We start from the raw sequence: 68,153 nt of genomic DNA, 5'->3' as shown, positions 1-68,153 counted from the left end.
CCAGCCCCAGGCTTCAGCTACATTGGCAAAGAAAAAACACTTTATTTGCATTATAACACTGTGACACCAGATGGCGCTGTGGGGTTCCGTTTTTGCCAACCCGGTTTCTCATACAAAGTTTGCAACACGCTTCTTTGATGTGTCTAGATGCAGCCCTAGTTCAAGGTGCTCACATTGTTAGTGTTCAAAGCCCCAAACCACTCAGGTCCCTAACATTTGAAAGACCCCTTCCTTCCCTTACAGACCCTCTCAAGTGCTGAGTTCAGCATTTCTCTAATGAAAACAGGGACGTCCCACTGCATAATGATAATTTACTATTTATACCCCACCCCTCTGACTGGGTTGCCCCAGCCGCTCTGGGCAGCTTCCAACATACAGTGGTACCTCGGGTTACAAACGCTTCAGGTTACAAACTCCGCTAACCCGGAAGTAGTTGCTCTGGGTTGCAAACTTTGCCCCAGGATGAGAACGGAAATTGTGCGCCGGCCGTGTGGCAGCAGCGGGAGGCCCCATTAGCAAAAATGCGCCTCAGGTTAAGAACGGTTTTGGGTTAAGAATGGACCTCCAGAACGAATTAAGTTCGTAGCCCAAGGTACCACTGTACATTAAAACATAATAATACATTAAACATTTAAAAAACCCTGTCCCTATACAGGATTGCCTTCAGACGACTTGGGGGTTGGATAACTCCATACCCTCCAACATTTCTCCAATACAAATAGGGACATCCTAAGGAAAAGTGAGACATTTCTGGATCAGATCAGAAATTGGGGATGGCTTCTGTAAACCAGGGACGTCCCTGGAAAATAGGGACACTTGGAGGGTCTGTTAGGGTGAAGAGCAATGTGCGTTTATATGTGTGTGCTTAAAGCACCTTACAATGACAGAAATAAGATGGGACCAAAAATATACATTTCAAGTGTCAAAGTGTCAAAGTGTCTTCAGCAATAGCTAAAATGTCTGTTTTCCCTAATATTTGCGTTCATGTGCACACTTTGTTCTCAAAGGGTGTGATGCGCTACACTGGTGTGGCAGGAGAGGAGAGCAAGTGTAGCTGGAAGATTCAAGGACAGTGAAAGAAACATTTAAACATTTCAGTGTAGTATAATATAGTATACACCCCCCCACTCACCCCCCCCACACCGTACTTTCCCATGTATTAAACGAGGATTTTTTATTTTAAAATTTAAGTTAAAAATTGGGGGTCGTCTTATACATGGATAGGACATAGGGAGGACGTGGGATTGGTTGCTGCTGCAAGCCGGAGATTGTCAGTGGCTATTGGCCGTGTTATTGTTTGCGGCGGCAAGGGCTGGTGTTGACTGGCTGTCGCTGCGTCAGGTGGGCGGGTGATTGGTGGCTTCTGCTGGCGAGGGGACAGATGACAGGCTGGTTTTGAGACGTGTGCGAGTGGCAGCTTTGATCATGCGTGTGAGCGTTTTTCGGCAAACCCCCCCCCCAAAAGCACAACAACTCTGGGCAATCTCCCCCCATTTTCTTAAATCTGAGTCCCCCAAAATAGGAGGCGTCTATTACATGGGGGCGTGTTATACACGAAAAAATATGGTGTGTGTATTTGTACACACACACACACACACACACACACAACCAGAAAGAGTATCCACGCCTCTCTTCAAGAGCGTTGGCTATTCTCCTGCAGTTTTGTTGTTGTCAAAAGGGATTTTAAGCTCTGAAAGAGCAGAAAAGAGAAAGGCTTCTTGTGTTAATGAGGAGATGAGAGTGTATCTGTCTCCAGTTAGACCTAATATAAATGAGATTAACTGGGAAAAGCAAATTCACGCCTCCCATTGAGTTTTTATAGATACTTAAGGTACATGTGTAAGAGGCTCGCTTATAATTACATTTTGGGAACGATTCATGTTCTTCGTTGTTGTATACTTTCCGGAAGTCCCATGAGTACATTATAAAGTAGTTGTGTTCTGTGTTATAAAGCCAGCACTGCTAGTTGTTGTTTCGTTTGGTTTTCTGATATACCGTATTTTTTGCTCTATAAGACTCACTTTTTCCCTCCTAAAAAGTAAGGGGAAATGTGTGTGCGTCTTATGGAGCGAATGCAGGCTGCGCAGCTATCCCAGAAGCCAGAACAGCAAGAGGGATTGCTGCTTTCACTGCGCAGCGATCCCTCTTGCTGTTCTGGCTTCTGAGATTCAGAATATTTTTTTTCTTGTTTTCCTCCTCCAAAAACTAGGTGTGTCTTATGGTCTGGTGTATGTTATAGAGCAAAAAATATGGTATTTCTTATCAATAAAAAAAATCGGTGTGGCACAAGCAAACTTTTGTTCTGAAAGTGTGACCCAGAGAGATAGAAAAGAGAGAGAGAACCACTGCCCTAGTTACAGTGTATGCAATTTTGTACACATTACTTGAGAACTGAATTTCAAAATTCAGGGAAGTTTGAATTTTGTTGTTTCGTTTTGCCTACTGCTCCCCCAATCCAGTTCAAGCCCTAATCCACTGCACTCTGATCCAGGATGATCCAGGGTAACCCTGACCTAAATCAGAGCCCCAAACTGAACCAGGAGCCTTGCACAGTCGTTAATTAAGGTTTAAAATTCTAATAAAACCTGTGGGCGGGAGGTGGAGAGAAACAAGAGACTCACACAGGCTTCCTGCCTTCATCTCCTTCTCCCCACTGTTTTGCCAGCCCCATGTTGCCCCCAGGTAGCTCCGAGCCAACCCACGGCAATTCAGGTCTGCTTCAACCTGCTTTAAGTCAAACCAAATTGGCCCATTTCAGTTCAGGATCTGGGATTCAGCCAGAGTGCCGGTGCACAGCCCTAGGTGAATATTATGTAAACAGCGACACTGAATCTGCTACCAGATGCAGATAAGAAGGGTGGCTCTTGGTGATGTCAAAGATCAAGGGGCAAAAGGACCAAATTCTCTGCCAGGGAGAATTTGGATGGGTGAGTTTGAGGGATCTGAGTTGAAGAAAACTCAGGAGACAACAGTAGCGGAGGTGGTCCATGCAGTGCTTTCCAAATGAGCCCGCCTTCCTATTTACTTAATGAAATTTCTATTTACATTTATTTCTATTTATTTAAATTGATGCGCTGTCCCAGCGGTTCTGCCAGCCCCCTGGCTCATGCACTGGTGCGAATATTATTATTGTTTATCCCCATCAATATTTATCCACAGTCAGATTGTTTTGACTGCAACTCTGCGCTTTAATTAGCAAGCGCGCCTTCTCGGGCTTGTTTCTTTGCTACTGTCTTCATGCATTATTGTCATAATTACTTTTAATTACGGCCCGTCCTCCGCCGCCGCCGGCTGTTGCGTTCGGCGCTGGGTCGTAAGGGAAGCACTCCAAACCCACACGTCTGCTTAGAAGAGAGACGGAAAGCAAGAAATCTTCCTTTTGCCAGGCATCTACTCCCTGTTTAGAGCTGTGAGATGATGGGCTGGCAGCTAATATTAAACATTGGGTTTGAAACACAGTATTGTAGTCTGCCTTTCTTCTAGTGCTCAAGACTGTTCACAATACAAACAAACAAACCATAGGTAAAGGAACCTTCTTCAGCCCAAGAGTCACATTCCTTCTGGGACAACCTTCCATGGATCACATGCCAGCAGTGGGTGGGTCCAGAGGCCTGCAGATAGTGTGAGTATCAGTGGTGCTGTTATGGTTACCATGTTGAACTAGGACCAGGGAGACCAGGGTTCAAACCATCACTTGGCCATGGAGTTCCTTGTGTGTCATGGCCTGTCAGCCTGACCAACCCTGGAAGTAGTGTCTGGTCAGAAATGGGGGGGGAAATGTCCTGGAAAATCCAGATGTATGGCAAGCCATGTTGGCCGTGTTGCTTTTCCCTGATATTCCTAAAATATATCAAAAACTGGGGGGGGGGGGAATGGGAGTGGGTTGCAAAGAAATCTCAGCAACTTTGGGCAAAACTAGAAAAAGCTCAACAACTTTGTTGTTGTTGTTTAGTTGTTTAGTCGTGTCCGACTCTTCATGACCCCATGGACCAGAGCACGCCAGGCACTCCTGTCTTCCACTGCCTCCCGCAGTTTGGTCAAACTCATGCTGGTAGCTTTGAGAACACTATCCAACCATCTTGTCCTCTGACATCCCCTTCTCCTTGTCTTTCCAACATCAGGGTCTTTTCCAGGGAGTCTTCTCTTCTCATGAGGTGGCCAAAGTATTGGAGTCTCAGCTTCAGGATCTGTCCTTCCAGTGAGCACTCAGGGCTGATTTCCTTAAGAATGGATAGGTTTGATCTTCTTGCAGTCCATGGGACTCTCAAGAGTCTCCTCCAGCACCATAATTCAAAAGCATCAATTCTTCGGCAATCAGCTTTCTTTATGGTCCAGCTCTCACTTCCATACATCACTAATGGGAAAACCATGGCTTTAACTATATGGACCTTTGTTGGCAAGGGGATGTCTCTGCTTTTTAAGATGCTGTCTAGGTTTACCCCACCCAAAAAAACACATCTTAAAAAAACCAACACATCTCACCCCACCCCAAAAACCACATCTCAACTACTTTGCCCCCCCAAAAAAGAAAAAGAAAAGAAAAGAATGCTCAACAACTTTCGTGTCCTGATGCTCACTTTTTGAAATATGGCAACGCTAGCAGGTGAAGGCTGTGTCCTTGGAAATGAAATACACTCTCCCACACACTTTAAAGACTAAAACCACCTCCCTGAATTGGACCTGGAAGCAAATCGCCAACCAGTGCATCCACTGCTTTTGTGGTGAAATATAACCTTGCCCTGTATGTTCTTCCTTCATTCCATACTAGCGGCAGCTTCCAAGCAGTCTCCAAGGGCAGCCCTACTTGAAGTGCATTGCAGTGGTCAATCCGAGACGATGAAAGTGGCCGCTAGGAACGTGCAGGAGATATTGTCTCGGCCTCAGACTGAAAGGAGAAGGAGCTGCTCTGAGCTAGCATTGTTTTTCGAAGCATCCCAGGATCTAGGAGCACCCTTAAACGCTATGGGCCTGCTCCAGTTTGGAAGAAGTTACCACCCTGTATTGTGAACCAAGAAAGGATCGATGGGCCAGCCAATCCCCTCCCAAGAAAGCCAAAGGCACAGGTGGCAGTCTCCATGTGCTGACAATAGCCTTTCTATGGGTGATCTTGGGGGAACGGCAAAGTCCCATCCAGGGACATTTTCCGCCTGCCTCTTTGGGTTTTCCTTTCCTTTTCCTTTGGTTCTTGATGAATTGCAGTGGCCAAACCACCCCAGGAGATGTTTTCAGGAAGATGGAATCTCATAAATCAAAACTCTGTGCAATTCCACCCCCAGTTCCTAAAAAAGAAAAAAGGCACTCCCAAGAAGTGTTGGGGGCTGCTGAACCCTATTACTCGAACTCCATTAATTATAAGGCAGTCAGCCGAACATAGTCTGGACCATTTTTTATCTTAAGTCTCAAAACTGATTACTTTCCGCCTTCCGCCACCCCTTCACCTTCGAAAGAATAAAGCAACACCAGACTTAGAAAAGGGAAAGAGTTGCCAAGGGGGGAAAGCTCAGGCTGAGCACAGATCTTCATGATCGGGTGAAAGCATGTGACAAAGTCTTTTGGGACTGTACCATTTCAGAATGCAGGAGGGGGACGGGGACGAGATTCCAGGTTTGATTGCTTCCCTCCACCCCTGTGTCAAAAACTCATTATATATGGAAAACTAGGGTGTCAGGAGGACAGCTAGGCACAGGAACTTTAACCCCTGAATTGCTAGCTTTCAAACGGCAGGGTACTTTTTGATGTGGGGGGAGTGGTGTAGCAGCAATTTGAGAAGTGCAGCCTTCATGATAGTCACAGCAAACATCTGCTTCTAATATATTACAATATTCTAAGATGATACAATAATTATTTAATAATAATAATAATAATAATAATAATAATAGATGTGTTGCAATGTTCAGTGCAGATACTGAGGTGTTGCCTTTCAGCTAGATCTTCTATTTTCTACGTGTGGAATATTATTATTATTATTATTATTAATTAATTAATTTATACCCCTCCCATTGGTTTCCCCAGCCACTCTGGGCAGCTCCCAACAGAATAATAGTAATAATAATAATAATAGCGATAAAAGATTAAACATTAAAAACTTCCCTAAACAGGGCTGCCTTCAGGTGTCTTCTAAGTCAGATAGTTGTTTATCTCCTTGACATCTGATGGGAGAGCGTTCCACAGGGCTGGCGCCACTACCTAGAAGGCATACATGGGCAAATGATACAGAGTGCGCCAATATCTTATATTGGAGGGACTTAAATTGTATTTTCCATGACGTTCCATTGTACGAAACAGAACTTGCACACCATTCTCTTGAAACCGAAGTGCCTTGTGCTTTTCGGTGTTCCTAAATGCTTAGCTTTGGAGCATACAGAACGACTCAGTGTTCTTCCGGTGTACCTTCTCCAGAGTGACCCTCGGAGCCGATCCTCAATGGCTGACTCACCTCTTTTCAACCTGATTGGCACCAGTCAGCACAAAGGGTGGGAAGATTTCTTCTCAGTGGCTAAAAAACCCCTCTTCCTTGGTTATTGGGCAGCTCTAAGATGCTGGAGAAAGGGGCCCTGCTGCAGAAATAGTAGCAGGTATTTGACACCCCCCACTGACCCCATACCACTATACCATCGCATAGGGAAGAAGGAATTGCAGACTCTCAGTCCTCTGCCTGTAACCTGAAAGGAACTACTCAAGGGTAACTATATGTTCAGCCTACACGTCTTCAGAATCTGTAGCTTCACAATAAACAAGTCTTGGTTTCCTCAGTTTTCGACCAACACTGCAACCCAGGGCTTGCCAGAATTGTCATTATTATTAATAATTAAATTTGTATTCTTTTCCTTCATACATGTTCGATCCTTGTATGGGATGGCTGCATATTCCTGCACTGCAAGGAGTTGGGTTAAATGATCCTTAGGAACCCTTCCAACTTTACAATTCTATGATTCTACCTCAGGGCATTTCCCAGCACGGCACTTGTGACTCTCAAGGCACACTTGAGGTCTTCCCTTGGTGCCCACAAAGTCTTCAGTCCTCCTCCCTGCTCACTGCCCACTTGGTGGTGAGGTGGTCAGGGTAGTTAACCTTTGAAAGGTCCATTGAGCTGAAGAAGGAAGTTGAAAGAGTGCCGCTCTTTCCCACTTCCTCTTTCAGCTCTATGTGCTTTCCAAGACCCTGATTAATTCTACTGGATCTGACTTTTACACAGACACCACATAGAAAAGTGAAGCTTGTGTACTGGCCTTTTTCTCACTTTCTTGGGGTGGAGTAGCAGAATCAAGGTTGGCGAACCCTGCTGGAACCCAGCCTTTCATAGTCTAGTGTCCTCTAGATATTTTGGACTACAACTACAGCTGTTGCAGAAGGCTGCTCTAGCCACTACACCATGCTGTCTTCCATTTGAACTGGACAGCGCTGACTGAGCTAGACTGATGGCTTAGGCCCAGTAAAAAGCAGTTTTTCATAGGGACAGAGCTAATATTCAAAACAGCAGCCAGGTTTTCATAAACCCAGTGGTTTACAATGCCACAGAGTGGGTTGGGAAGTTAACATTCCAGTCAGGAGACTGGTTGTCCGATAATCCACTTAGGGAAAAGCAATTTGGTCTGTTTATTTCTTTTTACTTCAAGAAAGGAAACTGAGGAGTTAGCGCTCTGGAATGGTCATGCATTTTCAATATGAGTTAGGGGCTGCTGTCCACCCTAGGTCTCGTTTTTCTCTCTGGAAAAAAGGAGGAAGATCAGCACATCATTCCTAGAAGCTTCCCTGCCACAGGAATAAAGGAAACTGCATTACACCGGGCCAGATCCTTGATATCTCAGTACTGCCTACACTGACTGACAGCAGCTGTCCAGAATTTAACGGAAATCATCTTTCTCAGCCCTAGTGTCAGGAACGAGCCAGCAATAAATCACACAGAGAAAGTGAAGTTAACTCTTTATTAGAAGGAACAAGGTCTCTCAGTTGTGCCAGGCCTATTGAGCACAGAAACTCTCTCGGTAGGTCTTGCCCCATGAGGCAGTTGTGGAGGCTGAAGGTCCCCACCTTCCCATAGCTGCCTATGTCTGTTCCTCTCCCAGATCCTTCCCAAGCAATCTGAGACTATGCCGGCATGCCTGTCTTTGCTCCTCTCACTTCATACCTCCCCTAGTCCTAGGAGACCAGGGGAGAGGGGAGCTTGTTGCAACAGGAGGGGGAGACACCCTGACTTCTTTAACAGCCTGACTTAACTCTGCCTCTTGGCCTCTCTCCTCCCCTGCGTCAGTTTCTGATTCCGGATTTCTCCTTGCCACACCTAGCTGGGGATTTATGTAGTCATTTATTTGATATATATATATTTAAAATCCTGCCTTTCTCCCAAGTTGGGATTCAAGGCAGCTTCTAACATTTAAAAACAGGAGAGGCTGTGTGGTGTAGTGGTTAGAGCACTGATTTAAGGCCTGGGAGAGACCAGGGTTCACATCCCTCCACTCAGCCATGAAGCTCACTGGCTGTGGGCTTGGGCCAGTCAGGCAAAAAATAACACTCAATGAGGTTGTGAAGCAGGACTGGTGAGGGGGTGTGGCCTGGCGAGAGAAGGTGTGGCCAGGTGAGAGTTTCAAGGGCCCGATCCAGCTCCTGGGGCTGAGATCCCCCATTTCCATAATAGATATGTACCATAAAGGTAAAGGGACCCCTGACCGTTAGGTCCAGTTGTGGCCAACTGGGGTTGTGGCGCTCATCTCACTTTACTGGCCGAGGGAGCCAGCATATAGCTTCCGGGTCATGTGGCCAGCATGACTAAGCCGCTTCTGGCAAACCAGAGCAGTGCACAGAAACGCCGTTTACCTTCCCGCCAGAGCGGTACCTATTTATCTACTTGCACTTTGACGTGCTTTCGAACTGCTAGCTTGGCAGGAGCAGGGACTGAGCAACGGGAGCTCACCCTGTCGCTGGGATTTGAACTGCCGACCTTCTGATCGGCAAGTCCTAGGCTCTGTGGTTTAACCCACAGCGCCACCCGCGTCCCCTGATATGTACCATACCTTACAGCAAATATTAATCTCAGGCTCCACTTCAGGATGGTGGTGGTTGTTGTTTTGTGGAGGTCATATCTCCGGCCTTGTGCAAAGAGAAGTCAGGCAGCACAACGATATGGGTTCTGTTTCCTTTACCTACTGATCTGAAATAGCAATGTTCCTTTAAAGCCATTTTCTGTGAGCCAACTGTTGCTCTACCTCAGCCAGAAAAATGCATTGGCTCAACCCTAGTGGGGCCACAACCCCTGCTGAGACCTAAGACAGAGGTTTCCAAAATGTGTGCCTTTGTCGTATGCTTCCAACCTCCCCACAAGCCCTTTCCATTGGGACCTTCTGCATTCAAAGCAGATGTTCTGCCACTGAGCTATGGACCTTCCACTCCTCCTAGATGAGAACCAAACATCTCACCCAGCACCCTGCTCTCACAGTGGCCAACCGTTTGTTGACAGGAAGGCATATAGTTTAACTATAGATGCAGTGTCGCAAGAAGACATGGTGATGGACACCAGCTTATCTTACCTGTCTGAGGGAATCATAAGTGGTGAGAGTTTGTGGCATCTGAATATAGACTGCATTTTTAATCAAGGTCTATATTGACTTATATTTTGATCAGGTTCATAAAGTCTAAAATGGGCTTAAATTCACAAATGTTTCATGCCAGGCAGAGAAAACCTTGGCCATTCTCCTAAGACAAGGGGCCCCCCTTGATTTATAGCAGAAAACAATTCTCAAAGTCGTAAAAGCTGGAATTACAGGCTGAAGACCAAGGTTACACAGACCCTACATAATTAAGAGTGGGTAAACAGTAAAATGATACCCTGGGCCTCTCTTAAACTTGAGCCACAGGACAAAAGGCCAAGAGCACACGGAAAACAAAACAACTGGCTGGAGAAGGAGGGGAGTGTAAACAGGGGAATAGACTTTTTTCTTCACTTTTATTTTGAGGCTGTAAACTGTTCCTTCCTTTTACTTTGAGGAGATTTATCCTTCTAAAAAGCTATATATGTTATGTATGAAATATGCTGGCTTAAATGTAATTATGCAAAGGATTTAAGAAATGCTAGATTCTTATTTCATATAGTTGTAAGAGTTGTATTTAAGTCAGCTCCCCTGCCAGACAAGAAGACGCTATCTGGGCGCTCCTGATATATAGTTGTCAGACATTTGTTTAGAAACCTTCAAAATGAAGGAGATCTTTCAATGTTGATGTGAAACTCAAGATCCTTGACATATGTTTAAGATAAAAATTTAAGATTAACCATTTGTTTTAGAAGGCAATAGGGCGAAGAGGGCAAGAGGTGAGCTGGTAATTAATATTCCTTGTTGAGACACATGTAAGATATATTATTACTTATTTGTCATTTATATATAGCTCTTTGTCTCCCTTATAAGGATAGAAGGAAATGGGTGTATCTTTTTGTGATTAGTTATAGCAATCAGCCAATAGGAAATCCAACCAGGCTGGTTGGACAGATGCAGCCACAGGAGGAGCGAAGGGGGCTGGATTAAGGAAATATAAGTGCTGGCCATAATGGCAGGAGGCCAGGCCAGAGCTTGGTAACCATATACCACTGTGCCTCTCATTTATTTGTCTGACAAATAAATTATTATTTTAATTTCTCTATTGCTGCGTTGAATATTTCATTCCAGCTAAGCGTTAACCACAAGCAGGGTGCTACATTTTATGGTGCCTGCGACTCGGATCAGTGGTCTGCTGGAACGCAGCCCCTTCGCCTTACTGGACGGGGTACAAGACAGAGGACCACACTGCCTACCCAGCGCGCAATGGAAAAATTTTTTCCAGGGGAACGCAGCAGTCTCGTCTGTCTGATACCCTGCCCACCGACGGCGACGGACCGGGGGGAAACGGAACCAGCTAAGGGTAAGTGCACTAAAGGGTTTTGGCCCTCCAATTAATTGGGAGGAAGAGAAGTCCTGATCAAACTTCTGCATCTCAGTAAAGGGGAACTGAGTACGCTAGGTGGCTGGGTACATCAGATGGTGATCTGGTGTAGGGAAAAGGGAAGATTGGGAGGTAGAGTGTGGTTGAAGTATCTAGCACATTGCATGTGTGAGAAAGTACAATGTGTAACTGACCTAAGTGTGGAGTGAGTACTACTTCGTTTCCCAGTAAGGTGTGTGTGTGAGTGACTGAGTGGATACTTCACAGGGCCATACAATGGGAGTTGGGGGTTCAAAGGGGGGAAATACACCTCTTGAATGTATGTTAAATAATTTTAAGAAAGCCTTCTCAGGGGCATATGGAGTCAAAATGACGCCAGGGCGCTTGAGAACGTTATGTGAACTAGAATGGCCAAAACAAAATACTGGATGGCCATCTCAGGGAACCTTTGATATAAATTTAGTAAGCAAACTTTGGTCTAACATCACCAAAGAAACTGGAGGGTGCCCAGAACAATTTTCATATATAGATTCCTGGCTGAGCACATTAAATAAAAATCCTCCATGGATAAGGGAATGCAAAGTCCAACGATGCAAATTATTGGCTGTAAAAGCCGAAGCTAGGAAAGGAATCTTGCCAAATAAACTCAAACCCATTTTTGAGGGACCAGAGGAAGAGGTGTTTCCACCTCCACTCTATGCTCCACATCGAAGGGAGCCTAATTCAAACCCTCCACCAGTTGTAACCCCAAGGCAAGAAAGTGGAACGAATAATGGGGGTAGAGACACAGAACTTGACTCCTTGATAGATTATGATAAATATCTTCAGGAGGCATTGGAGTCCTATAATGAAGCCCAAGCAGAAGTGGTTATTCCATCTGTGAGTCCCAGTAGAACTCCATCTACAGTCTCTTTTAGTGGAACAACTGATTGCCTACCCCAAACCCCTGTACATCCAAGTCCTAGAGAATTATTACAGAAGTTACAGGGAGACCTTAATCGGTCAGCAAGCAATACAGCCAGGCGTATTAAGCTGCTAAAAGAACGCCTTGGGACAAATACCATCCCCTATGATTTGAGGCCCCTAGAGCAAAGTGAAGAAAAAGGTCACGTAGTAGCCCCTCTCAGAAGAGTATTTGATGCACTTGAGGAGCCTGTGCTGGTTAATGGGCAACCTGGACCACGGCCACCTCGAACTTCGACCCTGCAATGTATTCCATTCACAACTACAGTCTGATGAATTGGAAAACGCCCCATCTTTCGCAGAAAAACCTCAGACTATGATGGACTTCGTGACCTCAATAGTAAATACTCATAGTCCTACTTGGACAGATTGTCGCCAGCTCCTGAATACTCTCTTCACCACTGAGGAAAGGAGAGACATAATTGAAAAGGCACAGATATATTTGCGTGAGCAGGCCAGAGTGGGAAATATTTATAATATTGACCGTCATCTCCAGGACAACTTTCCCTTGGAAGATCCTAATTGGGATCCAAACAATGCGATTCACCTGGCCAGGCTTACCACCTACCGCCAGACGCTTGTGCAAGGTATCTGCAGGGCATGCCAGAAGCCCACTAATATGTCTAAAGTCTCAGGAGGGTAGATGTGTTACCCACAAAAAGACTTAAGTTGTCACCTTTTGAGCTCCTGTATGGGAGGCCGCCCTCCTTTGTTCAGGATATTCCAACTGACCTCAAACAAATAGGAGACCATGTGACACAGGGACAAGTGCAATCTCTCTCCCGTGTTTTTGTCTCTCTCCCGTGTTTGTTTGTTTTTTTATCTTAACAGGTGGGCCCTCAAGCACACGCCGTGCAGCATTGCTGAGCAGATTCATCAGCTCCAGGCTGGCATAGCATATGGGTGAAAGAGTGGAAACGTGATCCACTTGCACCTAAGTGGCGTGGACCTTACACCGTCTTGCTCTCTACTCCAACAGCGGTGAAGGTAGCTGAGGTGACCCCCTGGATTCATCACTCCCGTTTGAAGAAGTCCGAAGGCAGTTGGACGTGCAAAGGTGACCCCTCTAATCCTTTAAAACTGACTCTCTCCAAAAACCCCTATATCTAGCCCTACGGGGAACGGGCTAGGTCACGGGCAACATTAGACGACCGGCCTGCTGCAGCCACAATCTGGAAGCTGGCTGACCTGCGCACGCCTGAAGCTTGAGGAGCATCTGAACCAGCGATTGTGAAAGGGAAGATTCTCTTATACAATTGATTGACTGCCCCCTTGTGGAACAATTATCAGAGATATTACACATTGGGGATCCTTGGGATATATGTTTTGGTCTTGGTGGTTCCCCATTTCTGTCACTGGGGGAATTATATTGGGACTAATAGTTTTATGCTATCACAATAAGGTAATCTTTTGTGGAAGGAATGCATATGCTAGACATCAACATGATTTTATTATTAATCCTGATCCCTTGGGAAGGGGAAGGGTCCTTGAATCTGACCAAATTTGCTAAATATGGATTCAGCCATGACCACAATATGTGGGTAGGTTTAGCTGAAATGGTAGCCAATGTTGCAAATAGGACCAATTGCCTTGTTTGCTCTCTTGGGCCAGATGATTCAGAGGGAGGTATGCCCTTATTACCGATACCATTAGATGCCATTGGTATGGTAAGCGAAATGCCACACCAAACAGAAATACAGAATTTCCCCGGATGGAACTCAACTAAACCATTACGAGTTATACCTGTACAAGGGGAATTCTGTGTACATAAATCATCAGATGCAGCTGATTCTACTATGATAGGCTCTTCTCATTGTCACTATACTTGGGATTATATTAAGAATAGTCATACCTGGGCACACGGTACTACCTATCGAACTCGGAATACCTTGCCCTGTGCACCTCCTTTTATTCATGCATGGAAAGTGGTATGGAACACAACTGTGACAGAAAAGGGCAATCTAACATACTGCACTGTGAACTCTCTGCCTCTTTTGATATTTTCGCCTTCTGTACTCCACGTACCAAAAACCTCAGACCCGATGGTTGTGGTGGATATGTGGAGAATGGGCATACAAGAAACTCCCTTCCAAATGGAGTGGGACTTGTTTCCTGGGATGGGTATTACCACCAATGTGGATTATGCCCACTAGTTCGGCCAAGCGAACACGAAGGAATGCTGATATTTCTCGTATAGCAGGAGGAAGTACCCAAAGTTGGAGCGGTACTGATGATTGGCCGCCAGAGCGCATTATAGCCTATTATGATCCTGCCTCCTGGAATCCTGGTGAGCTCATACAAGGGGCACGGGATCCTATTTATAATCTAAACAGAATAATTCAATTACAAGCAGTAGAGGAACTTGTAACCAATGCAACGGCCCAGAGTTTGAGACTTATTGCACAACAGTTGGATGAAAGTAGAGCCCCATTTTGCAGCTGAAAATGGGAATGGATTATGTACTTGCCAAGCAGGGAGGTCTATGTGGAGTCTTGAACTTGACAGGGAATGCCTGTTGCTTTAACATTTCTGATTATGGTGAGGCAATCCGTGTGTTGGCCACAAGGAAGGATGGGATATGGGATGGCTCACCAATTGGTTACCTAATGTCACAGGACTCAAAGGGATACTATTGTCTTGCTTGTTTTTCTTGACAGTAGTGGTAATGGTTTTATGTATGATGCCATGTATCATTTCATGTTTTAGAAGTACAATTAGCAAGATGGTTTCAAATGAAACTTTACCTCATATCATGGCCCTATACAGAGCCTTACCTCAGGAATGTGGCATAAGATCAAGCTATCAAGGACCTTGGTGTGAAGCAAGGTCCTTGAGCTTGAAAGGGGGGAATGTGGCATCTGAATATAGACTGCATTTTTAATCAAGGTCTATATTGACTTATATTTTGATCAGGTTCATAAAGTCTAAAATGGGCTTAAATTCACAAATGTTTCATGCCAGGCAGAGAAAACCTTGGCCATTCTCCTAAGACAAGGGGCCCCCCTTGATTTATAGCAGAAAACAATTCTCAAAGTCGTAAAAGCTGGAATTACAGGCTGAAGACCAAGGTTACACAGACCCTACATAATTAAGAGTGGGTAAACAGTAAAATGATACCCTGGGCCTCTCTTAAACTTGAGCCACAGGACAAAAGGCCAAGAGCACACGGAAAACAAAACAACTGGCTGGAGAAGGAGGGGAGTGTAAACAGGGGAATAGACTTTTTTCTTCACTTTTATTTTGAGGCTGTAAACTGTTCCTTCCTTTTACTTTGAGGAGATTTATCCTTCTAAAAAGCTATATATGTTATGTATGAAATATGCTGGCTTAAATGTAATTATGCAAAGGATTTAAGAAATGCTAGATTCTTATTTCATATAGTTGTAAGAGTTGTATTTAAGTCAGCTCCCCTGCCAGACAAGAAGACGCTATCTGGGCGCTCCTGATATATAGTTGTCAGACATTTGTTTAGAAACCTTCAAAATGAAGGAGATCTTTCAATGTTGATGTGAAACTCAAGATCCTTGACATATGTTTAAGATAAAAATTTAAGATTAACCATTTGTTTTAGAAGGCAATAGGGCGAAGAGGGCAAGAGGTGAGCTGGTAATTAATATTCCTTGTTGAGACACATGTAAGATATATTATTACTTATTTGTCATTTATATATAGCTCTTTGTCTCCCTTATAAGGATAGAAGGAAATGGGTGTATCTTTTTGTGATTAGTTATAGCAATCAGCCAATAGGAAATCCAACCAGGCTGGTTGGACAGATGCAGCCACAGGAGGAGCGAAGGGGGCTGGATTAAGGAAATATAAGTGCTGGCCATAATGGCAGGAGGCCAGGCCAGAGCTTGGTAACCATATACCACTGTGCCTCTCATTTATTTGTCTGACAAATAAATTATTATTTTAATTTCTCTATTGCTGCGTTGAATATTTCATTCCAGCTAAGCGTTAACCACAAGCAGGGTGCTACAAGTTCTATTACACACAAGTGATGCTTGTGGGTTTCCTAGAAGAGGCGTCTGCTTGGCCGCTGTGAGAACAGGATGCTTGACTAGGTGCCTTTGGTCTTCTGATGGAGATCAGGCAACATCATGGAAGATAATGCTTTTGGTTGCCGCTAGTCATGACGGCTCTATATTAACTCCAGGAAGAACCAGAGGCAACAGAGGCAGCCAGTTTGCTACTATGACTGTACAAAGCTCCTAACAGCTTGGGACCAGTTTACCTGCAAGATCACCTTACCCCATACATGTCTTCTCAATTGCTTCGATCTGCAGAACAGGCATGGCTGCAGGTGCCATGCAATACCCCTTTTCAGGTTTGTAAGAAATTGATCTCCCCCCCCCCCCCCCGTGTGGCAGCACTGACCCTTTGGAACTCCCTGCCTATTGATGCCATGCAAGTACCTTCACTTGCCAAAAACATTTGTGTTTAGGGAAGCTATCCAGACACACAGAACGTTGGCATGTGTTTTTATCCAGTTTTAAGCTTATTGTTGATTTTAATTACTTTTGAAAATTTTAAATAACTGTTTTTAACTGGGGTTTTGTTTTCATTAAAAATTATAATTTCATTGTTTTAGTCTTAAGGGTTTTTTTCTTCCTTTTTCTTCCTTTTTTTAACAATAGAACATTATATAAATTTTTATGAAATAAATAAAATAAAAGCTTGTCTCTGAATACCAGTTGCTAGGGATCACAAAGTGGAAATGCTATAATTCCTGTGTTTCAGGGGCTGGACTAGATGACTCTTGGGGTCCCTACAATTCAATGATTCTACTGTAAAGTCCTGCTTGCGGGTTTCCCAGAGGTATCTGGTGGGCCTCTCTGAGAAGAGGATGTGGAATTAGCTTTGTTCTGGCCTCTGCCAAGCCCCACCTGCTTGCCTTCCTATGTACATCCAGCCTAGTGGATTGGCATTGTGTGCCAGCTTCCTCCTTCTTAGCCTCGGTCTTGCCAAGACAGAGAACTCGTCAGGAAACAGGATGGGAGCAAAACTGGAGCTATTTGCTTCAGTGGACTGGACTCCACACTTACATAAGGAGGTCTGAGCTAACCAGGCCTCTTGTTTCAAAGGCCCTGTGTCAGCCCTGGAAAGTATAATTAAAAACAACCATCTTGCATTTCTCTTTCATTTCCCCCCCAAGCTGTTATACAAGTCTCGACTTGTCCTCCTAGGTTTTGCCATTGCTGGTCTCTCTTTCTCCCGCCCTCCTTTTCCTCCATCCTCTTTCTGGGGAAGAGAAGTGACAGTCACAACATCTATTATCACCACTGAGCTGGTAACTTGCTGATCGCTGTGTAAGATTAAAAACTGAAGGTTGGCCAAAGAACAGAATACACGGCATCTGAAACGAACAAAGAGGAGACATATTTGCACCCCAGCGCACACATCTTTGCAACTCACTGCTGTAAGACACAGTAATGGCTCATGGTATAAGCGCTGCGGCATATATGCATAGTTCCTTCTTAAATAATAATAATAATAATAATAATAATAATAATAATAATAATAATAATAATGTTATTTTTTTATTAAGTATGGTATACATGGTCCCTTTTTAAAGGCCTCTTAACATTCTGCATCCTGGAAGTTCAAATTCTGCTCCAAGAAAAACTGAATTCTGCAAGATGTATAAACGACACAAACAGAGAAAATGTACAGGATGTTTCTCATTTTGCCCATTAAAAAAATTTTTTTGCTGGTATTTGTGGGGGAAAGTAATGAGTTGCACTGGGTGGTGAACCCTTCAAGCTGCCCTGAGAGCTACAGGTATAGGGCAGTATACAAATTTAATAAATTATTATTATTATTATTATTATTAGTGCTTTTTTAGCGAGAAAAAGATGCCATGAAGTTATTGCAATCATGAAGCTGTTGCAGTAAGTGCCATACTCTGAACATTTAGGGTTGGGCAGGGGCCAATACTGTGTACCCAGAAAAAGCACCGACTATTATAATTTATTTAATTTGTATACAGGGTGCTCTCAGGGTGCTCCACACCATAAAACCACAGTATAAAAGCACAAGATACTTTTGATCCTGCGGATTTATGCAAAAGCCAGAAGACTGCACAATCAAATTAACAATTGCCCGCCTTGTGCTTTTGCACACTTTGTTCTGGAAGGTGGCGAGTGTTTCATTTTTAACCATGTAATTATTTGCATACATGCATACATGCCCTGATGGTACTTAATGGGCATAACAGACCCAACAAATATGGGACAAACAACAATAGGGTAATGCCTATTGGACCAAAGTTGCTCTCAGATACAAAATCAAATGTGGATGAGTGTGGGTGACTCTGGCCTAATTTGAAGGGTGAGGGGGTGGATTAACAGCTAAATAACCCGGGTGGTGCTATAGGGACATGGGTGGCGCTGTGGTCAAAACCACAAGGCCTAGGGCTTGCTGATCAGGCCGGAAGTTTGAATTCCTGAGACGGGGTGAGCTCCCGTTGCTTGGTCCCAGCTCCTGCCAACCTATCAGTTCAAAAGCACATCAAAGTGCAAGTAGATAAATAGGTACCACTCCAGCGGGAAGGTAAACGGCGTTTCCATGCACTGCTCTGGTTCGCCAGAAGCAGCTTAGTCATGCTGGCCACATGACCCAGAAGCTGTACACCGGCTCCCTCGGCCAATAAAGCGAGATGAACGCCGCAACCCCAGAGTCGTCCACGACTGGACCTAATGATCAGGGGTCCCTTTACCTTTACCTTTAACTCTCACATATGGATGAGCTGTTGAGACTTACATTTGAGTACATGCCTGAGATTGAGACACTTCCTAGAAAGTGGGACTACCATAAGAACATAAGAAGAGCCTGCTAGATGCCCATGGGAAACCAGCAAGCAGGACCCAGGCAGAAAGGAACCCCCTCTGCTCCTGCAGTTTCTGGCAACTGGTATTCGGAAGCATAGCCATGATGGCCAGTAGCCACTGATCAGCTGTTATCCTCTTGCTAAGACAAGTAAGGTAAAGGTAAAGGTACCCCTGCCCGTACGGGCCAGTCTTGACAGACTCTGGGGTTGTGCGCCCATCTCACTTAAGAGGCCGGGGGCCAGCGCTGTCCGGAGACACTTCCGGGTCACGTGGCCAGCGTGACGAAGGTGCATCTGGCGAACCAGCACAGCACACAGAAACGCTGTTTACCTTCCCGCCAGTAAGCGGTCCCTATTTATCTACTTGCACTTTGACGTGCTTTCGAACTGCTAGGTTGGCAGGCACTGGGACCAAACAACGGGAGCGCACCCCGCCGCGGGGATTCGAACCTCCGACCTTTCGATCGGCAAGCCCTAGGTGCTGAGGCTTTTACCCACAGCGCCACCCACGTCCCTGCTAAGACAAGTACCTTACAGCAAAAGCCTCACAAATGTGGAGCTTGTCTGTTAAGGGGGACTCCGGCATGAAACGGCTGAATTAGAATTTGTTGGCAAGGTTGAAGCTGTCCGTTTAGGACTCATTCAGGAGCAGGGCTTTGACTCACACACTCCAAAGGTTAAATTAACACACCCAAAGTAGGAAGGTCATTTATTTTCATTGCACTTAACTGGGATATCTGTGTGTTTTTGCATAGAAACATTGCAGACTGTATACCTCTTGGGTCTGAGGCCTTAATGGCCTGCCAATTTACACACACACACACACACACACACACACACACACACCCCGCCCCCTTTCTCATGTGTATCTGAGCCGACCGAGGACACACCAAGGATCTGACGAGATGGACTCTGGTCCATGAAAGCATCTGCCACAGTAAATCGGCCCGGGATCTTCAAGACACCACAACACATTTCCTGGCATCTTCTCTATCACCATTCCTTTCATCACTGTTCTTCAGGGCTGTGCGCACCACTGCTTGTGTAGCTAAAACAGACATCCCTATTTTCATGGGAGAAATGTTGGGCGGTATGTAAATGCACATTATGTAGCTAAAACCCACACACAGGTTGAAGGTTATCAACAGGGTATAGGGGGGATTTCAAATTTTGCAGAAGTATATCTCCCCCCACCCCAACTGGGGAAAAGAAACTCTCAAATCAGCTCAATAGGAGCAGAACATGCTTGCTACTTAGCGAATACTGGTGTTTTTTTTTTTTGGGGGGGGGGGGAGAAAACCAGAGAGGAAAATAATGGATTATCCTGCAGGAAGTCATGGCTGACTTAACTGGGACCTTAGACAGGAGTATTCCATGCTGCAATATTTTATTGTCGCTCCCACATGTCAGGCAGCCACCATCAACCTTTGCAAACGCAAGGCCTGCCTTTAGCTACAACCTATGCAATGAAGCCACTTCTAATTTTTGGACCAGCAATCTATGCCCCTGTTCCTGTTTCGTTTTGCTTTTTTAAAACCTAGGATGACTGGATGCAAGAGAGGTCGAGGAAGAAATCTCAGCAAGGTCATCTTGTCATTCAGGAAAGAGAAAATCTACACCTTTTGGGATTTCTTCTAGCAGAGGTGAGGAAGCCGTGCTCCTCCGAATGTAGCCGAGCTACAGCTCCCATCACCCCCAAGCATAACCCACACTGGCTGGGCCTGATGGGAGTCCAGTCGCAGATTCTCCATTCCTGAATGAGATACACCTTTGGCCTATGTTGTCTGGGATGTTTTTAAATATTTGAAAGCTGCCGCCATGTGCTAAATTGGTTCAAATAAACCCAAAACTTGTTTTGGATTCAAAAGCACGTCAAATTTCAAGTAGATAAATAGGTACCGCTCCAGTGGGAAGGTAAACGGCGTTTCCGTGCGCTGCTCTGGTTCGCCAGAAGCGGCTTAGTCATGCTGGCCACATGACCCGGCGCCAATAAAGCGAGATGAGCGCTGCAACCCCAGAGTCGGCCACGACTGGACCTAATGGTCAGGGGTCCCTTTACTTACCATATTTTTCCGTGCATAAGACTAGGTTTTTTCCCTTTAAAATAATGTCAAAAATTAGTGGGCGTCTTCAGTGGCGTAGCGTGGGGGGTGCAGGGGGGGGCCGGCCGCACCGGGCGCAACATCTGGGGTTAGGGCAAATCCACAGGTTAGGGGGCGCAAATCCACGGGTTAGGGGGTGCAAATCCACGGGTTAGGGGACGCAAATTACTTGCCTTGCCCCGGGTGCTGACAACCCACGCTACGCCACTGGGCGTCTTATACACAGATACATCTCTTCTCTCCCCCCCCCATTTTCTTAAATCTGAGTCCCCCAAAAGAGGGGGCGTCTTAAACATGAGGGTGTCTTATAGATGGGAAAATACAGTACTTTGTAATCAGGCACTGTCCTCCTGTGAACATTTCTTCAGAAGTAAGTCCCTTTAATTTTTAGATCTCTGGGGTTTACTCCCAAGCTGTGGTGTATGTGTTAAAAACAAGGCATTTCTCTCCCACTCTTTGAGGCAGATCCCCATCTTTTCATGATTACTCTGAGAAATGCAGCACCAATTAATTGCAATTAACAGTAATCGTTTTTGCACTGAATGAGAATAATGAAAATTATTCCAATTAATAATAATTGTAATTATTATTGTTGTTCTTAACTGCATTAAATGATAAAATAATCAGCAGTAGAATGAGAATCTTTCCAGTACTCCTACTTATGCTGTTACCTCATTTGCAAATGGACACTTCAGATGACTACGGTACAATAAATAACCAATAAACACAAAAACATACTTTATTTGTTTCTTCTTTATACAAAATAAAGAAACTAGGAGCAAAAAACTATAATACATTCTTAAACAGGTGTGTTGCCTCCGAGGAAGGTTTAGACTGGATTGGCGTTTGCTAGCGACATTCCAAAATTGGGTTTTTAAAAAACTTTTATTGGTAGTTGTGGTTATATTTCCGCCAAAATAATTATAATTATAATATAATAATATTAATAATAATAATAATAATTAAGAAAACAAAAAAAAAAAAGGAACACCCTCCCCAAATCCCTCTCAACATATTTAAATAAGTCCTGCAAGTCGTTCCAGCACTTACCACGAGGGGGCGACGTGTCACCAATGAAACATTCCTCCTTTCCGGAGATCTTTTCCCAAAGTCCCTTCTCCTGCCACCATCGAACACGCACAAAGTAAACCTTTTAATTAAAATAAACTGGTTCTCTCTCTTTTTTTCGGATTTAGGAAAAACAGAAACCCAAAACAACCCAAAAAAACAACAACAACCCAAGACGCAATCCTGGACGGGGCGGGGGCAGGTGTGGGTCGTTTTGCTCCCCAACCTCTTTCTCACATCCTCCAGTCTGTGAAACAGGCGAGTCCAGCTTTGGTCCAACGAATGGGCGAGTTCCAGAGATTCGCTGCCAGAGGTTCCTCGAACAAAGACGGCGAACCACCTCTGGGCGCTGCAACCGGGGTGGGTGGGTTCGTTTGTTGGTTGGGGGGCCCGCCAGCCGTGTCCAACGTCCCCACTGTGAGCCCACCCGGGGCCAGACAGCGGGCCGCGCGCGGTCCTTGAGCGGCCCCCGAGGGGCGTGGGGGGGTAGAGGAGGTCTGGCGAGGCGCGATTTGGCATCACGGTGGTGGCGCTTTTGGTAAACGGAGTTTTCACCCCGACGGAGCGGACGGGGCTGGACAAAAAAAAGGGGCTACTCTTCTTTCGGTCCGGTGAGGTCAGGCGCGCGCCCTCCGCCAGGGGGTGGCTCTACCACACGGCCGTCTCGTTCAGCTCCTGGTTGGGGTGCGAGAGGGGCCCGCTGTAGCTGGACATGGAGAAAGGGGGGCTGGGACCCCCGCTGAAGACCTCGCCCGGGATGGGGTGCAACGAGCCTGGCAGCCCGGGCTCCGGGCTGGGCGTGTCGGGGTGAGAGATCATATCCGTATACCTTTGGTTCTCGGAAGCGTGGTGCCCGGGAAGAGGGGGTTCCAGGGGTCCGAGCGGCGTGGATCCGGCCCCCGAGGTCGGGATGTAACTGGAATCGGCGGGGGACTGCGCCTGCGAGGGGGGACCGTGCGGGAAGAAGTCGTAGTTGCCCCCAGGGCCGTAGTAGTCGCCTTGGTAATCTGAGCGGGGGAGGGAGGGGAGAGAGGAGAGAGGGAGAGAAGGTGAGACGGGATCTAAAACCGGGCTGGCGAGATCCTACAAGGAGAAAAACCCTCCTCCCCTCAAAACCAAAAAATTCCTCCCAGTAGCACCTTAGAGACCAACTATGTTTGTTATTACAGTGGTACCTCAGGTTACATACGCTTCAGGTTACATACGCTTCAGGTTACAGACTCCGCTAACCCAGAAATAGTGCTTCAGGTTAAGAACTTCAGCTGCAGGATGAGAACAGAAATTATGCTCTGGCGGCGCGGCGGCAGCAGGAGGCCGCATTAGCTAAAGTGGTGCTTCAGGTTAAGAACAGTTTCAGGTTAAGTACGGATCTCAGGAACGAATTAAGTACTTAACCTGAGGTACCACTGTAGTGATGTATGGAAGTGAGAGCTGGACCATAAAGAAGGCTGATCGCCGAAGAATGGATGCTTTTGAATTATGGTGTTGGAGGAGACTCTTGAGAGTCCCATGGACTGCAAGAAGATCAAACGCATCCATTCTGAAGGAAATCAGCCCTGAGTGCTCACTGGAAGGACAGATCCTGAAGCTGAGGCCCCAATACTTTGGCCACCTCATGAGAAGAGAAGACTCCCTGGAAAAGACCCTGATGTTGGGAAAGATGGAGGGCACAAGGAGAAGGGGACGACAGAGGATGAGATGGTTGGACAGTGTTCTCGAAGCTACCAGCATGAGTTTGACCAAACTGCGGGAGGCAGTGGAAGACAGAAGTGCCTGGCGTGCTCTGGTCCATGGGGTCACGAAGAGTCAGACACGACTAAACAACAACAACAAAAGTTTGTTATTGGTATGAGCTTTCGTCCCCTCAGTTAACCATTAAAACATCCCATGGATGGAGAGGTGGTGTGGTGCATTGGTTAGAGCTCTGGACCGAGGTTGGGGAGACCCGGGTTCAACTCCCCACTCAGCCATGAATCCCTGTGGCAAATCACTATTTCTCAACCTACCCTACCTCGCAGGGTTGTTGTGAGGATAAACTTGAGGAGTGGGGAGACAGAGCAATCTCCGTGGATAAGCAAGCAAACAAAAAAGCAATACATCAACATATCGATGCCAACGGGATTTGGCAGCCCTGGGCTAGGAAGAAGAAGACGACACCGCTGGCTTCCTGCCATTTCTCTCCTGGACGACCAGGGCAGGTGGGCAGCCGCGCCCACAGAACTGCCTTGCCTTGCCAGTTTGGGGAGTTGAGACCATTGCGCGTCATGCAGTTCGGTGCTGCGCGCAATGGCTGGCAGAGGCTCCTCTGCGGGGTTCCAGGCAGGGAATATTCCCCAGCACTAACCCGGAGAGGTCATCGGGGATGGGACCTGGGACAAAAGCCGAGCTGCGGCCCTTCCGCAAGCATAGCTGGCCATTGACACCTCCCGGAAGGAAGAGCCGTTTACGCGCAAGCGAGTTCAAGCATCAGCTCCGCCACTGAATCCAGCTCGACTCCTTTCCGGAGAAACACCTCGGAGAGGTAAAGCTGCAGGCCCCGCGCATTGTTGGGTGGCTGTTCCGCTCAGAAGCAAACCCTCTCTGCTCCACATCCCCTGACCTCCCCCAAATAAGCAGAGGGATGCTCACAAAGATGTCTGCAGAGGCCAGGACAGTCGGAAAGGAATGAAGGACGCTCGGGAAGGCCCAAGAAGGGTCAAACGCATAGCTGTCAACTTTTCCCTTTTTTAAAAAAGGGAAATTCCCTTATTCCGAATAGGATTCCTTGCAAGAAAAGGGAAAAGTTGACAGCTATGGTCAAACGCCAGTGAGGATTCAAACTTAAAATTATCCACAGTGGGCCAGATGAAACAGGCCAGGACATAACCCCAGGAGAAGTGCAAAGATTATTAACAACCACGATTATTGCAAATAATAGAAATGTGGCATAGAAATATATTATTATTATTATTATTATTGGTAGTAGTACAATAACAGCTGATATTTTATTTGCATGCATTATCAACAACAGCATGCTGTAATAATAATAATAATAATAATAATAATAATGGTATACGACTAATAATTTTATTATTAGTATAACATGGTAATAACAACAACGAATAATAATAATAATAATAATAATAATAATAATAATAATAATAATATATACTGCTACTAAATTTATTGCTAGTGTGCCGCATTTTCACATTGATCTGCCCCCAAAACAGCTCACAGCACAAATTATAAATCAGTGAGCACACACACACACACACACAAACAGAGAGAGAGAGAGAGAGAGAGAGAGAGAAACATACACAGAGACATTTATACAAAGGATAAACTTCTACCACAGAAATCTAGGCATGGACACGGCCTTCAGGCCAGAAACCCAGTTATAGCTCCATGCTGTACAGGTAAACTCAAAAGTTCCACTCAAATCAATAGCGCCCCCCACCCCAGTGAGTGGGTGTAGGATCGCAGCCATGGCGCGCAAGACGGTTGTGCCATTTCCCGCATGAGGATGAGGGTCTGTGATCAGCTACTGTGGGGTGGGATCGGTGTGCGCGCGCACGGAGGCGGGGGGTGGACGGTTTGGGGTCACCGAAAACAACACAGTGTGAATCTACGGCGATTATTCTTATATAAGATTGGGGTTTAAAAAGAAGAAATAAGCAAATGCATTCAATAATAAAATAAACAATAATTTTGGTAAGTTTTGTCTTAATCATTGGGACAATTTAATGGAGGATGCCACGACTATGAGCTGCCGGAGCTCAAAAACAAAACCTCCATCCCCAGAGGCAGTATACCGCGAAATAAATACGGCAGAAAGCGGACGGTGAAAAGCCAGCTCCTTTTGTTTTGGGTTTTTTGCCTAAGCGCTTTGCTGGCGCGTTCCGCGGACGTGGGAAGCCAAAAACTGGAATTTTTTTGGCCTGACGCATCAGACAAGCGCCTCCACCCTCCAACTATCTACTACCGCCTGCCTAAACTGTCATGGAACCTCTCCCGATTTTACGCTTCAAAAACAAACACCCCCGACGACACACTCAAGCGGTATAACAGCATCCTCAAAGGACATCCGCCCCCCCCCCCCGCATCGAATTCTATTCGATACGTCACGGCGTTCCAAACAGAACGTTCGTGGAGAAAGTAGCAGACACATCAAAGCCCGGAGCCGCCTTAACGTTCGTTTGTTTCTGGACTGCTATCAGATGCGCGCCTGATTCTATACGCCCCTTCCATACGCTCCGAGCCTGAAAAAAATAGGCGCAGGAGGGAAAGAGGGGCTTGTAGCAATTTTTTTTTTTAATACAAAAATCTTAAATCTCCAGAAATTGGAGCTTCGCATTCAAATTAGTTAATCTTTACTAGCAGGAACCCGGGTGGGAGAAAAAAAAACTTCTTAAAATGCGGTGGGACTTGAACGCAGAGTAAACGCGCTGCAAGATTGGGCTGCAAATTTAGTTTCGGAAAACTAGGAGGAAGGAAGGGCAGAAGCAGTCGCTTTAAACCGGCTGGAGTTAATCAATTCTTTCCCCGCCTGCACCTTCCTCCCCCCTCCATCATCCTCCGCCAGTGGCGGATAGGATGTTAATTCGATTAAAGATACACCCATTCCTTTAAAAAAAAAAAAAGGGGGGGGGGAGGCCCACACAAGCCTAGAACAAAGGTGTTCAGCCGGAGCCAAGTCCGCACGCTTATCCTCTAGAGGGGAAGAGGTTACTTACATTATCTTGCCGCTCTAATTATTATTATTGCTTTTCATAATAATAATTTTAAAAAATAATTCATCACTCGCCCTTCACCAGCAGGTCTCGGGGCCAGTTGCAACTATTTAAAATTCAGAATAAAAGACACAGTTGAAAACATTGATTGACAAGAACAGGGCGGGTCCTGGAAACACACACTAAAGTGTCAAAGGCCACGGTCTTCAGCATCCCCGCAAAAAGCTGCGTAGTGAAGGCGCCAGACGCACCTCTCTGAGGAGGGCATTCCACAGTTTAGGAGCTGCCACAGAAAAAAAGGCCCTCTTCTCGGAAGTATACTTTTGTATTACGCACACTCACACAGACACTTTTTTTCTCCATGAGAAGAGGGCATTTTCTGCACATAATTTGACACACACACTCTCAGAAATAAAGGGAGAAACTTCTGGGAACAGCTAGAATTCGCCAGCGAACAGGAGTTTCTCTTCAGGCAGCCCGAAACCCCCGCAGGGCACCACGCTGTAGCAGTGTATTTTAATATATCTTATTTGACTTCACTTCTCATGCTAAATATCCAACGTACAGGCTGTTCCCGTTCCTCTCGGATGCTTAAATTGTGGCTTTCTTTAATAGTTTGCATGCTTTATTTATTTCTGACACCAGAAGATAGTTCCATAGAATGCACATTTAATTAATTATTTACTTAATTGTTTAATAACACTCGTGTATACCTCTTCCTAACAACACCCGCGCGCGCGCGCGCGCACGGAACAACTAGAGCTAAAGAGACGCGTAAAACACACGAGTAAATCCTCTGCAGTGCTTATTGGAAAATAAGTCCCGCCGTGTTCAAGTAAGTTTACTTCCCAAACCAGCCTAGCATCATTCCCGTCATTACCCGAAAACTACCCCTGGCGATTTAAGGGGAGAAGGAGCACACAGACATAAAAACGGACTGATGCCGAGTCCGACCAGCTAAACTCAAGCATTGCCTGCACTGACTGGCAGCGACTCTCCGCGGTTTTAGACAAGGGATTTGGAGGTACCATTTGGGATTGAACCTGGAGCCTTCTGCATGCCAGAAAGATGCTCTGCCACGGAGCTACAGCCCTTCCACGGATACCAAATTGAATAAAATATTGGGGGGCCCAGGCAAGCCCCGCCCTGCCTAATCGATCACGAAACACGGCGCGCGCACCATCTGAACGGCAATGCCTGTCAACTTTGGAGGGACCAGCCCCCTCAAATGTTTTATGGGGGGCAAGTGATCTCGACCCCTAGGAGCTGGATGAGCCCCTTTCCTGTCTTTGGAAGTGTTTTTTTGGGGGGGGAGGAAGAGTGCCAAATAACACCCCCTACCTCCAAAGACGGGGTATAAGGAGCAGGAAACCAGATAGACTTCGGAATCCTCGGGAAAATGGGGTTTCCAGGTTCCCTCCTTGCTCAAAGAAGTAAATAAATATTTTCCCTCCCAGCCTTTGGTTCCTTTTGGGGGTGGGTCGTTTTTTTAACGGGGTTCGCCTTCAGGGAGCTGGAAGGTGACGGGGTGCGGGGAAACGGGGACGCGGTGCCTGGAAGACAAATGTCCGGGGCCCTGGCCAGAGGCGGCGGCCGCCTTCCATACGCGCCTGGAGTTCGGCCGTAATTGGAACAAATGCCGTCTGAAAAGAGTACAAAGGCGAGGCAGCTGGAGCTTTGTTCGTCGCAGCGCAGGGCGAGGGAGCGCGGGGCGTCAAAGGGGTCGGGCACAGCCGGACCCTCCCGCACAAAGCCCCCTTTCTCGAGCGGGGCGGCGGGAAGGAGGAGGAGATCCAGGCAGGGACCACGCCTCCTCCCCGTCGAGGAAAACCGACGGGGCGGAGGGAGAGGCTGGCCTGAAAAACCTCGGGGAAGCCGTTGGAAAGGGTTAGACTGAGGAACCAGCTGGGGGGCGGGGGTAGGGGAAACCAGGGGGAGGGTAAGAAGAGGAACCAACGGGAGGAGGAACCAACAAGGAGGGTAACTATGGCGAAAGAGGAACGAAGAGGAGAGGAAAAGCAAAAAAAGCAGGGGAAAGGGTGTATTTTTGGGGGGAGGGGGCGGGCAAATTCAAGCAACCGGCGGCCCTGGTTTCCGAGCTCCCTCGGATTTTCAGTGATTTTAGCGAAGGCAGGAAAAGAGCGGGATTAAGGAAGGGAGGGCAGGGGAAGAAAAGCAGAAGACAGAGAGAGGTGGAAAAGGAAGAATCTGTGTGTGGAAGGGAGAGGAAGTAGAAAGAAAGAAAGAAAGAAAGAAAGAAAGAAAGAAAGAAAGAAAGAAAGAAAGAAAGAAAATTTTACTCTTTCTCCCTCAGGAAGCAGGAGGTTCAGATTCTAAAGAGGCTGGCTCCAAGATTGGTACAAGTTTTACTCAAAGTAGCCCCTAAGTTATTTGCTCTAGTGACTGACAGATAAAACTGTATTCGCATTAGCCAATGGCCATAGCAATAATGAAACATTACAGTATACGCAGAAAGGGAAAATTGGGCTCTAGTGATTATTGATATGTGTATTTATATACAGCTTCCTTGTCAGAAAATGGCATCTAAGCGGTTTACAAATGTAAACCCAATGATAAAAATTATATCCGCCCAGTTAAAACGCACAATGAATGAAACCAGTTAATCAAACCATCCGTAACCGCAATATGCAAGAGGACAAATTCATTAAAACAGCATAGTTGAAGAAACAATTAATACGGTTAAACAAGGAGGTTGCGGCCAGGAGATCAAGGATGACTTATCTAGAGAGGCGCGTCTTCAGGAGCTGGTGGGATGTCCAAAAGGGGCTGAATTTCAGCAGCGAGAGTATTGACTTCAAGTTAGTCCCTAAATGCACATTTACTCCGAAGTAAAATCTGGCTGTGCTCCCAACATTAAACCCCCATTTAAAGCACAGCACTTCTACTCAAGGAATCATGGGAATTGTAGTTCCTCACTCACAGAACTACTGTCTCCTGTACCGGGGGGGGGGGGAGCTCCCAGGGTCCTTAGGGGAAAGTCATGTGCTTTAAATGTAACTAGTGTGGATCTGCATCAGGTAAGGATGCCCAGGTAAATGACTCTAGGATGGTGATCCTTGTTTGATTGGGATTCAAATATGTTTTGGGGACAAAACTCAGAAAAAAGTCAACGGATGAAAGGAAGGGAAAGCGCCCACCACGATTTCGCCCACCCCCAATCGGGGATGGGGGGGCCTTCTTACCTCCGTAATAAGTATAAGGGGTGGAGCCTAGCATTTCGGATTCATCCAAGCGGCCTCCCAGAGGGCGCATGCGTCGAGGACTTCTGAAGAAAGCGTGTCTCCGGGCACCCAGCGCGCTCAGTTGTTTCATCCTTCGCTCCTTGGACCGTCGGTTCTGGAACCAAACCTGCGGGGGCACAGAAGGAGAGAGACCACGGTAATGCCCTCCTGCCGGACTGAACCCCAACAGACACCCAAAAGAAAGGCCGACGGATGGAGAGGCAGGAAATTAGGATTAAAAAAACGCACACCACACAATCAAACTCAAAATATACGTACATAAAGGGAAGAGAAGATGAAGAAGCGGGGAGGGGAAGAGAAAGTGGGGGAGGGCATGCAATGACAAAAAGATACTGTATCCCCTCCCCCTGCTTGCGGAAAAACGTAAGGATTTTCTTTGTAGGTCCATCAAGAGGAAACCTGGTTTGGAGGAGAGGGGTTCAGGATCTGCCCATGAAGACTAAATAGTTGAGATTCCTGCATTGCAGGGGGTTGGTCTAGATGACCCTTGGGGTCACTTCCAACTCTACAGTTCTATGACTCTTGGACACTGAAAAGTCCCTATGTATTACTGCGCTAATAAATGATGTTATATTGCCATGGACTGGTAGTAGGGTGGGTAGGCCCGCTAATTTGTGGGGTGAAAGGTTGCACGATGGCTCTGCTGCTATGACTGCTGCTGCTGCTGCTTTCTGCCCTGATTAAGCACCAGTCTACTACTGCAACATAGATAACTACTAGGAGTAACTACTAGGTGTAGTGTGTGCTCTAAATGGTACAATTAGCAGTGTGGGGAAACAATCCAAACATATCTCCTGTTTAAACTCATCACTTTCCCCCGCCTTAAAAAAAACATGTTGACCTAGAGTATCCTAGAGATTTCCCACTGCATTTTTTAAATACTTCTTGGTGGTACTTGTATTGGTTTTGCTCCAGTACAGTGGTACCTCTGGTAACATACTTAATTCATTCTGGAGGTCCGTTCTTAACCTGAAACTGTTCTTAACCTGAAGCATCCCTTTAGCTAATGGGGCCTCCTGCTGCCACTGCGCCACCACCACTTGATTTCTGTTCTCATCCTGAAGCAAAGTTCTTAACCCAAGGTAATATTTCTGGGTTAGTGGAGTCTGTAACCTGAAGCATATGTAACGTGAAGCGTATGTAACCTAAGGTACCACTGTATTCTCAAAAAACCTGGTGCTTTAAAATACCAGAATGGGGCTTCCTTCCTTCCTATGTTACCCATAAGACTATCCCTGTTAGATGGGATCAAAGGTCCATTCTAACTGGAGATGCGGAATCTGTGGGCTGCCAGGTCAGGTTGGACCGCAATTCCCATAATGCTTAGTCCTGGGTCATACTGGCTGAGGATGATGGGTGTTGGAGTCCCACCTAAAAGGCCACCATTTCCCCATCTTTGATCTAGACCAGCGTTCATTTAGACCTTGCAGGTGCTTTTGAGAATCAGATAAGCGGAACATGAAGGCAACACCCTTCTCTTTTCCCTGGCCTCAGCAGCTGAACTTAAGAGGTATAGTGCCTCTGAACTCGGAAGCTCCACTGTCATTCTCTATTAAACTGCTCCAGAGGGAGAAGCCACACTTGCAAGATGCTCAGTCCTAGGCAGGCTGTTTCATTCATCATGGACAGGAGGAAAAGGCAGGGGGAACTAGAGGGATCTGATCTGTAAGCTGCCCAGAGTGGCTGGGGAAACCCAGCCAGATGGGCAACATATAAATAAAATATACTACTACTACTACTAATAGTAGTAGGGTTTGATTCGGTAGACTCCAGATGGCATGATGCTACTGGACCACCCAGATGGAAGGGCACCTGGGGAAGAGGACTGGGGTTGCGCTACATGGCACCATTGTAGCTTTGCAAAAGAACACTGATCCCATGTTTCAAATCCACAATCCTTCGTTGGATTATTCATTTTCAGCCTTGGCCTCTGAACTGAGGTAAACATCAAAGGATTGGATCCAGTGCAAGCCTTACACAGAATAGATACATTTCCATAGGTCTACTTTGAGTAGGACTATCAACAGTTACAACCCATCCTTTCCATTTTGGAGGTCTCTTTCTCTACAATAATAAAATTTATTATTATTATTATTATTATTACATTTCTATGGCTAAATTCTGATGACTATATTTTTTATTAATGCCTTTATGATTTTATGACTTTTCCCTAGTCCTCTGTCCACTTATCTGGGAGTAAGCCCCACTGAACTCAATAGGATTTACCTATTAGTAGGCAGGGATTGTATTGCACTTTTTTTTAGTCAGTAATTTTTTTAACCCACCTTTCATAAGCTACCTTATGTGACGATATTCTAAAATTCATGACATTAATCCATATTGCCATCATAATGTATTGATAACTGGAGCCAAGTTGATGGATTTGAGGGCTGTATTCAGCTAAGTTAGACTAGATCCATTGAAAATGATAGACTTAAATTAGCCATGTCCATTAATTTTCAATGGGTCTACTCTTGATACAACTGACGACCCTGTGGCTCCATTAATGTTTAATTTACAACTTGGGGTCGAAACAGTCATTGTAAGAGAGGCTGCTTTGTAAGTCAAACAAGAGTCCCTGAATCTCACCAGAGCTACTCATTGTTCTTTTGGCCTGCACCCCATCCCAATTTAAAACATAAGGCAATCATACAGGAGTGTGATAAAAATTGCTGAAATGCCCTGCATAGGAATGCTACAAGCTACCACAGTTCCATTTTGAGTTCCTTCAAATTCTGTGCACAATACAAATCAAAACAAAAAAAACCATGTAATATTAATTTGCTATCCTTTCACTTTCCTCTATATTATTGCAATATTGCATTTATGTAATGTTTCCCATTGTTTAAAATGGCTTATCAAATCCTACCTTAGATGGCTTGCAATGCTGGAAATATTTCAAGCAGAAAAGGGTTGTGTTAAACTGAGACATACTCAGCATAGACCCATTGAAATAAAGAGGCATAACTAATCCAAGTCCAATCAATCAATCAATCAATCAATCAATCAATCAATAGTTTCAGTGGGTCTCCTCTGAGTATGACTTACTTGGACAGAACAGATAAATAGTAACCTTACAACAACATCATGGCTGTCTTAACACCAGCTCAAAACCATGCATGTTTACTCAAGAGGAAGTCCTGCTGATTTCAGCAAGACTTACCGGTAACTTCATAATTATTGTGCCCAGGATTGCTGTCTAACCTCCAACCTCATGGGGGCAGTGTAAATTGCTGGGGGAAGGGCCATAGCTCTATGGTGGAGCATCTGCTTCTCAGGCAGAAGGTCCTGGTAGGTCTGGGCTGGAAATGTCTCTTTCCTGAAACCCTGGAGAGCTGCTGCCCAGTCAGTGAGGATACTGAGCTAGCTAGATGCACCAAAGGCCCAACTAGGTATATAAAGCACCTGTCTATGTGTTGATTTCAATGGGAGAGCACTAAACCGAGGGATTCATTTTCTTGTTGAAATCAAGGGGACTAGTGATTTAACTGAGCTGAGGCTCCAATACTTTGGCCACCTCATGAGAAGAGAAGACTCCCTGGAAAAGACCCTGATGCTGGGAAAGATGGAGGGCACAAGGAGAAGGGGATGACAGAGGACGAGATGGTTGGACAGTGTTCTCGAAGCTACAAACATGAGTTTGACCAAACTGCGGGAGGCAGTGGAAGACAGGAGTGCTTGGCGTGCTCTGGTCCATGGGGTCACGAAGAGTCGGACGCGACTGAACAGCAACAAGTGATTTAACTTTGCCGGGCATAAATACTGTCTGTGCACTTTAAGGACCAAGGCTGCAGTTTTCTGCACATTTACCCAAAAGTAAATCTCATCGAAATTACTAGGAAACGCTTCTGTGCAAACATGGATAGGGCTGGGCTTTACAATTCTAGGCATGCATCCTTATGAGGAAGCTTGACTGAGCATTCCTAGCACTTATTACTTCAAAGTAAACATGAATAGGCTGGTACCCACATTCATTTTAAAGGGACTTGAGCATACATTTTCCCTTAACTGATTTTCAGCCAGGTCTGCTGGGAAGTACCGTAAATCCCATGAATTTGGTAGGGTTTACTTCCTCATAAAGTGTTCCTCAGGTTGGGCTTTCCTAGGCAGCTAGCATGGTGGGACAATAGGAACAATGGGGTGTACGATGTCCTTTTGATGAGGCATGAAAGTTTTGCCCTTTCTACAAAAGGAGAGAGGGAGGTGTCACATAGCCTGCAAAAAACCAACCAACCAACCAACCAACCAACCAACCAACCTATACTTTAGTACTACCCATCCGGATTTCCACTATCCATAAAAACAAGTATTCTAATATTCCACACTTAAGTAAACGAAGGTTTCCCAAAACATTTCAGGATGAAGAACGAAGGTAAAATGATGGCCACCTTCTGGTAAGGAGAACAAAAAGCCTGAAGATTTCTGTAGCTCGACAGCTTCACTTTCCAACTTTCCTGGTTGTTGCTGAGTGATGTGAGTGAGTGTGTGACATCATCTACAGCCCAGATGACATCACAGCACAGGAGACCCTTTGCCGATGTCATTGGTGACAAGCTATGATGCAATCTGCAACATGTAGAAGATCACCCCCTTTCGGTAGACGAGTGCGTGGCTGGATATAGAGAACGCTGCGTTCCAAAGAGCAGTGGCTCTATCATCCCCTAAGGGCCACCAAAATGCACTGAGATGAGCAAACCCCTTTATGGTCTAGTGCAGAACAGGTAAGGCGATAGTCCCATCGGAGCTCGGACTCAACAACCGGGCGCGGGTCCTCTTACCTGGATGACTCTCATGTTGAGTCCCGTTTCTTGGGCCAGCTGCTCCCGGATATGCCTGGTGGGCTTCGGGGTGGCAGCAAAAGCTGCTTTGAGGGTCTCCAGCTGCTTAGCCTTGATGGTGGTCCGGGGTCCCCTCCGCTTGGTCCCCGAGTTCTGCTCCTCATTCTCGTTGTTGGTGGTCTCTTTGTCGGAGGAGGTGGAGTTGTCGGTCTCCTTTGTGTCGTCCTGCATCGGGTCCTGGATGTCTGGAGACAGACTTCGGTCGGTACAAGAGGATACTGACAAGGAAAGGGGAGAGTGGGCGTCACTCTTTGGGAAGAGAGGGCGATTTGCAGAAGGAAAGGGGTATCAGTCTTTCTCTTTCCCAAAGGATTACTTGGAAGGACAGCGTTCATCAGTCAGCAGGTTAGGTATGCAAAGACCCCTCCCCTCCTGCAAGGACTTTAAAAAACACCAACATCAGATTTCATCCTGTTTGGACCTAGGGTAGGAGAGAAGACAGGCCTGGAAAGGAAGGTGGAAGCGTGGTGTAGTGGTCAGACATGGACCTGGGAGACCAGGGTTCAAATCCCCACTCAAACCATGAAGCTCACAGGGCGACCACTGCCTCTCAGCCTATCCTACCTTGCAGGGTTGTTGTGAGAGCAGAGAGGAGAACTTTGCGCGCCATTTTGGGAAAGGAGGGCGACACAATTAAATCTTACTCCCTCGAAAGAAATACGCAGAAGGTGAAAAGAAAAGACAGGAGGAAGAGGACACAGGCTGCCCTGAGGAGCACCGAGGATCCCAAAGGCGGAGGGAAATGCAATCAATTAATTGATTCATTAATGAATCAAACAAACAAACAAATAAAGCCGTCTGAAAAGCAGAGGCCAGCGGCGCTCCACCCCCAGTCCTCTTGGTCCCTTTCCCCCATTTTCTCCCCTAGATCTAACCGAACCCAAAGCACCTGGGTCCCGATCCTGAAGAAGAAGAAGAAAAATGGAAGGAGGGAGGGATATGGGCAGGTCTGGTTTTGGAAGGAGTGTTGCAGGACCATTGGGACGGGGAAGAATCCCAGACTATGTGCTCTCTACACACCTTAATCGGAGACGCACGTTTATGGGAAGGCGGCTCTGTTGGAGGTAAGGGGAGTTGACTTCTGAGCAAAGGGAAGCGTGTCCCAGTTGCAGGAGTTGTGAAATAAAATGAGGTTTGTTTTTCAAAAAAGTAACCTCGCCAGCAACCTCTTCAGTACGTTGCCTTCTAATTTGCTGCTGTTGCTATTTGCATTTATATCCCACTTTTCCGGCAAGGAGCTCGAGGTGGCACACATCGTTCTCCCTCCACAACAGCCCTACGAGGTAGGTTAGTCTGAGAGGCAGTGACGGACGCAAGGTCAGTCAGTGAGCTTCATGGCCGAGCGAAGATTCGAACAGGCCCGACACTTTAACCGCTACACTACACTCGCTTTCAACCTACTTTCAATAGGAATTTTCTTCTCTCCCCGCTCTAAAAGTTCTAATTTTATTCCTGCTGAAGGGCCGTGGCTCATTGGTAGAACATTTGCTCTGCATGGAGAAGGGAGCTAGCTGCTTGAATTTCCGGGGCCCCCGATACAGCTGAGACTATTCCCCTGCCTGAATCGCTAGAAAGCCGCTGCCAGTCAGGGTAGACAATATAAGGCTGCTTCCTACGTTCCTGTGAGGTTTGGCTTGCCAAGCCAGGCCCCTCTTGGAGGCCCCGCTCTCACCAGTAACTTCCCCTGCTGGCCCTATTAATCGACGTCCGCCCCGTCTAAAGAGAGGGAGGCCGTTCTGAAATTTGCTTTGCGCTTATTGATACCGCTGGAAGGAAGCAAAAAGGCTCTGGGAGGCGTTGGAGACACCTCTACTGGTCTGTAGGTCTCCTAGAGGCGCCTGCTTGGACGCTCTGGAGAAAAACATGCGAGACTGGAGGGTCTTTGGTCCTATCCTATCCAGCAAAAGCAGTTATTGTATTCAAACGAATGCAACGTGTCTCCAAGGGGGGGGGGGGAGGGAGTGGACCGCCAGATGCCTTCCCCTCGACGGCTACTGCAGGGAATCAGGGTCATATCCCCCACAGATGGAAGAAGGAAGGCACTCCTAAACAGGGTGACTTCCAAATCCCCTCTTTTACAAAAACAAAACAAAATGAAAACAAAACGAAGACGGAGAAGGAAAGGGACAAATTCGACAGACCCCAAGCGATATTTTTCTGGGTAAAGCTTTAAGAGTAGACAAATACAAGGTCTTCCTTCTCTCCTTCACTCTACCTAGTTGCTAGCGCGCTCGCCCCCCCAATGTTGTGCAATCCATTTCGGCACCGACGGGTTAATTCCCCAAACAGAAAGAGCTGGAACCACGGTCTTCACCGCCGCGGCTCATCCTTCTGTTTCCCCCCACGCGAAATCCTTCCTTCACTCTCCTCGTCGCTCTTTTGTCTCCCTCCTTTCCCCGCTTCCTTTTGTCTAAAGTTAAACTGTAAGCTCCTCCAGGCAGAGACCCGCCTCGCGCAGAAATCCTTCTGCGCGGCGCCTGGTGGGATATAGAAAAGGACCTTCCAATAGGCGGAAGAAAGGCGCGATAGAAATGCAACGTTGAAGGTCCTCAGAATCACTCTGAAGGTCTGGGCTGGGGGCTGCGCTTGTCCTCATCTGTCCCTTCTGACCCATCCATCTCCGCTCCCTTTGCTCGTTCTCCGTCCAACGTAGGTTTGCAAGCAACTCGGGGCAGGGACCTGCGTTGCAGCGCAAGCCTCTGCGCCTTTACTGGGAAATCAGTCCCACCCAGTTCAATGAGTCCTACTTCCCAAAGGAGTGTGGCTAGGTGTCCACACATCAGCAATCAATCAGCAAAAAATAAACAAATAAAATAATAACAACAGGAACAGCAAAATCACAGGAGACCACCCCTATCTAGCAGCAAATGCACGCTATCCAACTGCAGGCAGTTCGAGTTACTTTGGCCGCTGAGGCAAAAAGCAAAGGAACCTATGAACCTGCCCGAAACTGAATCAGACACAAATTGGTCCATGTATTGCCTCTGCACCGACCCACAGCTCTCCAGGCTTTAAGACAAGGCCTCTCCCCCAGCCCTATACGGAGATGCAGGGGACTGATCCCGGGGACTTCTGCACACAAAGCGGATCCTCTACCACTGAGCTAAGGCGTTTCTCTTCCTCCCTGGCGCGCGCCCGCGCGCGCACACACCGAGAGAAATCGCGAATCAAATAGCTAACAAAAGGCTGCTCTTTCCTGACACTCCATATCGGTTGCCAAAGGCGACTCCTTCCCCCTGCCCTAGGGTAGGGCCGGCTCCGTCGGCTCACCTGAGTTGAGATTGCCTTCTTTCAAGCTTGCCGAGCTCAAGTAATCGTCCTTGCAGACGAATTTGTTTTCGTCGATGATGTAAAGCTCCTCGCCCGTCGAGAGCTGCTTGTTACACACCATGCAAGTGAAACAGTTCAGGTGAAAGACTTTGCTCCGGGCTTTGCGCACCAGGTCCGACGGGGAGATGCCTTGCGCGCACCCGGCGCACTTGGTCCCAAACCTCCTGGATACAAAAGAGAGAGCGTAAGAGTGGGGTGAGGAAAAGGGGGGAGGTCAGAGAAAGAGAGGATGAGGACCCACTAAGGAAGGAAAGGAGTCTTAGCGGGGAGCCGCTCTCCATGGTATTTTGCGCGCTGGGAACTTCTAGACCTTCCCGGTAGACGCTGCCAAATAATTTAGGGACGGAGCGGGGGGACGGGGACAGAAGGGTCATTTTATTGCCTAGCCCTGGAGAAGTTTTGGCGACGGGGAAGGAACAGGATCCGACCAACGCAATCTTTCCCGCTTCCAATCCAGAGGAATTGGGCCATCGCGGCCGACTTTGCGCAGGAGAACCCCCGTCGGATCCAGTCCCGGGTGCTTGATCTACTTGAGGCCTGTAGCAACACTCTCACGAGGTCCCTTTTTTGATTGATTGTTGGCAGCCTGGGGTGCGTCCCCCCCCCCTCGTGTGTGTGGTGCGTCGGACTGAATCGGGGCCACAGTAGAAAGACCCAAACTGGGGTCCTTTAGATCTAGGCATTAGGAACCACCCCCTCGCAAAAAGCAAAGCGCGCTGCGTTACGGGAAACGAGAGCTGTGGAGACGCTTTTAATTTTCCTCATTGCAGCGAGTTGTGTGGGTAGCTAGGCGTGCGTGTGTGTAACGTGTAAGAATCGCCTGTTGAAATGTGGTCCAAAAAACCAAAATCGAGGTCTCTGTATCGATGTGTCAGTGTGTCTGCCCCCGCATACACTCGAATTTGGGGTATAGAGCGCACAAGGCTCCAAGTCATCACCACCTCCTCCACTGGGCACCATTTTCTCCCCAGGATGGCCCACGGTGACGTTGATTTAGTGAAAACATTACAACCCATAAATCATTTGGTGCGGTTAGTTTGTATGGCGGTCGCTTCATCTGCACCTTATTAAAAAAAAATTTTTTTTTAAACAAACCGTTCAAGGGGTTTAAAGTTTTTAAAAAGTGGGGGTGGGGGAGGGAAGGGGCTGGAAAGTCTAAGAATTCAGAATGGCCATTACAGGCCCGTTTACATGTGCAAAGCCAGCTTAGCCTCCATTCATTCATATGCGTTTGCCTTGGGGGGCCCTATGCCCGCAGAGCTGAAGTCACTTCGGCTCCCCCTCTTTCGCCCTACAGCACCGCACCTTGCCGCGCCTGCCATTTCCATCCCTAAACAGATAGGCGCTTTACCTCCAATTAATGCCCGAAAACAAAAGGCTGGGGTGGATTTGCATTTGCAAAATGAGGGTTTATTTGTTGATTTTCATTTCCCCCAAGACAATAAGGAAGGGAGGTGGGGGGGGAGTGAGAAATGCGGGTGGGCCACAGTCAAAGGAGGCGAAGATTTCCACCTCCTTCTCCGAAGGTTTTTGGCGGGGTGGGGGACAACACCTGAAAACAACTGGCTTTTAAGATCTAGGGGGCTTTGAAAAATATTATTGTTCAATGATAATAATAATAATAATAATAATAATAATAATAATAATAATAATACTTGGGGGGGACTTGGACCCCTTTCCTCTGGACGAAAAAATAATGTGCCTCTACCCCCCGAAACTGTCATCCTTTGCTTATATAGGCTGTAATTGCAGCCCCACTTACCTGGGAGTAAGCCCGGTTGAAATCAATAGGACTTTAACTTCTGCGCAGACAGCTGTAAATTGTGAAGGAGACCGTTGAAATCAATCGGACTTACTCTCGAGTAGGGTCGGACTGCATATATTTAAACCTCGGTTGCCCAGACTAACAGGGGGGTGGAGGGGGGCCCCTGCTGGTTATATTTTCAAGGAAAATATAAAATCAAGGGGAAGGGGATTGCATCGATTTGGCATTGTTGGGGTGGGGAGGGGGGCGTTTGGACTTCCAGACGCAAGAACTTCAGGACCAGCTTATGGGCCTCTGTTATGCTGACAAATATTTGCATCGTGCCGCCGGGAAAGCCCACCTTGGAGCGCAGCCTCGACGTCAAAACAGGAGACCTGAGTTTACTCGGAAGGAAACCCTAGTGAATTCGATGGGTGGGTGTTCTTCCTACGGAAAGCGTGCACATAATGGTAGGCTAAATCTTCTTTCGACCCTTTCTCTAAAGGAAGGAGGCTCTCCTTGCCTGTGTCAAAATGGATATGGAGTATTCCTTTTTATTTCAGTCTTTCCTGGGTAATTCAGGTAGCCCGATTTCGCGCCCTCTCGGATAAATCCATCGCTGGTGGAGAGAACAGGTTTTGACCTTGCTACTCCCCCCCCCCCCATTTGTCAGTATTTTCCAATACCAAGCTATATAAAAACCTTTAAAATAACAAAATAAAAAATCGCAGGACCCCCCGCTTTCTGTCTTTGGGCTGAGTTTCTAAATCAAAGGATGCAAGCCTCTTCCTCTTACTCGGTAGTAAATCCCATTGCCCCCCCCCATGGGGCTATCTTCCCTAGGACAAATTTAGGATGGCCCGATCCTATGCCCCTTTGTTCAGCAGCAAGCCTCCATTTCGATGGAACTTACTCCTGGGTAAAGGGCGCATGCTTAAGGAGCACGCTTGGCGATACCTGGCTTAACCCCAACGAAACAGCCATAGAGGGATCAGGCCTTTGTGTGGGGTGTGAGTGGGGGGCGTTGTTCAGAGTTAGGGCCCTTAGCGTCTATTTACACATTGGCTATACAGAACTAGCAACACTTTTTGGAGAGTCGAGAGAAGAGTAGAACCGCAGTCCTGAAGGGGATGGACTATGGTGTGCAATTTTCCGGGGTGGGGGTGGGGAAAGACTTCAGGGGCTGCAATTCTAAACTCTGAGGTGTCGCACTCCATTTAGTGGGGGCTCAGACCCTAAGGAAGTGGGGTTACGACTACAACCCACATCATCCAAGAGGGGCTATTGGGGTGTTGGTGGGGGGTGGGTTAGAAAAGAGAGGGGGGAGGCTTAAGGGTGGGGGAAGGAGATGGAGAGACGTAGCCCCTCACCTGAAAAAGTCGTTCTTACAGTAGAGCTTGCCTTCCCGGGAGAAACATTTCTCGGTCAGGTTGCATTTGCAATCGCAACACTGGACGCACTTGATGTGCCAGGCCCGGTCCAGGACGTTGAGCAAGAACCTGTCCAAAATCGGCCGCTCGCAGCCGGCACAGTGAACCATCATAGCCGCGGCCGGATGGGGGTGGTGGGGATCTCGCCGCGCCGCGCCCCGCTGCCAGCCCACCTCGCCTCTCCGCGCGCTCCCTCTCCGGCGCGCTTCTCGGTGCGCTCTCGCTCTCTCTACTTGCCGTCGGGGCAGCGCGCTAGCTCCTCTCTCCGCCTCGGTCCGCCTGCAGGGCGCCGTCCGAGCAGGTCAGCAGCGACGCATCCTCGGCCCGGCAGGGTGCCTCGACGACAGAGGTGGCGGAGAGAGACGAGGCCCAGCAGGCCCGGCGCTTCCTCCCCTTCCGCGGTCCTCTCCGCCGGCGTGTGGGTGGCTGCCCGGGACTTTGCTCCACTTTCATGCTGTTCCCATCGCCCAGCTTTGTCTCCCGGCTTTAGTAATTCGCGCATCCTTATTCAGATTTGGTGACGTCGGGCGCCACGTCGGGTGGGCGGCGGCCAATGGCGAGCCGGTGGCTATGGCAACCTCTTAATTTATAGCATATCTAAATTGGCTCCAGCCTTGCGCTTGGCACAGAGGGGGAAAAAGAAGGCAGCCCTATTGTTGAGGGGCGAGATTTTCACCTGGCTTGCCGGGGTACTCTGTGAGTATTTTGCCTCCTCAGGAGCCTTGGGGAGGAGGGGGTGCTCGCGGATCGGGGCCCACGGGGGGCTGGAGGACGCGTGTGTGTGTGTATCGGTAGATCGGTCCTGGGGAGACCCCCACCCCAAAGAAACAAGCCAGCTTTAGCAATAAAAGGCGCCCTTTTATGCCCCCCTCTCGAGAAATCTCTAAAAAGGTGTCAGGTGGGGGGCAACGAAGGCATGCAAGGATAGTTTTCCTCGCGGTTTCCTTTCGGGAGGGGGCTTGGGCTGCGAGCGGGCAGGCGGCGTTACCTGTCTGAAACAGTTGCGCGCGATGATCTGGGCTGTAAAGTTTGTGTGAAATCGAGCCACATTCGGGACTCTGTATGTAAAACTATTATATTTATTATATTACTGATGACGAATCGACCCCGGCAGTAAAGTGAAAAGGGACCGGTAATTCTCGGAATGCCCATCCTACCACGTTCTACTCAAAGTAGACCCGTTGAAATGAATGGACTTGCGTTCGTTGTGCCCATTCTTCCGAGTGGGTCTACTCTAAGGAGGACTGGCATGCAACCCCGGAATTTCCCCCCCTCTCTTTCTCCCTCCCCCTCATTAATAATAGTAATATTAATAAATAGGGAAAATAAAACCTTTTGGGACCCCCTCCTTCCTTATCTTCTCGGGAAAGGGACTGGGAATCCTAGAATCTCCCCCTCCCAGCGAATAATACTAATGCGAATAATTATAGCAATAAAACTTTGCCAATTAGTCCGCCCTTCCCCCGCACGCCGCCGCCCTCCAATTCCAGGGTCTTGAAAACTGTCCAAGGAAGCAATTGCAGAGGCAGAAAATGAAAGGGATAAAATAATCTTCGCGCGAAACGAGCGTTCGAATAGAATTTTCACCAAGACTCGACTGCTTAAAGTTGCTACTCGGAGGCTGGGGGAGTGCGAAAAAGCGAGAGTGAATCGACCGCGATATCTTTCGTGTTCCCCTTTAACTTCTCCTGTGTGGATTGGATTTCTCCGAGCCCCGTTTCTCTCAAGGCCTATCGATGGGGCGGGGGGGAGGGTTGCTTACTTGGGAGTAAGGTCCATTGAGACGCCACATGGCCCAGTTAGGAAGGTTTTGGGAGTGTGTTGGCAGGTTCCCTTCCCTTAAAAAATAAAATAAAATAAAATTCCTGATCTAGGAAGACTTTGGAAGTGTTATGATCCAGGAGTGGGGAGGAGGAGGGGGTCGTTGGCCTCGTGCGCCTGTTGCCTAGGAATTTGGAGAGAGGGCTTGGCACCCCCCCTTCTTTTTGTCATGCAAGGTGCACGGACAATAGGGGGGACAGGAGAGATTAACTTACAAGGTTCTCTCTCCTCCCCCACACCCCAAACCATTCCTTGCTCTCTAGAAATGGGAGGGTTTGACAAGCCTCTCACAAAGCCGCCGTGAATGGTCCGAGCCCCAAATACATAGTTAGTCATTTCATTAAGTCTGATAATGAAGAGAGAACTCTCCCCCCCCTCATTTGTACGACAACATTAGAAGTGTGGGTGGGTGGGGGGTGGGGGAGCTGAGAAGCAGAGCTTCAAAGAAGAGCTGAGGGGGGGGGGGAGGGCAGAAACCCAAATAAATGCCCCTTCCTTCCTTTTCCCCAGAGTTCGCCATCTGAAATAGATGCCATCTGAAAAGAGAGAACATGGGAATCGTTCGTTCTTCCTAAAGAAAATCTATTTCCTCGACGTGAGCTCGGTGCGTTAGGAGGCCAGGCGGGGACCTCAACGGGATCCTTCCCACATCCTTACTCTAGGAAGACCCCCTTCCTCTTTCAAATGGAATCTAATTTTTCGTAACAAAAAAACAAAACAAAAACCCAAGCCACTTAATTTGCCTATTGGCCAATTTCTAATTTTGGAGGGGGGAAGGAGGAAGCGCGCTGGGCTGGATAAGGCCCCGATTTTAAAATACGCGTCGGAGCAAGAGGGAAGGGGGGTGGGCGGGATGGCAAAGCTTCGGTGTGTAAGGGTCGTGTTTGCGTGTGTGTGTGTGTGTTTGTGAAGTCGGTGGCGAAGGGAATATTAATGGCCCTTCCTGGAACCAACGCAGAAAAATCTGTTCAAAACAAAGGACTGGTGTGTTGTCCTGTGAGTCCAGCAGCCAAGACTTTTGTTCCCAATGTGAGTGAGAGAGACCAGCTATAGAACAAGGGAGACGCTGGACTTTGACCGGAGTGGAGAGTTCTAAAAATGGAATGTTATTCAGTCTGGCAAACCTATTTTTAAATTATTATTAAAGCAGAAATCGTTTCCTGTCTTGACTATATGCAGTGAGCTTTTAAAAAAGGAAAAGGATTGTGTGTGAATGATTGTAAATTGAGACTCTCGCCCTTAAGCTTATTCCCTTTGGCAAGATCTTTCCAGGTTTCCACCCGTTTGAGGGGTTCTCTGTGTCCAAGGAAAGGTCTAAGGATGGTAGAGGTTTGTGGGTGGGTGGTGGGGGTGGGGAGGTAAATTCGACTTAAAGCAGACTACTTCGGTTTTAAGATTCTGGATTGTTTTCTTTGGGTCTCTGTGTGAGATACAGCCACCCCCTCCCAATATTTAGCACGGTGCGAAGGTCTTTGTCAAACGTGGGTGTATTATTCCTAGCGAAAGCTTTTCCAATCTAAACGGAAATTCAATTATATGTACCATCCAGACACATATATCACACGCACGCGCACACACGTGCACTTATCTCCATCCCTGTTATTAACATACCGCTCACACAACTGCCGTGTAAGACGTGAAGTTAATCCGTATCCTACCCACTGACTTTGTTGGTGGCATTTAATGTTGGCGTTCGTATCTCCCTTTACCTTCTGGTCTCAAAATCTTTTTGAATCTTGAAGAGACTCGGAAAGACTACCACGCAGAAACCCACGGCCTCGAGAAGCAGGGCGGGGGGGAGATCCGTGGATAAACACTCTAGATATTTGTTTCCTTCCAAACACAAGGCAAAACAAAAACCTTTATGTACACATACATTTCCAAAGGCGCCCTGCGAGCCCTTTCTTGCAAATATTTTCTATTGGGTAAAATATATCAATAGGACTTGCATTTATCTGCAGGTTGGTTTTTCTTTTTCTTTCCAGGGAATGATTTTAAAAAATTATTTCCAGTTTTAAAACTATGTTTTTACCTGCGTAGGGAAAATCGAGTCCCGCGTATATACACGTATACGTATACAATATAGTAGAACATGCATTGTTACTCGTGGGTTGTGTGTTTTTTTTTAGTGTGGTTTTGCCTGTGGCGAGTGTTTCCTTACCTATGAATAAAACCCCGTGGAATTACCTTGCGTTTATATTTACCACGCACCGCAGAAGCTATGTTGTTATGTGCCAATAAAGGAGGTGTGTGCTGAGCGCGGAGACAGGGTAGCGCGCACGTTCACGCACACACTTCGCCATAAATCTATATGGAACGAAGGAAAAATTAGTAGAGAACAAGACATCCAAACCCTGATGGTGTGTAGATAGAAGGGGCTTTGGACTGAAAAAGTCCGCAAGCCTGAAAATTGATGCACCCCCCAAATAAGCCTTCAAGGTTCGTTTCTATAGTGTTAGACTAGAGCAGTGTACTCGAAGGTGGTTGAATCTGGATTCCAGTTTGTGCAACTTTAGTGCAATTCGGCATGAAGAACGTCCTACCTAGAGAGCCTTCCTTATACGGCGATATCTGTGGAAAGATACGCAGTTACTCGGTCATGCGTTTATGAATGCGTAGAATACCCTGAACCTCACCATTAATATCTCCCGGCCACGTGCTTCCTTCCTCCTTTATCGTCTATAAAATATTTGATATATGTAGGGGTTCTTATCGTTTTCACCCAACCTTGGCAGCTTCTTCTTCCAATTTATTCTTTGGTGTTATGGGAAGGAGGTGGAGGAGAAAAAGAGTGGGGAACGGCAGCAACAACCACCTTGATTTCTTTTCTTTATTGCCGCAATCCTAATCGCATTGCATTTACTTCAAAGTAAGTCCCGATGACTTCAGGGCGTCACGCTCCTTCCTTCAGCGCGGCTGGGATCGCAGCCACAACGCAACGGAGGGGTCCTTCCTTTATGGCGCTAGCATTCCTCTCGAATATGGTTGGCCATATTAAACCCAATCCCCTCTTTCTCAGAAACGCGCACACGCACAAATCCTCCACCCCCGAACCGGACCCCCTGCCTTCATCACTATCGGCTACTCAAAAATCTGCATGGGGGAGACGAAAGCCCCTCTCCCACCCAGCTACTGTTCCTGACACATCACCGGGCATCAATACATCAGAACTGATAATGCCCACAAAATCGATAATTTCCCTCCCTATCAGCATCTGGGAAGAGGAGATAACTCTTTCTCCCACCCTTTCAGTTCTCCCTCATCCAGGATGGAACAGGCTTTTCACCCCTCTTCCTCATTTTAATGCACTGGGAAGGAAAGGTGTGTGTGTGTGTGTTTGTGTGTGTGTGTGTGTGTGTGTGTGTGTGTGTGTGTGAGAGAGAGAGAGAGAGAGAGAGAGAGAGAGAGAGCTTTTCACCTTCCATTCCCCGAACTGTACTACATTGGAAACCCGCCCCCCCCCAATTCCACTCGCACAAATCTTCAGCTCTTTTTCACTCCTCTTGCACTTGGAAGAAAGAGGCGCGTGTGTATGTTTATGTATATTATATATACCTCCATTCCCCAAACTGTAATACATTAGATTAGAACCTCCCCTCTCCCCAATTCCCTCCACACAAATCTTCAGCTTTTTCCATTGGAAAGAAGGGGTGTGTGTGTGTGTGTGAGAGAGGAATCTTTTTGCTCCCGTTCCCCAAATTGTACTACATTACAGCTCCCCCATAAGCCCCCCCCCCGAAATCTCCAGCTCTTCCTCCATTGCTCCCTCCCCCGCTAGGCCTATTCCGGGGTCCCGAGCGCGCTGGAACAGATGGTTAGAGAGAATCAAACCCTACAGTCTCTCTCTCTCTCTCTCTCCTTAGTTCATAAAGCGACTGCGCGTTGGCAACTGCGGCGGCGACAGTAATAAGAGGCGCGCGCGCTGTTGATGGAATTTACTATATTAAAAAAAACAGAAAGGAAAAGAAAAGAAAGCAGCAAAGCGCCCCTTTGAAGAGAGTAAAGTGTATCAACATTACAGCGCAACAGACGGCGGAGGGATAAAGGAAACAGCGAAAAGACAAACAAGATAATCATCTGTTTCCAATCAGTTAAGCTCTGTAGAATTTGTAAGGCTGCACTCTGCATATCCCCCCTGAGTTTTGTAATTAATTACCTATCTGTTTGGCATTGCGACGGGTTTTTTCTTTTGTTGATATTCCAAATTATTCCCCACTCCCCATCGCCCCCGCCAACCTTACAGGAGTGTTGTTTAAAAGACACACATGGGGGAGGAAGGGAGGGGGAAAGACGTGGGCGCGCGTGTTAGTGGCTTCGGGGGCTCCAAGTTGTCTATTATGAGGGATGGGGAACGCGTGGCCTTCCAGATATTGGGACTCTAATTCCCAGCAGCCCCAGCGGCAGCAGCCAGGACCAGGGCCAATAGGTCCGGGATGATGGGAGTTGCACTTCTGCGGGGTCTGGTTCCCTCGTGCTGCTGCGTAGTCTAAAGGCGCGTTTCCAGCAAAACCCCCAAAGGAATGTGTCTCTGTGTTGTGTCCAATCTTAGTCCTACTCAGAGTAGACCCGCTGAAGTTAATAGACAAAAATGCCTTCGGCCCATTGATCTCAATGGGTCTACTCTGAGTAGGAGTTAAAGCTAGACTGAAAGGCGCCTTTTTTTTTTTTTGGCCAAAATCCAACGCAGGCTTGTTTGTTTATTTGCTCGCTAGCTCGACGCTTTGCAGGGCGCAGTAAAGCAGGTCTCTGCCTCCAAGGAACTTACAATCTAGAGAGAGAGAAAGAGGGAGAGAGAGAGAGGGAGAGAGAGAACTATGACTCAGAAATCTGTCGAATGGGGCCTAGTCTTTGACATTTTCCTCCCCGCTCCCCTGTATACGCACCCCGCCCTGCACTGAATTAACAGATCTCACAGCATTCAGTGGGACTTTCTCCCAAGCAAATGTGCGCAGGGCCGCAATCCCCGGCAGGGTTAGTGTACACCGCTGTGTTCCACCGGCTTTTCTCTCTAAGCAGCCTCGATCAGGAAAATAAAGCCTTCACTTTCCATTTATTTTAGCTAGGGTGCATGTGCATGTGCGCGCGCTTTAAATCCCTCCCCTGTTCCAAAGGCGGGAGGGAGAGTCTCTAAATAAAAAATAAAATAAAAATAAAATTAGATTGCATTTCCACACTTCTTGGAACCAAGTCCCAGGGAGTCCAAGCGGGGCTTATTCGTTCCCAGGAGGAGACAGCCTTAAAAATGATTAACCTTGGCAGGATCGTGTCTTTGATTCCTACACACACACACACACACACACACACACACACACACACAACACACACACACACACACACACACACACAGCGCGCACATTGTAGGTGCGGAATGGAATGTGCTTGTTTCTGCAAAAGGAGGCGAGGAGTTTTGAGAAAAGGGCAAGCGAAGAATAGGTTTGGCAACAATGAGAGCGTTGGGATGGTGGGGTGCGTGTATGAATGACTTCTGATTTTCCTCATTAAAACCTCCTTCTGGAAAAATGAAAGAATAGGTAGGGAAGGAAAAGATGTTGGAGGGGGGAGGGTTCTTTTCTGATATATAACATTAAACAACCTCACCAAACCCAGCGAGGTTCTCGGGGCTTGTGGGCTGTGGGGCTCTTTCTGAGTGGCTGCGTTACAAATTGTAAATTTAAATTGCTCGCCGGATTCATTACTGCCTCCCTTTGATTTCAGTCAGCCGTGAAAAATTGTTACTGGTGTACCACTGCGAAAGTGTTTTGCCGCAAAGAGCAACAGCCCTAATCACCCAGCTTTCTCTCTCTCCCACAAAAGTGTAATTATTTTGTTTTGGGTGTAAATATAACCTACGGTACAAAAAGTCCAGCGGCGTCTGAATGCATTACGGAGCGCATTTAAAGGAGATCCGTCCGAAATTAATACCAAGGTTAAACAGGAAAGAGAGAGGGGGGGGGGGTAAATAAGCAGGCAGATGGAAACGACACCATTTTTATAATTATTTTTAAAAGGAGAGTGCGAGCGGGGGGAAAGAAAAAGAAAGAAAGCGAGAAAGGAAAATTTTAAATAAAATAAAACGTAAAAGAAAGCTGAAAGGGGTTCATTCACACACTTTCACAAGCTTCCCTCCGTGAACAAAGAGGTGGAGAAGGAAATCCCCTCTCAAAGCTGGGGGTTGAATCTCCTGCCGGGAGGCCCTTCGGGAAAGAACGGGCGCTTTGCGCAAAAGGGGGTCTGGTCAGTTGCGCAGGAGACGTTCCCACCAGCTTGCGCTCCTGAGACCTCACTCCAGGCTCTTCCTGGCTCTGAAACGAATGATAGGAGGCGACCCTCGCGTCTGTCGCCTCCGAAATAAATAATGCCCCCCCTTTTCCCTCCCTCCACCCCAGCCCAGTGCCAGGACTCGCTTTCTCTTAGGGACGCCCACCGGCGTGCGCAAAGAATCTTGGCGTCTGTTCAATAATGTCATTTATAATGCCACCCCCGCCTATACACACCGGGGTTTGTAGGTGCTGGTTCAGACATGCATATTCATCACATGGCGACTGCCAAAACAAACCAACCAACAAACCTTGATGACTCGCGCGTGTGAATGAACCTCCACGAATCCAGGACCTCCAAATCTCATACTTTCCTTTCCCATCTCCCATGACAGCAAAGTGCACACAAAGTCCCCCAGCCGTTTCTGTCCCATTTTTTACACACCGCTCACCAGCCCATACTTTTACCAAAACAGCGGCCACCTAGAAATTATTTCACAGCGTTTCGAAAGGAATCTCTAGTCAGCAGAGCTTGGAGAGAAATGGAGCGGCTGTACCCCCTCTTGCGAACCGCTCATCAACACCGGAAAGTGCTGTAGAGTTGAGCTGGGAATAGGTTGGTGTAGAAATCTGAAGAACGCAATAGAATAAATAAAGAGAACAGTAAAAATAATAATAATAATAATAATAATAATAATAATAATAATAATAATAATAATAATAATAATAATAATATCAGAGGTTTTGGGCATTGGATATCGAATTCTTAAATGGATTTCAGGTATCGTTATTTCATAAGTAAACGGATTATGGTACACTCAGACAGTACACGCCTCTGAACTCTGGAATCGTTTCTCTGTATATCTTAGGAGAAGCTGGAAGGGTATTTCCAATTACGCGCGTTAAGTTGGGGCGCGTTTATGCATCCTGGGCCCCCCTTCCCACGCGTTCCGCACACGTGCAGCTTACACGGGGTTACCTCGCGAGTTCGTGTGACTTTCCCACATCTCCCACGCCCGGGAATTGGGCTGGGATGCGTGGATCCAGTGAGCTGCAGGGTTCCTTCCAGGTTTCCCCTCAAACTTCTAATTCCATCAAGCCTACTGGAAACAGAGGTGTAGGTGTGTGTGTGTGTGTGTGTGTGTGTGTGTGTGTGTGTGTGTGAGAGAGAGAGAGAGAGAGAGAGAGAGAGAGAGAGAGAGGGAGGCGCGCCTCGAGGAGCAGGCGGGCCGAGTTTATGGAACCCTGCTAATTAATTGTGTCATTAAAGAAGCATCGTCTACCCACCCAAGGAAAATAAAACGGGTTGCTTGGTATACGAGGAAGCGGTGCTAAAGAAGGAGAGCGCTCATTTCGAATTCCTCCTCCGCTTCCACCCCACCCCTTCTCCAAATCCCCCCTCTCCCCCCCCGCCCTCAATTCTTCTCTCAGAGCTGCACAGACTCTCCGCAGTTGGTTGGAAGGAAAGGAAGAGAGGGGTGAAGAAACAGAAAGGACACTCGAAGTCGGATAAACTGCGTACCTGGAACAAGGACCCGCCGGGTGCCGTCGGACGGCAAGAAAGAACAGCAGAAAAAAATCCCCCAATCTCTCTCTCTCTTTTTTTAAGAGGAGAAGCGCAGCCTCGAACCCATAGCGTCTGCCCGCCCACCCACGCCTCGAGGGGTTATAAAAAGCTAAGAAAAAGAGGGAGGTCCTCCTTTTTTAAAGAAGAAACGAAAAAGAAAGAAGCAATAGAATCACGACTGATCTCAGACGAGACTGCTGGGATCGACGGATTGTTGCTCCGTTCGTCATCCGAGGGGACCGGGGAAAAGGAACCGGTCGTGTGCAACACGCGGGGGGAAACTGCGCCCGCGTGTACTGAGCTTGTCTCTGTGCGGCAGCCGTTACTGGCTACTAAAATTAGAGGCGAACTTTTCCAGATCCGTCTCTGAAAAGAATCTGCTCTCTGGCTAGAAGCGACTGCGTAGTAGTGAACGAAGTAGTGAACGTGCACGTGTGAATGTGCTGCTCCATATCAAAGATGGGGGAGAGAGGTTTCTGCATGCGAGGCAGAATGAGAGGGTAGACATCTGGACCCTGCCATTTCAGAATATGTGTGTGTGTGTGTGTGTGTGTGTGAGAGAGAGAGAGAGAGAGAGAGCGAGAGAGAGAGCAGGAGTGATCTGTGTATCTTTGTGCGAGTTAAGAAAGTTTTTTTTAAAAAAAAACGTTTTGCGTGAAATAAATTATCGTTATCAGGCTGTGCTAAATCTTATTCTCAGATATGTTTATTACACTTAGTTAGTTTAAAAAACTTGTGCGCCTTCATACCACACTTTTTGAAGTGGCTCAGTCCAGGGATCTGTCTTCAGAAGTTTCTCTCTTTCAACTTCAAACATAGATCGGTTTTTCAGCTGGAACGCCCGCGTGTCTCCAGACACAATGATTTTCCATGGAATCGGTTCACACCTTATCTGCCAGCAATCAAGCGACGCACAGAAACGTGTGAGCCAGCCTGACGGACAAGCATTCTGGGTTGGGTGGGATACAGGGTGAATCGGGTTCTGCTTTGGATATTGGTCTCTACTATGAATGTTGGTCTCTACTACACACCATACATTTAAGGCGCTATGATAACACTTTAAACAGCTTCACCCAAAGAATCCTGGGAATTGTAGTTCAGTAAAGGTGCTGACAGTTAAGAGACCCCTGAATTCCGCTCACAGAGTTACAGTTCCCAGAGTAAGTCCTTTACCTTTTTTTTTTTTTAAAAAAAACCCCCTCTTTCCAGTGAACTCTGGGAATTGTGAGGAGAAGAGAAGGTCTCTTAACTACTTTCAGCACCCTTGCAAGGCCACAACCTCCAAGGTTCTTTGAAGGACTCCATGACTCCTAAAATGGAATCCTAGTGCTTTAAATGTATGGTGCAGGTGCAACCTAAAGAATGTAAAATGCTAATGTTTAGCCTCTCTGGCTGACTTTGCAAGAGGGTGGGCTTGATTCCCACACTTTGCCCCTGCTTCCTTCTGGATGAGGTGAAGAGCCTGTGGATGTCATACCAGGGTTGATTATAAGCTTTGCACATTCATTGGTACAAGGTTGTGAGCCGGGCCTCATTTGCACAGAAGCAGCTGTGTCAGGGCTGGACCACTGCAATCCACTAGTAGTGGGAACTTGTATGGTGGAATGCTGCTCCACAGGGGAGCAAACAACGACAACATCCATGTAGGTAGAAAACTGGGGTCTAGGAGAAAGATTCAGACCTAGCCTTCTGCTTGATCTATCCATTTTCTTTAATGAAAGACGTGGTGGTGGTGGTTGCAAGCAGCATCAATAATAATAATTTTTCAGTTTAAGGTTTTACAATCGATTATCCAACAATCACCATAAAAACAAGATTCCAAAGAATCTCCTGGACTTCCTTCCTCCCCTTTGTGGGTCCTTTTGTTAACATTTCCTCCTGTATCCAAATCTTTGACATCTCCATTACATCCAAAATTCAACATTAAACTACAAGTGTTATTCCAATAGGGAGGAGCATTTTGTTATGCTAGCAACCAGCAGTGCTGGTTAGCTCCCCCATTCTGAAGTGTTACAGCCTGGGAACCTCAATGAGAACCAGCCCCTTGTATGAAAGCCCGAATGAGGTCAGTGTGCATATGAAATGGCTCATGTATACTACTAAACCATATGTTATGCTACCCCTCCATCACTGAAGTGTGTCTCCCCCTGTCCATCCCTTGACAGAGAAGGCAGCAAAGTGAACTATATATTCTACCTGGGAGTATTTTCCATTGAAATAAACAAGTTTTTTTTTACAATCTAAATAAATGTGCCTGACGCTTGAAGCTCTGGAAAGCAAACCCTTTGACTTGGAAAACAGCACATACACATCCTAGGTGAAAACTGAATGTCAAGCATGTTGGGTTTCTTTTTAGTGATGGAGGTGGTGAAAATATGGTTATGCTTCTGCACATGCTTAGAGACACCCTCAACCACCTCCTCATATCCACAGTTAAACCTTGACGTTACAAACATGTTCTGCTTTAAATCTGTATTTTGCTGGTTCCTATTGAGTCACAGATACTTCCGAGGCTATGTAAATGGAACAGTCTGAAATTAGTGGTGTTAATGTTATACAGAGGTTTAGAGGACACCCCACCCCCCGCCTTTCTCTTTGGGTTGAAGGAAACTGGAAGTAGTACAAGCAGAGACCCCACTCTTCTGCTCCACAATAACCAACCTGCAAGAACTACCATGCCCAGGTTCCCAACTCACCATCACTGGAGCGCCTTAGAAAGTTCACAAACAGTACTGAAAAGCCAGTGTTCAGTGGCACCAGGTGGGTAGTGTTAAGGCAGGCTTCCTCAAACTCAGCCCTCCAGATGTTTTGAGACTACAATTCCCATCATCCCTGACCACTGGTCCTACTAGCTAGGGATCATGGGAGTTGTGGGCCAAAAAAACATATGGAGGGCCAAGGCTGAGGAAGCCTGTGTTAAGGGATCATAACTGAGCCCCATTATCCGAACTGGAGTATGCACCTCAGACTGGAGAAACAAGCCCTGACCCCAAAACCCTGGAGGGAAGACACTGATTTTTATAGGATAATTCTGGCATAGAGCTTCCGACAGGGAGTGGGGAGGGCTCAAGTGCTTTCTCCCCCTCCCCATTCCCCAAGAGAGCTCTGTGGCACTCAGCTTCTGGTTTCCCACAGGCATCTGGGTGGCCGTTGTGAGAACATGATGCTGGACTAGATGGGCCATTGGCCTGATCCAGCAGCAAGGCTCTTCTTATGTTCTTAAGTGTTTGCCAAACTTGGGCCTCAAACTGTTGTTGGACTACAACTCCCATCATCCATAGCTAGCAGGACCAATGGTCAGGGATGATGGGGATTGTAGTCCAACAACAGTTTGAGACCCAAGTTTGGGAAACCCTGCACTCAACAAATTCATGAAGGATTTGGTTAACATTGGCTGCTTGTTATGATGGCTATTCTCCCCCTCTGCTGTGGTGGCCTGCTGGGAATTACAAGTGATGAGAGGTCCTGCTTGTGAGTTTCCCACAAGGCATCTGGTTGAGCTCTGTGAGAACAGGATGCTGGACAAGATGGGCCACTAACCTCATCCAGCAGAGATTTCCTTCCTCCTCTCAGAGGCCAAGCTCTCTCTGCTTTAGGCAACCCCTGACCAGCAACATTTGAAAATAATGCAGGCAGGACTGGAACCTGGGAAACATGTGGTTTTCATCACACCTGATGAAGTTGTGTGCATCTACATAGTGTATACCTGTGAACCCATCAGAGGACCAGACCACCCACCCATTCATTTTCCTGTGTAAAGTCAAGAAACCTTTCTATTAATCTCACTTGAGTCTTTCCAGCACCCCTCCCCCAGTTAAACAGAGTTTTGTTCATCTGGCCCCAGCACTTACTCTGATCACCTCGTTCACAGATGTATGTGCTGCTAACACCCACCTTCCTTCTTTAAAGCTAATCATTTGGTTTGGACCAGAAGTCTCAGGTCTCGCGGGAGTTGGCTTTTTGTGTGTGTAGGGGGCGGGGAGAAAAAGTAAATAGCCACAGGGCTTTTCTTTATGTTTGCTCGGATTATTTCCCAAACTTCCGGTTCCTTCTTCCGACGAAAGTCTGTAGACGAATTCCAGCGCAGCAAAATAACCCGGACAAAGGAAGCGCTGAAGGAGCCCCTGAATAATGCGGGAGCGCTGTATATATATATATTTTACCACGATGTAGGAAGAGCTTTTCAGATAAAAATATAAGTTACAAGATGTCTCTCTGATTAGACCATCTGTGTAGAAATGAATCTTCTCCAACACACACAAACACACAAAATCACAAACGTTACTTGCAGAACTTAGTTTAAACGTTCCGGAAAGAATAATTCTCTTACATTTTGTTTTAGTCTTAGAGATTCTTTCGACACTGATCCCAGTGTGAGGCTTAACAGTATATTTTACTAAAATGTAGCTTTTCCAGCTAGAAATCCACAATACTCTTGTTTCTCTCGCTCCCTCTCCTGCTTCAAGCTACATACATGCTGAACCACACCCAGCTAAGCACTGCTAAAAACTCTGTGATCCTGAGTGGGGGGGGGGGGCAACTTTATTAACATATGCAAACAGTTTGTAACTCTATCCAAACCTTGTGGTTTGGTCCTAAGGTCTAATTCACGTCGCCTTCTACACAAGCCTCATGGAAAAATATTGACATGCGCTTAAGCATTCTTTACAGTGTTGGACACAATTTAATTAGAATACGCAGCCTTTTATGTAATTTTAAACACAACGTCAACATTCTCTTCCCCTTCCTCTCTGTTTCAGACCAATGTGATCCCCGACCCGCACCCTCTACACCTCTCATTCTCACTGCAGAACTAAACGCTGTGTGACGGTGGTTACAAAAAACTGAATGGGTCAGTGTAGCCAGCCTTGGCGCGCACACAAAAGGTGACTATTAATTTGTTGTTATAACTCTGCTGAACTCCGGCCTTCAACAAAGAAATCACTTATTAGTTAAAACCATCATTAAAAACAACGACAGCAAATACTCATTAAAACTCATTTTCCTTTTCAACTTTAGGTTGAATTTAAAGGGGCTTTTAAAACTCTGCTGAAAAGGAAGTCCCCAAATCTGAAGTGGCGCGTCTCTCCAAAAGACCCCCGTTTTTTGTTTTTTTTGCTTTAGTTTTCCGAGAGAGGAAGGGTCATTCTCAATTGTTATGCAGCAGTGTCCAGGCTGTCGGCTACCTGGAAGTCTTCCATGACTCAGGGAGCCTCTAATTCTTGACCACAAGTGAAAAACATTGAGGAGACCTAGAGATGCCTTAAACCCAGCTAGAGATGAAGTTCTACCCTGGTAGGGCTACGATTTCACGTTCTCTCTGCCTGACCAGGCTTGGAATATGACTGCTACACTACTGCTCCTAAAACAAGGAGAAAGGATCTCGCCACCCAAACCCTAACAGCTTCTTGTCAGGGTTATTTTAACCACTTTTTATTTTAAATAATAAGGCTACAGGAAGGGACATACATTGGCAGAGATTGGTGAGAAGTCTGGACTTGCTGATTTCATTAAAGCCCCCCCCCCCAAATACCCAGTGCTTTTTTCCCTGGGGGTACGCATACCCTAAATGTTTTGTGAATCTAAGTTTGGCCTCATTGAGGGGCAGTATTTCAATATGAGTAGGAGAATGAGAGTACCCCTAAACATTTTTCTTTAAAAGCACTGCTAATACCTATCCAGGCCCCCTCTAATTGCAGCACCAAGAGATACCCTTAGTCAGATATCTTCTTACGTTAGCTGTGCCAGCTGATCCTCCATGTTTAGGAGTCGTGTACCTGCAACAAACAGTTGCGGTGGCGTGGGGAGAGCAAAGAGGAGACGTATCCGTTAAGTCCTGCTTCTGGAGCTTCGGCCACTTCCGGAAAGGGGGGTGGACCGGATGGCGCCTTGACGTCACCCAGCATGGCTCTTTTTATGTTTTAATGTTTAATTGATAAACTATTGTTGAGGCTCATTCAACCATCACACACAGATCATTGAACCCAAACAGCTGTTTTAACGCCCAGCAAACCGGCAGCAGATAACCCCATATCGTTACAGGAACACAGGAGACGGCTTTATCTCGAGTCAGCTCAGCATCGCCTACACTGACTGGCAGCGGCTCTCCGGGGTTTCAGGCCTTTTTCAAAACCACCCTGGAGACGCTGGGGATTGAACCTGGGCATGCTCAAACCACTGAGCTTTAAGGCCTTCCGCTTCCCTAGCTGAAAACAAAACAAAAGCAAATTCAGCAGCATCAGCCTACAACCACCACGAAAAGCAAGATGGAGTCAGGGGTGTCAAATTGAATAAAATAATTTGGGGAGGGGGGAGGTAAGCCCCGCCCCACATAATCAATCATATGATGTGGCACACGCACACTATTTGAATAACAATGCCCATCGATTTGGGGCGGGGGGAGCGCGGCGGCAGACAGACCGCTCCAATATTTTATGGGGCGGGGCCGAAGGGACCTCGGGTCCCTAGGAGTTGGCTTCTATGGATGGAGTAGATTTAAACAACCACCACCCCCTCCAAAAATCCCGAACGGAAGGGGGCCAATTGTACGTCATTGGGCCAAGGGTGTCATAGACCTGTGGGGCCACCACCACCGGAGCCAACCTCTACGAGTCAATATAAAATATATGAGGGGGCTGCCCCCCCCCAAGTTGATGGGCATTCCCATTCAAATGGTGTGTGCGCATTGCGTTATGTGATCGATTGTGCAGGGTGGGGCTTACCTGCCCCCCCCCAATATTTTGTTCAAATTGGCACCTGTGGACACCACAGAAAAGGCTCTGCTGCGGGCGCGCCAACCCAGTCAAGCTGTCACTGGAATGAAGGAAGGTGAGCAGTTTTTCCCCATTCGTTCCGATGGGCCGTGGACAAGAACAAATCTATCTGTCCATCTATCCATAACACACAATCTCTCTCTCTCTCTCTCTCTCTCTCTCTCTCTCTCTCTCTCTCTCTCTCACACACACACACACACACACACACACACACACACACGAGCTGATTCTGGCGAGCTAGGCGAATGGCCCATGGAACATTTTGAGTTGCCTGAGCTGGGTGTGAGTGGAGAAAACGGGAGCTGGGAGCGGTGGAGGAAAAGAGAAATCTCCTTCTCGTTCTCCCTGCCAGCCTCCCGCTAATGACTGCGTGTTGATCCTGCGCGGCGGTGCCCTCGTTTGCCTTTGTTTAGAAGGTGAGAAAAAGGGAAATCCGTGATCGACGACTCACCGGCTCTCCAGCAGTAGGGGAGGGGGAGGGGGAGGGGGAGGGAAAGGGAAAGGCGGAGAGGGTTGGCCGAGCTTAGCAGTTGCCCCTCCAGGGGGAATCCGCAACAAGGGTGGCAGAGGTGGGGAGGCGGAGGAGGGGCCTTCTGGAGTCCTCTCCCTTCTCCCCCGGAGCTGGAACTGCACCCCAAAGGGCCGTCTCAATGTTAACAGGCTGGGAGTGGGTGACTGGGAGGTGGCGGGGTGGGAGACGTCCTATGTTACTGTTTCGTGTGGCTTGCGGGGATTGTTGCATGGGTGGGGGTGCGGGTTGTCGAGCAGTTCACGTGGACGAGGCGATGCCCACTGCTACAGTAATCCCCCTCCCCACAATACCACCCCGCTCGCGAGAGAGCCCAGCGGGGAAGAAACGAAATCAGGACTGAAGCATAACGCTGGGGAATTTTGGTGTGTGTGTGTGTGTGTGTCACGGGTCTCCTAAAAAGCACCCGAGGGAATTGGAGGGCTTGTGGCGGGGGCAGGATGCTGGGCAAGGTGGAAGTTCTCGCGCAGAAGAGTCCCATCGAAATAAAAGGAAACGGCTCTGGGTGGGTGGGTTTGCGCAGGAGAAGCTCCGGCCGTATGGTGGGTTTTAATGAAAGCTTCTTTCTCTCTCCAAAGTGACAGAGCACGTGCCTTGCCAATGCAAGGCGGTCCTAGCTTCTATTCTTGCCATCTCCATTCAGGAAGAGATCCTGGGTTCAAGGGCTGCCAGTCAGAGTAGACAATAGCAGGCATCGGTGGACCAGTAGTGAGACGAGTTTCTCTCCCTCCTCCCTTCTGCCCATTATAAGCGGGAAACCAAAACAGATCTTTTTTTTTGCCTCTCTTGGAACGAAGCTGCTTGGAGGAGTGGGGTGGTGACGGTGGTGAAGGGGTTATTATGGGTAGCAATCTTTTGCGTTAGATTCAATGAGGCCGGTTCTCTGGGAGGCCGATTGCGCTCGGAGTAAATCCCATGGCATTCAACGGGGCTTACTCCCTTGTAAGCGAGCAAAGGATTTCAGCCTTTCATTGCTCTGGACATAGAGATCTACCGGGGAGCCGGCGGAGGAGCTGTCTCTCCTTCGCCCCCAGCCTCTGTTAAATCGCACAGCCCGAGCAACGCGCTCTTTCTCCCGGCTTAGTTTGAACCCCTCGCATTTTCACATTAAATATCCGAATGACACTTCACCTCACATCCTCACAAATTTTTGTCTTCGGGATTCATTCTCATGTTTCCTCCATTTTCCCCATTGTTGAAAAACGGGGAAGAATTCCACCATGAAAAGTGAAATAACTAAATCCTTCCAACGAATTTTGTACCTGTAGAAATCTGGCAAATTTTGCTGAGACCCCAAAATAATCTTTTTGAAAACCTTCATATTGTAGTTTATTCCCTCCTCTTTTTTTTTTTAAAAAAAACACAACCCCAGCAACATCCCCAAACAAACAAAAAACCCAGAACAACCAGGCGGTGAATACCTAGGGATTTAAAAATCTGCTGCATCCCAGAAGAAAATTGTTTAGTATTAGTATTTAAAGTACAGAAAATCCCATCCATTTAAAGAGAGTTTGTATTCCCTTGGACCATGCCATTATTAGTAGAAATAACAATATTTTAATATTCATTATTGTGTTCAGAAACATGGGTTTCCTACTTTAAAATATTTACTTTAATATTTAATATTTAAGCTTGCCAGGGAAGGAGCCCCTAACCAAAGCAGACTCATGAAGGAACGCGCGCGCACACGCCCCATTGGTCTGTAATTTAAATCTTTTGTTTGTCGTGAAGCCCTAATCTGAAATAGATCTAATAATTATTATTCCTTTCCATCACAGCTGAACACTGCCGGAGCGCTGCTGGTATATAAATACCTGAGTTTCCTCGCCTGGCTGACAATAATACCCTGCGCCTTAAAAGAAATAAATAACATACCGCCCGCTTTCTCACTGCCCCAAAGAGGAGGGAGGGAGGGACATATCCCACCCCTTCCAGATAGCTTTTTGCGGAGGGGTGGGGGCGGGAATGGACGCAGATCCATCATACTTCCTTGCCTTTATTGCCGGCGCGCTCACGTAGAGCGCTCGGGAGCTGACCAGGGTGCTGAAGTCGTTCTATTGACCGTAATGAGGATTCCATAAGCTCATCCCTGCCTTCCCTTTTGGGGTCTGTGCGTGCGTGTGTTTAATCTCTATTTTAGCCTCATTATTTCAGTTAGGCGACAATGAAGCCACAGAGTGCTCCGTGACGTCCCTAACTTTTATTGCCTCATGGCTTAGCTCATTTCCCCCACCCTCCGCATAATGTTTATGGTAGGCAGCGTGTCGTTCATTAGCTGAACCACGCTAATACCCTTAACGGAAAAGGGGAGGTAATCAAAAACAAACGCCGGGAAGTTGTATAACTACAACCCGGAAACATAACGGACCGCTTGTCCCAGAGGAAGTTTTCAGAGGGCTGCAAATTTAAGGTTCTGGAATACAAATGTGCAAACTTTGGATCTCGAGGGCCCAGATGATGACAATCCTGCTGCTGCTACTAGTAAAATCAGGAAGGTTAACTCTTACGTGTTGCTGATATCTTCGGGGGGCAGCGGAAGCCCTGAGGCGTAGGGAAGAATTCAACATCTCCCCGCTTGAATTTCCAGGGCCCAGCTAGACGTTACACTGCAGACGCCAGGACTTTTTTTTTTTCAAAGAGGGAAGGCGATTGTTGAAGGATGGAGTTTTAGCTAAGGAGCAAACTCAATGGAGGGGAAAGGCTACGTGACCCTTTCCTCCTGGTCATTCCTTCCCTCCCACTCTGCGTTGGCACCCGCAGGTGAAACAAGCGCTGGCGGGGGAGGGGCCGTGCGCCTGGAGCAGAAAACGACTGGAGGGGAAAGGGCTAAGTGCTCCCCGTTACCATGCTTCCTTGGAAGGAAGGGAAGAAGGAAATGTCAGGAGACCTTAACACGCGACTGTTTGTAGCTTTTCATTTGGTCCTTCACAAGTGACACGAAGAGCATCCAAGATGCTAAGCCCTAGAAGAGACGGAGTTTAGGGCAAGGAGGAAAGAAATACTTCTTTCTTTTGCAGAAATTTGTGAGATACGTGTGTGTATAGAATGCAGAAAGTTCCAGGTTCAATCCCTGGTGTCTCAGGTCGGGCTGGGAGAGACTCTTCCCTGCAGCCCTGGAGGGTTTCTGCTAGTCGGTGTAGACAAAATACTGAGCTACATGGACCAATACTATGACTCAATATAAGGCAGCTCCTGACTTTCTAGGTTCCTTAACTATAACGTCTGCGAAAGAGGGACCAACCACCAATAATGCTCTCTGGTTTCTCCAGATTTCTTGCAGAGTGACCCACCCCGCTTCACGTCCCTGGCAAGATAGGCTAGACTGAGTTGCTCTGCCCATTCCCATCAGAGCAAACAGTAAGTGGTGTTGGTGAAACCTCAGTTAAGTTCGGGAGCATTGCTGCTGGCTGTGATCCTGTGCACACTTATCTGAGAGTAAGACCCCTGAGCACAGTAGGAGGTACTTCACAGTAAACATGCCAAAAAGATTGGTCTGCAGGTATAATAACTTCTGATCATTCATAAGGGACATGGGCAATCCATGGCTAAGTTCTCCCATACAAACCCCATTGAAATGAAAGGAGCAGGAACGTGTGTTTCCTACTACATCGTGGTTGGAATTCATCTATTACTTAAGCTATAATCCTGTGCACAGCTTCCTGAGATTGTCCTATTGAATCCAGTAGGGTTGACTTCTGAAAAAAACCCCGCACAGGCTCTAGCTTTTAATCAACTGGTAAATGTGTATTTCTTTGGATCTGAGTAAAAACCAATACTTCTGAAGCACACTCCTCCATTATATTTTGTGTTCTCATTTTGTATTTTTTCATTGTGAACCACCCTGTGATCTTTGGACGAAGGGCGGTATACAAATTTAATAAATAATAATAATAATAATAATAATAATAATAATAATAATAATAATAAATTTGTTTTTAGATGATGAGGCACTCTATGTCAGAGATAGGGGTTTTTTGGAGGATAAGTTGGAGAAAATGGAATCTCCTCACTTAGCTGGGCACTTCCTCTTCGCTCTTTGCTCCTTTGCCTCTCTTCACTCTTACTCTTCATCTCATCACCAAGCCGGAAATGTGAAGAAGAATCTGCTATGTCTGAGCTCCAATGCTCAGACCCTATCTTAAGCCAGACTTAAGCATGTCTTTGTAACTGAATTACCATCTTAAGCCTGACTGAACAAAGCTGCTGTATCTGTTACTCTTCAAGTATTCCGAGTGAGTAAATGTTATTTTTACCTTTTACAAGATTGTTTGTGTGATTATTGTTTTAAGGGGGAAAAGGGGGAAATACCAGGAGAATCTGGTCTGCCTTAAAGCATCCTGGATTACTTAAACCAAAAGGCTAGAACTAGCCTATCTAAGCTTCCCTTTTAAGCTCACAAATGTGAGGAAGAATCAGGGCCGGATTTAGGTTTTATGAGGCCCTAAGCTACTGAAGGGATGCGGGTTGCACTGTGGGTTAAACCACAGAGCCTAGGACTTGCCGATCAGAAGGTCGGTGGTTCGAATCCCCGTGAAGGGCTGAGCTCCCGTTGCTCGGTCCCTGCTCCTGCCAACCTAGCAGTTCGAAAGCACGTCAAAGAGCAAGTAGATAAATAGGTACCGCTCTGGCGGGAAGGTAAACGGCGTTTCCGTGCGCTGTTGTGGTTCTCCAGAAGCAGCTTAGTCATGCTGGCCACATGACCTGGAAGCTGTACGCCGGCTCCCTTGGCCAATAAAGCGAGATGAGCACCGCAACCCCAGAGTCGGCCATGACTGGACCTAATGGTCAGGGGCCCCTTAAGCTACTGAAGGTAATGTTTTACATGTTGCCAACAACCAGTCCATGCAGAATGTAGGCACCCTATATATAGAAATGAGCAAACCAGTGATATTTTAGGGAGCAGGCTAGCAGGTGGGGCCCATTACTTACATCATAGGAACCTACACAACACAAAAGACTGTTGCTGTATGTAGGTTTTATTTTATTGGTTTTTTATCTTATAGTTTGGAAATGTACATCCAGGTTTTTTTCCTTTAATTTTTTTGGGGGGCCCCCAAGAGAGTCGGGCCCTAAACTATAGCTTGTTTAGCTTATACATAAATCCGGCACTGGGAAGGGTAATATCTAATAAATGTATCCTCTTCTAGCATCTATTCACATCCTTACAAACTTTCAACCTTCGGCTTCCACTGGATGCTTGCAAGCTCTAGTGCTATGAGACACACAGAGAAAAAAACTTTCCTTTATCCACTTCCTTCATGCCATGCATCCTTTTATAAACTTCTGTTCTGTGGCATCTTGTAAGAAGTCCCAAATGCTGCAACCTTTCTTCATAGGGGAGCTGCTTCACCTGTTTGGTCATTTGAGTCACCCTTTTCTGAACCTGTCTGAGCAGCTCATGGTGAACTGTCTGGTAGCCACAGAGAGCAGTTCCCAAAAGCTGAAATGTAAGTCTTGAGCATTTCCGACGTTGGGTTGCAAGTTGCAAGTTGTATTCGTCACCTTTCAAGAATCAAAAGCAATTATTTGGGGTTTATTTATAACGCCTGCCACCCACTTAGACTGGTTTTGCTACCCACTTGCGACTGACTCCAAGCAAGGCCAAGAGGAATCAAGGTTGCCAGTTACTCTGAGTGGGCATCTCCTCCAGTCAGGAAGAGAACTCTTAACGTGCAGAGGATGAATCAAAGATGGAAGAAGTCCTACAAACACCATGCTTGCAGTCATAGTGATCAGTCACTGTAAGATTAGTAAAGGTAAAGGTAAAGGTACCCCTGCCCGTATGGGCCAGTCTTGACAGACTCTGGGGTTATGCGCCCATCTCACTCAAGAGGCTGGGGGCCAGCGCTGTCCACAGACACTTCCGGGTCACGTGGCCAGCGTGACAAAGCTGCATCTGGCGAGCCAGCACAGCACACGGAACGCCATTTACCTTCCCGCTGGTAAGCGGTCCCTATTTATCTACTTGCACCCGAGGGTGCTTTCGAACTGCTAGGTTGGCAGGCGCTGGGACCGAGCAGCGGGAGCGCACCCTGCCGTGGGGATTCAAACCGCCGACCTTTCGATCGGCAAGCCCTAGGCGCTGAGGCTTTTACCCACAGCGCCACCCGCGTCCCACTCACTGTAAGATTAGGATGCTGGATTAGATGGCCCATTGGCCCCATCTAGTTCTCAGTTACTGGTCCAAGTCACCCAATGAGCTTCATGGCTGAGCGAGGATTTGAACTCAGAACTTCCCAGTTCTACCCTGACACTCTTAATACACTTCCCCAACCAAGTGGCCTTCATTTATCCTTGACTAGGGTCCCTATCAGCCTCAGATGGCATGATTGTGCTAGCTGGGGCTGATGAAAGTTGTAGAACAAAACATTTGGAAAGTACCCAATTTGGAGGCAGGAAGGAGGAGGGTGCTCTAACCACTATATGACGTTACCTCTAATTTCAGGTCAATCCCAGGATTTAAATTTTTTATGTTAAGAAGGAGGTTCCACCACTCCTTGTACTTTTAGAACTATAAGGGAAGGCATTCCTGCAGGATCCTGCCTTGCTGAAGAACATAAGAAGAGCAGTGCAGGATTAGACCAAAGACTCCTCTAGCCCAGAATTCTGATTTCACAGTGGCTAACTAGATGCTTTAAGGCCGCAAGTTTTTTATTTAGTTGATTTATATCCTGCCCTTCTTCCAATCCCAGCCAATGATGGCAAATACAGTTAGGCTGTGTACACACTGCCCATTTAATGCACGCTTAAAACAGATATTGTCCTCCAAAGAATCTTGGCAATTGTAGGGAATTGCACCCCTGGGAGAGGTAAACTACAGTTCTCAGGATAATTGGGGGGGGGGGGATCATGTACTTTAAATGTATTGCATGTACACAGCCCAATATCCAATATCTATCTATCTATCTATCTATCTATCTATCTATCTATCTATCTATCTATCTATCTATCATCTATATCTATCATCTATCTATCTATCTATCTATCTATCTATCTATCTATCTATCTATCTATCTATCTATCTATCTATCATCTCTATCTATCTATCATCTATCTATCTATCTATCTATCTATCTATCTATCTATCTATCTATCATCTATCTATCTATCTATCTATCTATCTATCTATCTATCTATCTATCATCTATCTATCTATCTATGCCACTTAAATGCAAGATTAGATTGCATTTTATTAATACTCAATTCAGTGAATTCACTTTAAACACACCAGGCTGTCTGCATTTATGTTCTTGTGGCTCTGCAATGATTCATTGCCACCTTAAGCCTCCCCCACAGCAAAAGTGCCAAATCATTTCCATCAGCCCAATGGAATCCAGGGATAACTTTTTACTCAGCTGCTTTGCTGACCGCATGTCAGAATGATCTCTGAACCTCTTATAATCTCAGTCAAAGAGAAGAGGGAATGAAAGAACATTATACAGCAGCAGAGTCTAGACAAGTCTGAGTGCAGTTCAGAGCCTCAGAAACAGGAGAGGAGTCCGGCCGATTTCCCTGAAGGTTTACACATGGGGAGCTACTGCAGCTTCAGAAGTTCTTCTCATGTAAGCACTAAATGCTTCAGACAATGTCCCAAGTGCTTAATGCTTTTAAAGAGAGAATACCAGGTGTTAAGGAATGTATGCTAATCTTCCTTGACGTTTTAGTCCCAGATAAATTGGGGAACAACTTTCAGTTACTTAGTGGTGAAGAAAATGCACTCTTGACATACTTAGAGGATTCTTCTCCTTTGATTATTACTTCCAGTCTTCTAGGATGAAGTCTTGGCATGGAAAAAGGAAAGTCTCCAGACAAGAGGCCATTACTTTGAGGACTCTCAAATCCTGAAATCCAGTGTGGCCCTGAACCTAACACACCTCACAGGGCAGTTGTGAGGATAAAATGGAAGCTCCCCTGAGTTCCTTGGAGGAAGAATTGCATTTTGAAATAAAGTGGCAATTCCTGCCATTGAATTCTCACTGATTTTGATGGAACCAAAAGGCAACTTCCCTTTCTTGGAATATTTAGGATTTTCCATTTGATGGTGGAATTTCAATTAAAGCATACCCTCCAACATTTCTCCGATGAAATAGGGACATCCTCGTTCCATAATGATAATTTTACTATTTATATCCCACACATCTTACTGGGTTGCCCCAGCCAATCTGGGCACCTTCCAACATTAAAAAACCCCCATAATAAAACCCTTCTCTGTACAGGATTGCCTTCAGATGGCTTAGGAGTTGGATAACGCCATATACTCCAAGATTTCTCCAATAAAAATAGGGACAACCTAAAAGTCAAAGTGACAGCTTCTACTTTGTCAGAGGGTCTTTGGGAAAAAGAGAGAGAAAGAGAGAGAAAAGGGGAATGTTTCAACCAAAGGCCTTCCCAGAGAGTTGTGAGGGAAGAGTAAAAACACAGGTCCATTAAATTGTAGTTAGCCTCACTTTTCTGTGTGTGTGTGGTTAGGAATATGAACTTGATGAGTTAATTAAGCCAGAGCCTGTAAAAACCAGTTTATTTGCATAGCAAACTCCTGGGCCAGCGTGTAGCCGGAGCAAAACGTGTACAGGCAGACAATTCCGGGGAAATTACAACCTCATTAATATGCTAATCTGGTTGCAGGCCTGGAACGCGTTTTGGCTTTCTGGTGCTTGCTTGGGGGGGCGGTGGGTGTTTGGTTGCCTAGCAACCCTTCTCTCCAGGTAACCCTTCTCTGGCTTGCCCTTGATATCCCCAAAGGATTGCAATGTGGGAAAGAGGTAAAAAGCAGCAGGAATATATATATATATAATAAAAGCTCCATCTCTCTCTCTCTCTCTCTGCTCACTGTTGTGTGACAACAAAACAGAAAGTCAAATGCAAGCATGCACTGGCTAGTGAGCCTGGAACCCACACATTTATGTATTGGGGGTGAATGGACCAACACCATAGTGGAACTGCCCCTAGGCCTGAAGGGAACTAGCTTCCTGAAATTCTCCAACCTTTTTGCAGATAGCAACATAGGAAAAGCTCTGGTGAATCAGGCCAATGGCCCATCTCTTCCAGCATCCTGTTCCCACAGTGGCCAACCAGATGTCTGTAGGAAACCTGAACACAAGAGCAGCTCTTCTGTGGTTTCCAGCAACTGGTATTTCAGAAGCATTGCTGCCTTCAGCTGTAGCTTGCAGAGCACATCTACCATAGCTAATAAGCACTGATGGCCCTCTCTCCTCCACAAATGTATCTGATAAAATTGGGGAGCAGTGGCAAGCCGGAGCATTTCACTGAGTATTCAGGGTGGGGGAGGTTCTCCAACAGTTGGAGACTGTTATGGGCGAGGACTCTGAAAAAGACAGAACATTTCTCAGAAATGTTCAGCTCAGTGAATCCTGAATGAAACCCGATCACAGAAACATAGGAAGCTCTCCCAGGTTTTAGACGTGAGTCTCCCCTTGTCCTGCCTGGAGATGTGGGAGATTGAACCTGTGACTTTCTGCATGGAAAGCAGGTGTTCTACCACTCAGCTATGGGCCTCCTCTTAATACATAGAAACCTAGGAAGCTGCCTTGCACTGTGTCAGGCCTTTGGTCCACCTAGCTTGGTATTGTCTACACGGGTCAACAGCAGTTCTTCAGGGCTTCAGGCAAGGAACATTCCCAGCCCTACCTGGAGATTCTGGGGAGTGAATCTGGGACCTCCTGCATGCAGATCAGATGCTCTACTACTGAGCCATTGCCCTATAAAGACCTCAGGTTCCAGATAATGAAAGTGACACCTACTGCTACATCATCTAGAGGTGTATCCCTCATCTATGGAAGAGGAAACTGGGGTCCTCCAAATGTTGCTGAACAATGACTCCCATCATCCCTGGCTATTGGCTATGTTGGCTGGGGCTTTTGGGTGTTAGAGTCCAGCAACATCTGGAGGGCCTTAGTTTCCCCATACCTGGCCAAAGTCTGATGTACGCTAACCAAGTCCACAAGTCACTGCTAGGCATCTCATCTCTATGCCACTGAATGCTCCCATGGTGACCTGTAGTA

The 68,153-nt window shown here is 46.9% G+C and overlaps 1 protein-coding gene and 2 long non-coding RNA genes across 4 annotated transcripts; 2 read left to right on the top strand and 1 right to left on the bottom strand.

The window, feature by feature from the left end:
- The first annotated feature begins 9,555 nt into the window (after positions 1 to 9,555).
- LOC144325799 (uncharacterized) lies at positions 9,556 to 15,795 on the top strand. The gene is made up of 2 exons (XR_013390983.1): positions 9,556 to 10,887; positions 12,703 to 15,795. It is a non-coding gene; the product is annotated as an uncharacterized LOC144325799 (long non-coding RNA).
- Positions 15,796 to 21,516: 5,721 nt separating this feature from the next.
- On the bottom strand, positions 21,517 to 41,634 carry LHX5 (LIM homeobox 5). 2 transcript variants are annotated; one of them, XM_028710256.2, is made up of 5 exons: positions 41,125 to 41,634; positions 37,951 to 38,174; positions 34,621 to 34,865; positions 29,783 to 29,948; positions 21,517 to 22,877 (listed from the first exon to the last, which is right to left on the bottom strand). In XM_028710256.2, the coding sequence occupies exons 1-5, from the start codon at positions 41,295 to 41,297 to the stop codon at positions 22,519 to 22,521; spliced, it is 1,167 nt and encodes a 388-aa protein (XP_028566089.2). In that variant the 5' UTR covers positions 41,298 to 41,634; the 3' UTR covers positions 21,517 to 22,518. The 2 variants fall into 2 exon arrangements, with proteins under 2 accessions (XP_028566089.2, XP_028566088.2); XM_028710255.2 differs by having other exon boundaries at positions 34,621 to 34,898; positions 41,125 to 41,632.
- A 32-nt stretch (positions 41,635 to 41,666) lies between these two features.
- On the top strand, positions 41,667 to 45,108 carry LOC114586609 (uncharacterized). Its single transcript, XR_003704151.2, has 2 exons — positions 41,667 to 41,880; positions 43,516 to 45,108. It is a non-coding gene; the product is annotated as an uncharacterized LOC114586609 (long non-coding RNA).
- The last annotated feature ends 23,045 nt before the right edge of the window (positions 45,109 to 68,153 follow it).

The sequence above is a fragment of the Podarcis muralis genome, chromosome 16 (genome assembly GCF_964188315.1).
Source record: "Podarcis muralis chromosome 16, rPodMur119.hap1.1, whole genome shotgun sequence".
Classification (NCBI taxonomy): Eukaryota; Metazoa; Chordata; class Lepidosauria; order Squamata; family Lacertidae; genus Podarcis; species Podarcis muralis.
This window is presented reverse-complemented; position numbering and strand designations above follow the sequence as displayed.

Excerpts from the sequence above, each read along its gene's own strand:
- LHX5 (XM_028710255.2), bottom strand. The coding sequence starts at position 41,297 with ATGATGGTTCACTGTGCCGGCTGCGAGCGGCCGATTTTGGACAGGTTC. Across the intron at positions 34,899-37,950 it reads AGAAGGCAATCTCAACTCAG|TATCCTCTTGTACCGACCGA; the intron begins GTGAGCCGACGG and ends TTTCCTTGTCAG. Across the intron at positions 29,949-34,620 it reads TCAACATGAGAGTCATCCAG|GTTTGGTTCCAGAACCGACG; the intron begins GTAAGAGGACCC and ends GTGCCCCCGCAG.